This window comes from Lepisosteus platostomus, chromosome 1, assembly GCF_059453375.1.
Source record: "Lepisosteus platostomus isolate fLepPlt1 chromosome 1, fLepPlt1.hap1, whole genome shotgun sequence".
In the NCBI taxonomy this organism is placed as follows: domain Eukaryota; kingdom Metazoa; phylum Chordata; class Actinopteri; order Semionotiformes; family Lepisosteidae; genus Lepisosteus; species Lepisosteus platostomus.
The window spans coordinates 5,019,138-5,091,226 of record NC_142611.1 but is presented as its reverse complement, the minus strand read 5'-3'; the positions used below and the strand labels follow the sequence as shown (position 1 = coordinate 5,091,226).

General features: G+C 37.3%; 1 protein-coding gene across 2 annotated transcripts; it reads right to left on the bottom strand.

Moving 5' to 3' along the window:
* Positions 1-12,388: 12,388 nt before the first annotated feature.
* vegfc (vascular endothelial growth factor c) lies at positions 12,389-68,180 on the bottom strand. Of its 2 annotated transcripts, none has more exons than XM_088644381.1 (7): positions 67,590-68,180; positions 40,531-40,744; positions 38,499-38,689; positions 35,189-35,328; positions 21,593-21,702; positions 18,937-19,264; positions 12,389-12,885 (listed from the first exon to the last, which is right to left on the bottom strand). In XM_088644381.1, the coding sequence occupies exons 1-7, from the start codon at positions 67,704-67,706 to the stop codon at positions 12,777-12,779; spliced, it is 1,209 nt and encodes a 402-aa protein (XP_088500507.1). In that variant the 5' UTR covers positions 67,707-68,180; the 3' UTR covers positions 12,389-12,776. The 2 variants fall into 2 exon arrangements, with proteins under 2 accessions (XP_088500507.1, XP_088500546.1); XM_088644420.1 differs by lacking the exon at positions 67,590-68,180 and adding an exon at positions 40,868-40,889.
* Between the last annotated feature and the right edge of the window lie 3,909 nt (positions 68,181-72,089).

Genomic DNA, 72,089 nt, shown 5'->3' with positions numbered 1-72,089 from the left:
TATAATATCCTGGTGAGAGAGTATACGGATGCAAACTAGCATGGCACGTTGCTTGGCCGGTCGTCAGTTTCGTGTGTACACACTACAAAATCCCTGTGGAAACACTTATTCATGACAGTGTGGATTCATTAGTGCCTCGTTAGTGGTTGAGGGGGCAAAGAAACAAAGGCTGAGTAGTATTGTTTCCATTTCTGAAAGGAATTTAAACCTCCAAAGGAAAAAGTCTTTGTGAGAAACAAAACACACAGACGTATACAGTACAACTCCAGTTCTGTACACTTTGGTCATTTTGAATTAATTCATGATGGAAGACTGGCCTACTAACACAGCAGAACTTGCTACTGTCTGAATAGGTGCTGTGGGATTCAGAACTGGGAGATTCGTAAGAAAGCTGAATCCCAGCAGGAGATGAGCAGCACGTGCCATGTAAACAAGATGCACTGGTGATGTAATGACTCATTAAATTAAGACTGTTTTTCGGATTTAGACAGGATACAGACTGCAATCCCCATGAGCCAGCTGTGTGGTGGGGATTTAGGTTTCCCCTTAAAAAGAAAAAGTTGAATCTGATCATGACAAATCTAGACAAACAAAATTCTAGAAAATATTTAATGTGTGTTCCCTTTTCTGTTTCCTTTCAATGGGAATCACAGCCCATGCAACAACAGTCTCTCATAATAAACAGCTGGTCTAGGATAGTAAACTGAGCCTTAATACATCATATTCCTTTAGATTCAATTGACATCATTTATTTTGCTTTGAATTGTAAGGATTTAGTAAGTATAACTATTTGTGTAACATATTAATTAACTTTTTTGAATAATTCTAAACGGTGAGACCAGCTACAGTAGCAATGCAAATAATACCTAGTATAGTATATAGTATATAATCTAGTTATTACTAATAATAACTAGAGAAACCATAGAGAAATACAGTATATTGTAGTAAAGTTGGAACTAAATTGATTTTACTCCCTGTAATGAAACTGTTCTGGTCATTTGTACCCATTTAATTTAATTAATTTATCAGTTTATTTTAATTTGTCTTTGCTGTGGTTTGAAATATAATAAATTAGCCTAACGTTAAATAGAAATCCACTGGTTCATTTTGTTTTCTCAAGGCACATTCTTCATCTTGTTTAGTCAAACATGATTTTAGGGCACGTTTAACCCTGGGTTCGGAAAAATGGAATTTCATTTTAAATTTCACTGTGATCATGTTGTTTTGTGTTTAGTTTTTTAAACAACATTTGTTAAACATTTTTGTGTTCAAAATTCTACATAGCCTGCGGATTACAATTAACTTCTGTAATTACCCAGTTCAAACTCTCATGCCTCCATGTGCTTTGTATTAAATTTGATATTATCTTGCCAGTATCCACATGTAATGCTTCACTTACAAAACAAGAGTCAATAACTCTAGAATAATGTTTACTATATAATGAAATTTTACTCTTAAAATTATTTTGCTCCCATAACATTATACTGCATCGTTTTAGTTACCATCATCATTGGGGTGTCTCCAGGCCATAAAGTTGCAATTTGCTGTATAAAATACATTTTTTGGGTAAATAAATAAAATTAAGAGAAATATTCTGATACCAGGAAAACATTTCTTCTAAGCAATATAATACATAACTTTTTTTCATTGGAGTGATGCAATCCAAGCGTTTTATTTTAACAACAGTATCAGTTTGCAGAGAATTGTTAAAAGAAAAAGTCATTTTACCTATAACAATACTTTCAGACTTTTCACACTAGGAGCTATCCTGTGTTCTTTTGTGTGTAATATTATTCTCCGAGTACAGTTTCGAATATAAGTCATTATTTTTTTTAAAGATGGATGTACAAAGCATTTAAGACACAGAAAGAAAAACAGTTTTCCACATGCCAAAGTCCACATCCTCCTTTTCTTGCTTTAAAAATTAATTTTCATTACTACTTAGTGGTTTCCTTTCCCACAGCCTAGACAAATAGAAGGAGCTGAAAAGACTTACTTTTACAGGCTAACCGTTAAACTAATCTAAGAAAATGCCAAAGATGCCTTACATTTTACAGACCTTAAATTGCTTGTGTTCGTCTAAAAAGAATCTGTACTATCCTCTCTAACAGTTACAGTGTAGAACCTACACCAGGGCAGAGATTATTGTCACTGCATTAATAAATGCACTCAGAGAAGGCTTCACAAATATGTTTTTCTGGTGTGTTCTGGTGGAAGTAAACATGAATCTCAACTGAATTTAAAAAATGCGTATGAATACAAAGTTTACCATTTTAATTCCAGATCATACTGCACCGAATTTTACAGAATTATACCAGAATTTCTGTACGTCATTTCAATATACATGCAAATAATTACAGAATCACGCATTAGGGAAAAAGATATATTAGTGAATAGTTTATGTCAACGCAAATCATTTTCAGAATGACTTTCCTCTACGCTGTATGACCTTTAGTGCTTTAACCTCTTTTCCTCAGCACACGCGGTTTGAAGGTGAGGTCATATTTTTTGTTTATGAAGGTTTATTCTTGAGGAAAAGCGTCTGGGAGGCAGAAGAGGAAAAGGGTGAGGCCGGAGCCTGAAGTGGACGACTATGAGGGCAGTGGCAGGCAAGTTCCTGCTTTCCTGTGGCTGCGGGGAGCTCGGGTTTCACAGGTAACTCCCTGGGAAGATTTCTAAAGGAAATCACTGCCGTGAAGAGGAATGAATCTTCTGATCACACTTAAGAACGCAGAATAAACTAATGTACAGGGCATAGAAGCGTTGGTTTCAGGCAAACGATAATTTGCATTGTTTTCTCCTTTGTGATATATTAAACAAAGCTCTGATTGTTCAAAATAGTAGATATTTATAAACAATCTACTAACTGGAAACGTCTAAATGTCAAATGTGCAATATACTGTAGTTTCAAGAAATATATAATAAATGTTTTGTATTCCATTTTTCATTTTTATCGTGTAGCAAACAATATAATATTTTGTGTTTACTGTACATGTGGGAAGATTCGATAAAGCAGTTTTGTTAACTGTGAATTGAGTGTAATCGAGAACAGCAGTACAGTATTTCTGTGTATATACAGATGATAAAACTAAATAGACTTGTAACACTGGGAAAAGGTTTTGGACCTGATCTGTCGGACACTCAATCAAAATGTCAAATGTATAAATATTTTAAATATTTTGTACTGTCAGAACAGCCCCGTGGTAGTTGTCACTGTGCTTAAACACTGTTTGAATGACATCAGCAATGTTCTGTAGAGCTCAGACTCATTCTCTGGTAGAGAACCTGTTTGAAGATAACTGGAAAGTGATTTAATTGCCAAGCTTTCAGAAAGCCTGGTCACGTGTTCCCACAACAGTTCAGTCAAGATCCTTCACAGTGATTGGCCTGGCTACAGCAGGGGCTGGTGGAAATTTTGTTCAATGGTTTACGATTCTGTGGCGGGAGATTAAGCCTTTCTGTGTTAAAAGAGACATGTCTAAACATGGTTTTATCTTTATGGATAGTGGGGCCTGAGCTCACAGCACAGTCCTTTTGTTATGAAACACTAAGATGGCACGTAAGTAACCAGTGATGTACAGTAAATGCTGCTCAGTTAATACACTTGCAAGGAATCCTTAAGATTTCAAAGAGAAATTGGAATGGATTACCAAATAGGTTTGAAAAATGCTTAATAAAAAAAAACATTCTCTACCTACCTTTAGCATACTGTAAGTGCAGTATTTTACAAACAATATTCTTACTGGTGGCACTCTCTGTTACTTCTAGAGCCATCACCAAATCAAGAAGTTAAATTGGTTTATTTTTTAACTTTCCACCATCACCTGCATAAATGTGCTTATTATGTGCTTGTTCATATTTTGAACCAGGAGCACAAGTGGTAGAAATGAGAAAGAAAATAGTGAGTGTACTGTACATTAACATGTTATGAAAACTCGAATTTTGCACACTGTCCATTCCACAATGCAGAACACCACTGTTTTAGTTATTCAAACAAAACACCATAAATAACAAATAAATTGCATTGTGTGTAAATGAAGCTACTATGTAAAAACTGAAGAAATTGTAGGGGCAAGTGACTGAAGCAGCATGTCGTGAGTGGATTATCAGGTGTGACTAATTGGGTCAATGGGAGCAAAACCAGAAGCAGTGCTCTGCATGTGACCTTAAAGAAGATCTTCTCAGATTACACAGAAAAAAAGGACAAAATGAAACATATCAGCTCCAAACACGTGCATGAGGGTAAGGGGCACAATAAAAAAGAAAGAAATGGTCCATACAGACAAGAAAAGATATCGTGAAGACAAGGGAGAAAGGATGATTTGCGCTTGTAAAATTTCAGGCACTCAGAAAGCCCTGCCTCAAATACTTTTCATTGTAACTTGCAATTCTAAAACTAATAAAACATGTAATCTTGGATTACCTGTCTGGAATGTGTGTCATTAGATTAGCACGGTGGCATTAGCATTTCTGTTATGACAGACAAGGTCCTCTTGGGTAATGCTCTTTTGCCTGTTTTAGTGCTACTGATTGCAATGTTTGTTAATTTTAGAATATAGAGTACAAAACTCCAATCGATCCATCCTTGACTTGTTATAGCTCCTTTCACAACAGGTTGCCACACAGCAGGGAGGAGAGGCAATTAAAAATCCCCAGTGGGAGAAGAGAAACCTCTGGGGGTCCCAGGCACTATTATAACTCCTCCCACCTGGCAAAGGTTTTGTGGTACATTAATTCTAATACATCATTAAGAGTCTCTGCAATATTCAATGTCTGGCCTTCATCCTTCTCCCCCATGCACTACAAGAGTTATTGCTGTAAGCCAAGATGCAAAGTAACAAAGGACAATTCCAAATTGGGTGCTTACAGTATATACCTGTACAGTATATTAAAAAATAATTGTGGATTGTAACTAATAAAATACTTCAGAGAATATTATTTTAAATATTTGGCGAAGGAGACTTGTTTTATTAACTGCTGCCACATATACATTACTGAGCAGCAAAAGAAACTTATCACTGTAATTATCTATTAAATCACTCCATTATTAAATTATCTGATGATAAGGATGAATTGATAATTAATAATTGACCTTGGTGACTCAAGTGGCAAGATTACAACCAGAGTGACAGAAGAGGGAGAAGGTCTATCTGAATGGAAGACGAGATAAGATGATTAGCAACCATTTTACTGCGAAAGCTGTAAAGGAAATTCAAAATGATTTAGATAAATTCAAGACTAGACAGCAAAACACCAGGCAGATGACATTTAATGTAGACAAGTGCCGAATATTACATCCAGGTAACATAAACAGAAATTCAAAATGAGGAAACACAGAGAACACTAGACAACTGGGGAAGTGTCCAACAGGCAAGCGATATTTGAATATATACAGTAGTTAAAAGTTTAGAATTTACGAGAGATGATATATGAAAATCTTACAAATCACTATTAAGACCTAATTTATAATATTGTATACAATTTCGATAATTGTACAAAATATATTGCTGCTCTGGAATCAGTCCAAAGCACTGCAACCAGATACGTTCTTGAAATTAAAGGAATATTCTTCACTCACAGGCTAGAAGAATCAAAACATTTTCAGTCTTGAACAGAGAAGTCCATGAGGGGACCTTCTTCAAGTATTTAACATTCCCATGGGCAATGACAAAGCCTGTCTTCGTTAATGGAATTCTTTACAATCATCAGTGAAACACAAAACCTAGGAAACAGGTGGGATCTGCATAAGAGCACTTACAACTTAAAACTTCTGTATTTATTACACAAAGGATGGTAGGGTCTGAAACATTCTACCTCGCCATATTGTTTAAACTACTACCCAGGCTTGATCCATGAATCAATTAGCTACTAACAACCAAACAGGTGCTATACAAATGTCTAGAACTGGGCCAAATGCCCCTCTCTTGTTTGTAACCTTTCCTACTGGATGATCTTAAGGTTTTTAGCTTTGACAGTATTTGAAATATAATGTACCTTACCTACTTCATAAATCATCTGGTTAAGACGCTGCACTGAACCACGTTTACTTCAGAAGTACTTGAGAGCCAGCACACTGACAATTGAAATATTTCATTACACTGCCTGTGTGTCAGCAGCTTTACATAAACAGGAGAATGTTTAGGAAGGGTGATTACAGATTTGACTAAACTTCCACTCTACAGGTTTTCTGCAAAGTTATTTTAGCTTGTTATATCTACGTTAAAAAACCACTAAAGTACATAACACCCTTCCTGTATATGTTTTTACATCTATTGTGCTGGCCTGTAGTGTGTTTAGCATTTCCATAGAAACTTAAGAAAAACAGTGAGTGATAAAGCTAAAGACCAGCTTGAAAAAAAGCAGAATTAATTAATGTGGTAATGTCAGTGTAATTTAAGGTTGTGTTTCTCTTCTAACATCAATATTTACAGAAACAGGCAGTAACTCAGTCACAAAACTCAGCTAAATGTTTTCTTTAAAAAGAAAAAATGGCATAGACTCAGACATTTTTCCACCTTATGTCATTTTTTACATTTTTTTCTCTTTTTTACAGAGTATTATGAGACATTCTGCTTGCTGTCTCCTCAAACTGTTAGCATGAGATTACAGAGATCACCGCAAGCAACACTGCATCTTGAATTTGCCTTCATTGTAGACTTTGATGAAATGACCAGCAAATTAAATAAACCATGCCAGAGTCCATTGGTGATGGTTTCAATATGTGTTGATGAAGTGGCAAACAGCTTTAATCACAAGATGCAGTACTTTCTACAAAGCTGAAGACACAAAACAACAGAATTGTAGTAACTGATACTGTGATAATTCTTTAGAATGGGAACTCCAAAGTATACTGTAAAAGCACGACAAAGTTATTATCGCTGTACTATGCACTAATAAAGCATTTATATGAAAATGATTATTTTTCCTCTTATAACACAAATCAATGCTATATTTTATAACCTTTTAATATTTTACAATAAACACATTAAAAATTGTAAAGATGTGTTAAAGTGAGGTAGCATAAAAATGCAGTAGAATTGTAATACCAAGTACAATAAAGTAATCAAAGTTTTTTAAGGAAATGAACAAAGTACACAGAACAGGAGTAGGGGACTCACATAATTGTTAGAGATAATAAAAAATTTATATATAAAATTTATAGAGAGCAGCTAAGTTATAAACAAGGTGAATCACCAGAATTTTTAAATTATTATTATTTTATATGGATCTTGAGAAAAGAAATTGCCTCCTTTAATGACACTGTAAATATTGCATTTTGTCCGACTACAATTTAATGTCCATTAACTTGCTCTTCATTGTAGTCAAGTCTTGGAACTAGAGCCTTGTAATTTTGCAGACAAACTCCATGGCATGTTCTAATCAGACAGAAAAGATCTGTTACAAATCTCAGGTAATACAATCATACTGCTATAATAATAAGGACTTAACTAGACCACACATACTCCAAAGCACCTTGGTTTCAAATGTCCCAGGCACATTATTTTAAATCATTGCTGTTAATGGCAGCCTTGAACTAGGAATCTTTGAGCCTTTGAATTAGGAACTTAGCATTGAATTATGATCAAGCATTTCACTTAAAACAAGTCCTTCACTTAATACTTTAAACAATGAATGAAGTCAGAAATCTACACAGCAAAGTCAGCACCGTTGAAGTATTTCTTTAGATGTAACTGCATTCATCCAATATCAGATTAATATGTTTTTATATGTGTAATAAGACAAACAATTTAAATTCAGATCATTTAAAATAAAACACATGTTGAAAATACAAGAAAGGATGATGTTTTAAAAGAAAGGTGTCTGTTTTTTTGTATTTCTCATCACGCTGAGGAATATTCTTCTGAGCATTACAGGCATGATAAAATATTGTATAAAAAGTCCATATGGGACTGAAAATCTGTAAATCAGAAAAATAATAATCTACCACCTTCTTTTGCAAATGCTACTGCAGAGGAGCAGAGAAATGTCATTTTAAACAAACTGTAACAGGATGCAGTCCTATAAAATGGCATAGGTATTGTAATATATCCCAGATGTAGGGAACTAACACATCCAGTATGGTCCCACATGTGAATGTGCATGTGGTAAAGTTGACTTTGGAGAACAAGGGGCCACATGGAGTGTAAATTCAGAAGATGAAAGAGGTGTATGACAACCAGCGGGGCATTACATTTCCTGGGGAGAACGAAAACGTTTTCTTCATAGTAATGGAGTGCCTTTTAGCTGTGGAAAGCAGTGAAGTTCTCGCCCAAGTCTAAAGTTCTGAGCAAAGGAACAGATCAAAACGAGAGGGGGCAGATCACATTCTCAATTATTACAGTTATATCCACCTCATAGAGCAAGTATTGCATTGCACTGATGCATCATTGAATCATCAATGAGTCTGAGTATGAGCTTGGGCAATGGCCTTCTGCAGAGCTCCACTGTAAGCTTTTCTTGGTTTGCTGTGCGTTTCCTCCAGAAAGCTTGATAATCAGCATGTCTCAGAAATACTCATTGTGCTTTAAATCTTCACTCATCAGAGAAAAACACATCAACAGGAAACTGTCCCCTTTTCTTCTCTGCGACATTTGTGGTGCCCTGCCAAATATACTGGTGGAAGAAAGGTGTCATATTTGTAAACCCCTTCTCTTAAGGACTCTCCAGCCCTTCCTTGTTTTCTACTCATCCACCGGACCTGCTCCCTGTTCCAATCCCCTTTCAGTTCTCCTTAAAAGCCAGGCGCTCACTTTATTCGGGGCTCTGCTCTGGTTTCTGCACCAGGTGAGTCCGGGACCTGGAAGCGCCTGGTCCCGTTAAGGTTTTATTTTCTCTTCCTGTTCCCCACCGGTTCCGATCCGGTTCCCGTTTTTAAATCTTGTTTGTCTTGGATGGACCGCCTGGTTTTGGACTTTTGCCTTTGTTTGGATTCCCCGTTTGGATTTTCTCCTGGATTGTTTGCCTCGGCCACACCTCCCCCGAACACCAGCGCACCAAGGACACGCCCCCTGTTTTCATCCCCGTATCCTGCATGGCTTTTTTTCCCTGTGTTTCTTCACTTTTCCCTGGATCGTGTCGTCCGCATAGGGTCCAGAAAGAACTGTTCGTTACAGAAGGAAGAATCTAAGGAAGACACAAGTCCTGACACAAGACACAACTGAAATCCCACGCAAAGTGACCACTGGTTGTAAGTGGTGCACTGATAACAAAGTGAATTGAAGATCAATGCCTGTTTTCTGGAGGCATTGTAATGCTGCAGGAAGTTAAAATGGCAATGCTTGGAACCCAGCTTTCCCATGTGGATAGAAGCTTGACAGTTGTTCGCCTTATACTGTACCTAGCTCAGAGTTATCCTCTTTGTTTTATCTGTAGAACAAAAAGCAAGAATGTGGCCTATACAAATCACGATAGAAACAGTTTTTGAGAAACTGTACATCCAAGATCAAAAGAACAAAGTACATGCTATATATCTGCATATGAATAATGTTTCTACAGTATGCTGCTCTCTGCACACTTACTGTAAGTAACTTAATTTTAGTGGTGGGTGAAAAGCTACAGCTTAGGAGGGCCCTGGAGGACATGCCCCTGCCTGAACACTGGAGTGTCTTGAAATATCCATTGACAGTGGGTGCACTGTACTGATTCTCAGGTGAGCTCTTCCGTGCATCCACGCATGTCTGACTGCAACTTGCCCTGATGGCAGCTGAAGCTGTGAACGGTCCTGTCACAGTTATTTTTATATGCTTTTAAATGTGGTATTTAACAAATGTTCAGGAGGACAGTCCTAATCTCAGCCATTTGTCTAACACATCTTCCCAGTGTCTGACACACGCTGCCTTCCCTTCTCCAACGCCAACCTGCCACTACCTAAGTCAGGAGGGTTAAACCAATAAAAACAATCTAATTAAATGTATTCTGTCGTTCTGTCTTGATTAGGGTTGTCTAAGCTACTGAAATGGGTATTGACTGGTCTTACTTTTTAACAGGCTTGTGCCCTGAACCAGCTGGGCTGTGGGACTATAAAACAAACAGGCAAGTCCTGTTATTGAAGATATCTTGCTTATTTTCAAGAAACTGCTGGATGAATGGATCAGTCAGCTACTAGCTACAAATGGTCTAGATAGGCCGAATGGCTATATTGAATGGGTTTATTTTTTTACATAAACATCTCAAATTCATCTTTCCACTTGCATTCAAAATTATGGGCACAATCTTACAGCACCTAAAAAGAATTACCACTGTCTTCTTCAAAGTCATGCAAAAGCTTGTGAACAAAGGGGTTCAATTTCAAAAAATGATAAGGACTCTAAATGCAAACCCAAACTATGCTAAACTCAGAAAAAGGGTGAAACCATCGAGCTGACCTTGCCAGGCTTTTGATCCTCACCACACTCAAGCATTTTGGAAAGAGCTTGACAGGGAGGGCTTGAAAACTAAAGGGTAACCAGCTTAAAATGCTCTGTCACATAGGGTGGTTAGTCAGCAATTCACTTCTGAAGTGGTATCACAGATTATCCAAAGCATGTACAGCTGTTAGTGATAAAAATGAGGTGAAACATTTACAATTGCATACCCTAAATATACAGTACTGTATGTGCCCTGTTACAATTTCTTTTGAAAAAGTACATTTTCATATGAACTATTATGAATATTTCATCATTTTATTTGAATTAGCTAGTTCTCCACTGTAACATAACAGTGGCTGCCAACTGGAATCCTATGTGACTCCTGTGTCTGGGTCCTTAGTCCAGCTGAGAGTGATATCTCCAGTGCTCATGCCCTTAATTGATTGAGTTTTTAGTCTTTGGTTAACCTGTTTTAGGACTCAGTCACAGTGTTTCAAAAAGACTCTACTTCAAGGGTACTATTTCCAACAACTTCTGCATAACCAACTTTAAGCAGCCTCTTCTCAACATGCTCATCCTTATTTTTGACAAAACAGCTCTTAATAGTTGATCAAATACAATAAGAACAGACACAGGTTGTAATGGCAGTGTATCAGACACTCCCATAGAGAGCTCTTTTCCTCTTTAGATGTGTTGCTGATTACAATTCAGACAACACATCTGACTGACAGGCAGTCTTGAAATTCAGAAACTGATACAGGGGTGAAGCCAGTTACAAATCTAAGTCGATCTTTTAAGAGCTGAATGCAAATATTATTCATATATTATTACCAATATTTTTCAAAATTGCAAACCACTTAAAAATAGGAATGGGAATGTTTCTGCCTTAAATACATTCATGAATCACCACTGTGATTATCAACAATTCTGCTTTATTACTAGTCTATAAATTTGTCTTCATTTCCAGGTGAGCATTTTTCCATATTCAGAACCTGTCTTGATTGCTAGGACTGATATAATGGAAAACTCTTTGGCACTAAATTATCTCATATTAAAAAAAAATGTAACATAAATAATAATTATTGTGTAAATTAAATAACTTCAAAATGTTGACCTGTAGTGAAAGTTACAGTAGCATTTTGTTGCATTTTGCTGTTGATACTGAAAATGAAGTGGTACTGACATGCAGTTAAATCTTCCAGAAACTCACAGACGTCTTGCATTTTGCTGAAATAAATTTACATTGCCTGTCTTCCATGCAGCAAAATTTTCAAGCCATGCAATAAAGGTGCTCAGATACCCAGTTTTCAATCAATTGTACCACAGCACGAAGAAAGATGAAATCCACACACTCATCAGGCCTGAGATTAGCCTAGTTTCCTGCACTGGACTGCACTTTGTAACACCCCCTCATGACAGGACGCAAGTACATCACAGAGTTACTGATGTTTTCACAGCTGGGTGGACTGGAGCAACTGGGAAAAAGTATCTTGCACAGGAGAACAACAATAATACCTGCAGTAGAGAGTCCAGCCATTAAACTTTGCTGCCTCTTTTCATCGGTAAAACCACCTCTTTTTTCACGTAATTGAGTGAAGAATTTGCTGTACCAAGATTGGATAGACATTCGTTGGAAGGTCTGGTATTTGAATAATCTGCGTATACTACTGTCCTTAATTTTAAATATATAATATATAAACACACACAGTATCATGACCACTGCTTTTCAAGGCAAAACTACCCACACAAAACGGCTTACTTGGGACACATTTTAGTTTGCATGAGCAGGTGCCAGAAATACTGTATCATAAACATACGGTAGTATCACACTACGTTTTATCTAGAAATTATAGAACCCTCCTCAACAAGAGACAATACATATTAACTGTACTAAAACAGTGTACCATAAATAAAGAGCTTTCAGGGTTTCACAGATCTCCAAGTATGGCAGGGAAGAACTTTGAAGAAAATCCAACTTGTGCAACTACATACAAATGTCTTAATGAACAGCTTTGTTTGACACATTGTGTAACAACATATAATACAATTTTATATTTTATTTTAAAGATACTTCACAAGATACAAAAATATTGATCACAGTGTATTTTCTTTTAAAGGATTGAAATTACTATGCACAAGAATGTTGAAAAATATTTAGACAATAAATTATATAATCATTATCTGAAAAAAAAAGGCTCACTCCATTAGTCCACTTTTAGAGAGCCATTTTAAGTTCTTTGTAAGACTTTCATATCAACACTATTGTTTACAATTGTTTCCCATTTTTTTCACTCAAGGAAAAGCACAAACGCGTCTCTCTCCATTGGGCCAACTGTGGGCCTATAGCGGAATTCCAAACAGTGCACATTTTTTGTCTGTCAATTTCATAGTCAGTTTCAGACCAAAATGTCTCCAAGTGTTCGCACGTGTTCAATCCAGTCTCCTCCAGTAGGTCGGTATGCAGCGGCAAACTTCCTCACTAAAATAAAACCCTGGTTCGCACCGTCTTCGCCGAACTTCACACGGTGGCCGGTAGCAACTGTTAAAGAGAGGAAAAGCAACGGTTGTAAATATAGCACTGAATGTACATGTATATAATCTTCTACACACACTCACATATAAACTACAGAAGTCAATGTACAACAGAATGGCAAATGCCTCTACTTCTGTATGCAATTCTTTTTTTGACATTTGAACACAAGCAACATAAACGTTCACGTTGACCCAAACACATATAAAGACTTATCATTATATCGGTTTCACGGTGTTAATGATGGCTTTAAATTATTTTTTGAAACAAAAACAACAAGTGCTAAAAAATTCTAACCCTTATATTTTTATCAGGACTTGAGTGCAAAAGTATTGTGATTCCCAGAGACCATCCCATCTGCAGAATGATGTTATACTGTACAGTATATGTAGCTGTGCACATGACACAAGAAAAATACAGAACTAGAAATAATGAATAATTTGCTCAATAAAACATATTATATTATTTATTTAGTTTTATACTTTAAAATTGACGGAATGTTATAATCATTAACATTATAACTGGAAGACTGTTATAATGATTATCTCACTTTAGCGATGCATTATAGTGTCACACAACCCTTAACCAGACTTGGGTATCAACAACAACTCCCCTACTTAAAATGTGCTCTGAGGTATAGAAGAAAGGCCATGAGTTATTAACTTGGCTGAGTCACTCTTCAGGCAATCCCGGCCTCAAGGTGAATGAGGTTTTTGGACATGATAAGTACTGTATGCACACCTCATGCACAAACCGAACAGCCAGCACACCAGGAGACCTAACATCACACACTGTTTTCTGAGATCTTCACCACCTATTCACACATCAATCCATTTTCTAACCCCTTCTTCCCATTCAGGGTCGCGGGGCAGCTGGAATGTATTCTCTCAAGCAACGGGCGTAAGGCAGGGTACACCCTGGATAGGATGCCAGTCCATCGTAGGGCACACCGACGTAGACACGCACAGGCTCAAACTTAGGGCCAATTTTCCCAGAAGCCAATTAACCAACCTGCATGTTTTTGGGCTGTGGTAGGAAACTGGAGGCAAAATACACGAATATACGGAGACTGTGCAAACTACACACAGATAGCATCCCTGGAACTGAACCTATGGCCCCCGGCACTGCAAGGCAGCAATGCTAACAACTGCACCACCACCCATTCAGGCATGATGACAAGAACACGGAACAGCAGTTCTTTTATAAGCTTAAAGTAAAATTTGTAGTTTGGGAATTGAAAGTATTAAGCTGCCTCCATTTATAAATAAAAACAATTCTTAAACATTCTTTTTAGAGGTAATGTTTGATTACCTCCACAGGGAAATTGCTTGGGCCACCTGTTCCTTGTTAGATTGTTAAAACAGGAATAAGTGCCTGCAGGGGATATATGCCACAAAGATATTTTAGTGATGTTAATATTGTGACAGGATGACATAAGTAAAAGCAATAACGGGCATAATCACTTATAAAGCTGTTTCTGGAGCTATCACAGAACGATTATCGTATGTTGTGAATACTTTTGAATTGTAAAAGGCAGTTTCTGTTATATAAACCTTAGTTTTGACCACTAAATGAAGAGCTCAATGAGAGGAAAGCGAGGGTATTTAGATTCATCTATATAAACAAATAAACCGTATTGCTAATAATTGTATTGTATTATAATTTTAAATATAGATGAAGACTTCAGCATTAATAATTGTGGTTGTTATGCGACCCCAAAACTACAGTCACTGGAAGGAGCAAACCAGAGTCCCCAGAGGAAACTCATACAGAGGGAGAACATGCAAACATAGACAGGCAGAAACCAATCTTTGGATGCTGGAGCACTGAAGTAACACAATACTAACTGCTACAATACTGTTTCCGCCACCAAGAGTATGTCAGGAATGAAGAAAATTTCAACCTTTGTTGATGTCAACCAGATGACATCCTTGCAACACTTCATTTTATAACTTGGTCGTTTCCTGCAAAGTAACTGGTTCAGATAGAAAACTAATGGCATACTGTACAAAATGCTTTTTCAACCTTTTTAAAAAGTTGGGCTTTTGTGTAAAACAGAAGTAAGAGGTGCACATCTACTGTAGGCTGCTACTGTATTCACATCTGGCTCCTGGGAAGATAAACTCTGGTGAGTGTTCACCTCAATTCTGTAGTTAATTTCATTGCTCACTGAAAATCTTCCCATCCTCCTCTTTGAAGCCCAAGCAGAGTTTGGAGATGGTGTCTACTGGCAGGGCTTTAAAATCCTGACAAGGCACAAATGATTAAAACTTCTGTATCCTTAACTTTTTATCTATAATGTCTATGTGTATAGTCTATTTAAAAGCAAAGAGTTCAACCTATCCATTGTAAAAATATAGATTTAACTGAATTCAAATCCTCAATTTCAATAAAAAAATAATCCACTAATCTTAGATTCTTAGGTGCATTTTAAGAGTAAGGACTGAAATACAAACATTTCTTGTTAAGCTCTTTTTGCCAAAACAGTACAGCATTTTCTTTTAATGTGTGTCTTTGTTTATTAAAGATATTGTACATTTAAAGTATAGTGTAACCATTCTGATGAAGGGTAACAGGAAACAAGATGTTATGGCTGGAAATGCAGGTTTTGAGAAGGCACTGTTTTTAAATGTTTCAAAACCGCAGTATTTTAAAGATTAGTGGAACCACTTATGTACAAACCAAAGTCATAAAATTCATGCCAGAAAACATTAAATCTTCTATGTGTATTATTGCTATATTTGTAGGGTTGTAAACTTTAAAATACAGTGAATGGTGGGATAGCACTGTAGTAAGTTCTACTTCACATTGTGCGTTAACCAAAAAAAATAATTTTGAGTAAATTAGACTACACTAAACAAAACATCCCACTTAAGAGTAGCTTAAACCATGGTAAATGTGTGACAACAGATCCATGAATTCACACAAGCATACTGTTTTACGTCAGGTAATAAAACTTATATATTTATAATATGTTCTGGAAATAAAGATAAAAAACAAAACTTCGTGTGTTAATGCACTTATGCAAAAGAACAGTTGTATTATTTTGCTTGAATTTGCTTTGTTGAGTGATTAAAATCTTTTAATGACACTCCCTTGTATTTGCATAGATGCAGGTTATGATGTTAGTAGAATAGACATGAAGTGATTTTCTTTCTTATTTCTTGGGATGCATATTGAAACTACTGATGCAGATTGGCATCAACTTCCACAACCTGTCCAAATAAGTGTCCTAACTTACATATATGTCATGAGTGCTTTGCTAAGGAACTCTAAAATCATAATTACTGAAAATTACCACAGCTTTATTAATTCCACTGAAACACAAAAATACATATACTGTAGGAGACAAACACTGCTGTGCAAAAGTCTTAAATATCTTAGACACAAGCAGCAGTTTACTCAAAGCCTCAAATATGCTTTTCTACTGTTATAATTATTTTGGCTATTATTAATTTGCAATTTAGTCTGGGTAACAAGAAATCAAGTGGGTCATTTTGTAGTCCTTTAATTCATATTAATCAGAATCCTCAAATGCATGATTACGTCAATTCAAGGTAAACTATACAGGAGCAGTTAATACGAACTCTTCCATTTGCAAATCAAATCTCCTACTCAGGTGTTCCTTGTCATTAAAATTATTTTAAAGCATTCCCTCTGTATAAATCTATGGAAAAAGGCTACTGTTTCTACTACTAAATAAGGATTGATCAGGATTAACTTAAAAAATGGCTAAAATTTCAGATGAAGTCAGTCATTGAACTGTGCTTCTGCATAAAGAAGATCTGAGTGAAAAGAACAAAACAATGGATGATGTCTCAGACTTTTGCACAACAACCAGAAATAAGTCAGAAATTATTCAGAAAATAATAAATCAGAAATATGTCAGAAATAAGAGTGTCCTCTATTTACTACCCAGAACTTCAGTACAACAAAATCAAGGTAACCAGATCTTCTAATGCCAGTTTTGGCATTCTAAACATTCTAAAATATTTAATACTAATCATTATTAGTAACCAATTTTTTTAAAGTGTAAACTGTTATACAGTATGCCACTTGCAAAGACAAACACGAAGTTTCATGAAAAGCTTTCAGACACTTGTTACTAAATATTATGCCCTTTTTTACATTCTGTCAAAAATGACATGGCTGTTAACTCTCTGATATCTTTGCCTCTTGACCCCATTTTCAAATCTTGCTTCTGTTATTTTTCGTTTTCACTCACTATGAGAATGAAATGGACGATTAACTCTCAACATGCACAGAAAATGTGCTTCAGCCCTTATCCATTTCGAATTTTAATCCTTGATGACAGGGTAGCATACAGTAGCACATAGTCCAGTTTCCTTTCTGGAATTTCTACACATGGCAATAAATCCAAGCTGTCATCCTTGAAAGGGTGGATTTCATCGCCGAATGAAATCTTCCTTCCCCTATGGAAACTTTACCGACAAAACTTTACTTCTGGAACTGTGAACGAATTCTTCCGTTTCACTGCTGTTCGTGAACCTCCTGAGGGGGTATTACTATGTGCAGTAAGGCGGTCGCATTCAATTCATATTTAAGTTTTTAGTTTTAGGCTTGCTTACTTTCAAAAGTTCTGTTTGTGCTGCATGCATATTAAAGCTCTCATCATCCAAAGTTTATTATTTTGCTTTAGCCAACTATGGCTAAAGCATAGATGCTTTAGCAAACAGTTTTTGTTTTATTTTCCAAAGGTTTTGAACTTTTGTATTTAAATGTATAGCTGTCCAGTGTGTAAATATAGCTGTCATATGTGTAATTTTTTCACAATTAAATGGCTAAAATAATGAAACTGTTTTTATAGGTGTCTTAACTGATTTGTATCGAATAACATTACTATGCAAAGATCTAACAACTTGAAATGACAGCACAAGAATTCCTAAATATTAATTGAAGTTTATAATATATTTTGGCGTGTCTGCATGATACTGTACATTTCTAAACTCAAACAATAATAATGCTCATTTTTTTTGTTTAAAACAAAAATAATGTTCACCCATTTTACATGTTATAAATTATCCATTGGTACAGTATGTTATCCTTTAAGTTGCTTCTTTATAAACTGTATTCATTCCTCCATTTTCTAGATATGCGCATCTAATATTCATTAGGATGTAAAAAAACTAGAATCAAGTTGCTTAGACTTAAATTAAGCATAGTTTAAAATCGTTATTTATTTTCCTAATATGCTATCATTATGTTTCTAATGGTATGGGCTGAGTACCTTTTTTTCTTTTCCCAAAACATTAAATGAACTCTAAGGCACTCTAAAATCATAATTACTGAAAATTACCAGAGCTTTATTAATTCCACCAAAACACAAAAATACATATAGGTGACAAACACAGCTGTGCAAAAGTCTAAAATATCTTACACACAAACAATCTAATTGTATCAACAATTAAGCTCCTGAAAACAAACATTGTCAGTGTCACTGTGGTAATGGTTAGAGCTGAAAGGAGGCTAAGAGACATGTATTTCAATTAAACAGAATGAAGAAAAAGAATGAAGTGACATCTGAGCCAGGGAGCGGCTGAAAGGGTGGAGATGGGGTGGATGGAGGGGTGAGAGAAAGACCTGCAAAGCGGGCCCACAGCAGCCGAGAGACCTATGTGTAGGAGAATAGAAGTGAGTGAGAGATGGGAAATTCGACCTCCTCCCAAGCTTCTGTTTAAAAACACCATCGACCGCAGCATAGTGTAGCGCATTCGCCGGGCACAGCGGCCGAAGAGCGCCTGGCTGAGGGGCAGGATGGGAGTAGTAGTGGTCAGGGCGGGGACAAGGAAGGCCGCTGACCAGTGCAGCTGACCCGTTGCAAAACGGGTGTACAGAGTGGTGAGATCGCCCGGATTCGTGTAAATAATTCCCTGGTTTCGCACCCCTTTTATACTTGTACCCAATTGCCACCCTATCCCTGTGTAACGGTACCCGAATAGAACCCAAAAATATTACAATAACATTAAGCATGGCCTGGCCATGAGGATTTACATACAGTAGAGATCTGAAATTGACTACGGATGGAATAAATATGCTTACCTGCATGTTGGGTGATGAAACCTTCTTCCTCTCAGAAAACATTTGTTTGGAGATTCTGTGCATTCACAGGCGCATTTTGTGGGGTTTAGAGGTTGATTTTTTGGACAGACCTTTGTACAAGCACACTGGCATGTATCCTTATCGAAAACCTTGTTAGGTCCACATGCAGTTGGAAGCAGTTTACAAACGCACTGACAGGAATGTCCGTCCAGTTCTCTGTTAGGCCCACAGCTGGATGACCTCTGGTGTCCCTTACACACACACTGACACGTTTCCTCATCGAGTTCTTTGTTTGGTCCGCAGATATCATCAAATCCACCGAATGAACCTGTAATACAGGTAAAAGAGAAAAGAATCTTTTTATTCTTCGTGTTTTTATTTCGTGCCCATGTCTCAAGCCCTGCACCAAAACACAAGTGCGTACACTGTTCTTTCATTGTATTGCCATATTTCTGAAGTGGCATTCAAGAGTTAAATGTACACGCTCTTTCAATTAACTTTATTGAAGGTAAAAGAGCCAAACAACATTCTTTTTTTTTCTTATGTGGATCATTTTTTTATGTATCTATAGGTGCAAAGAAAAGTTTATGTTAAAAAAGTCTTATGAAAACTTTGCAGTTATTCAAATACATGTGATAATTTTGGTGACAAGAGACTGGAATTAAATATACATGTACTGTGCATGTAGTATATTCTACACTCACAACACGTGCTCTCTGTGCTTTCATAAAACAGCAAATTGCTATATCCTGCTACTGTATGTCAATAGAAATGAGCAACACCAAGTTTGACTGACTCACTCCGTATGAATGCAGGTTATTTCACAATATTCTGGGATTTTCTGTCTTCTTCAGTTACATTGACTGCTAAGATGAAGCAATGCTGTTTTGATAGGTTATGAACTTCAGTATAACTTTTGCAGGTATGGACAAGCAGGGCACACAAATGTGTATCTGCAGGCTACTGAGTCTGTTGTATGAGCCAATAGTGGGGGGGGTCCATACATGCTACAGAGTATAATTAGGAAACCTGCTGAGAAAATCCTCTTCTGCACTACAGTTCTGCCTCCTTAAAAAACACAGCTTTGACTAGAATTGGATACTTAGACCACCACCCAACGCTCAGAGGAAAACGTGGGTGACCAAGAGAAAACCTAGTAGCTCATTATCTCACTGAAAACAAAAAACATTCATTTCTATTTGGATGTTCACATTCACCACTGGTTAAGGATTGACTAATTATCTGATATATTAGAAGGCTTAATTTAGTTACAATATATGGTATTTCACTGTATAATGCTATTACATACCCAACTGAACAGTCCAAAACTTACTGTAATTGTTCAAATATTTTGCAACTATTTTCATAAGAAAATTCCACTTTTCATTCTTTGCAGTGTTTGTTTTCCATCGTGGCCCTGACAGCTGTTCTTTTTTTACAATTTTCTTTCCTGGCAGAATGGTTAAATCTGTTACTGCTGTGTATGTGGCTGTAAACCAGTGCAGGAATTTGGCTTAAGTAGATCTTGGATTCCAATCATAACGATGTTTCATTTCTTTACTTCCTTTGGATGCTTCCTGAAGCAAACCAATGTCCCTTTTTTCCTGAGTGTTTTTAAAACTGTAAATGCATGTGGTGCGAAGAAAATTTAGATACAAAGCAAAGCACTTCTAGAAAAACATGGTCCTACTAGTTTACTACTACTATATCTCAATAAATGGCACATAATTAGATTATAAAACATACACAGTATATGTTTTGTAACATAAAGGTACAGCAGTTCATGTGGTAGCAATATAACATGCATATCTCATTTACATGTGGAAATAATGACAAACATGGAAAATCCATCGCCATGGGGACAGGAGGTCAAGGTGTCCTACTGGTTTCTGGGTTGCTCTGCAATACAGTCCTATTGAAGGCCTAAGTAGTCAAAACACTTCCATTACTTTTAGCAGGTTTCAGTTCAACATCACTTGAAGTGTAATTTAGTCCTATATTTCCTATATTGAAAAAACAATATTTAGCTCTACTGGTTGTCATAGTCTGCACTGTAATTACCCATGATTCCCTTTGTAATGTTTTTTACCTTTCTTGTTTTCTCTTCTAGTTTTGTACTCATTTGTTAGACAAGAAGTTTCCCTTTCCCTCCTTGATTGCATTACTATTTTCAGCAGTTTTTTTCCACACAGTTGGGGCATATTTCAACAGTCTATTTATATTATTTTCTGACATACGTTATCTAGAAAATGTATTTTCAACTGAAAATGTACGAAAACAATCATTATTTATACACCGAAAGCGTTTAAGAAGATCTGAAAATAATGCATGTAATGTGATCTGACAGCACATAAAACTGAGAATTACTTCGTAAAAGAGCGAGATTACTTTTGCTGGTTTAACAGGTGGACTTTCCTCCTGAAAACAATATCTCTTTTGAAAGCAACCCACATGAACTAAATGGAAGTTAAGCAACCAGTACAGTACGTTACCTATTTATATTTTTACTCAACAATAAACCTTCTAATCTTTCGAGCACGTACAGATTATTTTTCTTAACACAGCAAAGTAACCTTACTGTAATATGTAAATGAAAAGACTTCAGAACTTGCTTGAAAAACAAGTATATTTTGAGGAGAAACTTAAAGACACTTACGAGGTCCTGAGTATTGCGAAGGAAAACTGAAGTCATGTTGTATCACGCATCTGCATATGTTATTGTTCCAAATGTGATTCTTTGGACACGTTTTGTTTGTAGCGTGACATCTGTGAGGGAAAAGATAAAATAGTTTAGAGCTTAATCGTAAATCAGGTGAGGGAGAAAGGTCACCTTTGCTTTCCTTTCGTGACGTTTTTATAAATGAATTTTAAAATCAGAGCCATCTTCACAGATCAAGCCACTGCTACAGCTTTGGAAGACACATGAGTTTTCTGTGAAAGAAAATCTCCTTGGCATGACATTGCAAGACGTTATACTTCCATCGTTTTGGGGGGTGTCATTTCATTAGAGCCTGCTCCTTCCAGGCCTTTCAGAGGGGTGCTCCAATTGCCTCATACAATCATAGAGGTAAGTGAAAATGGGACCCCAAGTTTAGAAGTTTGACTCTCCACCCACTCAGGCAATTTTGATACCCAGTAGAATCCCCCTCCCCGACTTGGAATCCCTTCAAACCCTGGGTTCGAATCCCAGGTGAGACGCTACTTTTGTCCTTCCAAGTGAGGCTTTGTCTAAAGGTGTCAGTGAAATAAATATTTAATATAAATAATGTAACTGAGGGTAATGTTCATACACCCCAGGAAATGTTTCAGTAGAGGGGGTGGTTTTAGCACAGCTGTTTTATAAAATGACGCCCCTGACATAAACTATCTGCTGACCCCTATCCTTCATAATGGCAGCAGCAAAGAATAATTAAGTCATCAGTATCTCTAATGCTTTATAACAAAAATTGCATTTAAGCTCAATACATATTTTATTATTTTAAAATCTACACATTTTATGGTTTCTCTTGGGTTTAAAATCAAAGCATTTGCTAGTATTTTCCAACATATCCCAAAACAATATAAATGTGGCTCTTACATATTTGTACACTTATTTAAGTGTGATGGATCAGACTAGCTAGTCAATTATTTTGCCAAAAGTCCTCCAAATCAATAAACCCATCAATTCACTTGTTTCTCACAATTCACTTAAATATAGCCCATCAGAGAGAGCAATTTCCGATACTTTTATCTTAAAGCCCTTTGGTGGGGTCATTAAATCAAACAGTAAAATAGGCAGGCAAAAGACAGAGCTGTGTACAGAAAGTGAAGCAGGAATTGAATTTCACGTCCACAGTTACACAGTGTTAGTATCTATTTTGCATGAATTCTACAAAAGACCTACTGTACGTGGCTCTTATACTGTACATAGAAGCATACATAGTACTACTACTGTACAGTATATGTTCTTTAGATCTTCAAAACCACTTCAAAATGAGATGCACTACCAGAATGACTACCCTCCCTTCTTAAAAGTGTGTATGTTAGCAAAGCTTATTCTCATTATATAAACTTAAATATATAGCTTAATTGGCCTTTGCTCATACTGAATGTGACCTCCATTTTCCACTACACAAAATGGAGCTGTTAAACAGAAGTTCAGGAGGAGATCAAATTGTAATCTTGTACTCCTGCTCTTAAATATGAATACTCTCATGCTGTGCACCCCCTTTGTGCAAATCTTATCTTGCATCCCACCCTCTACCCCATCTTCACCCCTGTAGCAGCCTTGCTAGCTCATTCCTCACAAGTGAGGGGAGGTTTGGCAGTCATGTCCTTGTATCCTAGATTGTTAATTTCTTAAGCCAGGGAGTTAACGCCAAGAATTCAAATATTAAGTTCACTATCCCTTTTTTCTCAATGTCTCATCTTGTTGTAATGAGTATTTCACTGATGTACTGAATTATAACTAAAAAAATCTCAAAATCTCAGGGCAGAGATTCTCCTCAATTTCGCTTGATTTGGCATAGAATGACCCTGCCATATCGGGTTAAAAAACACTTACAGTATAACAATAAACTAATTCCAAAAGCAAATGCAACATTTGGTCTTACTGAACAGGCTGGTTTTTGTCCAGTGTGTTTGGGTAAAGTTTTGTCAATATCTGGGATTTGAGATTGATTGTGGATCCCAGAAAAGGTTGTGAGGCCTGTCCCCTAGAAACGTGATTCCCCAATAAACAGGATGTTGACCTCAAATTCACTATGAGAAAGGTTACAAGTTTATATCCTAGAGAACCCTAGATGTTCTTCTTTGTTAGGAAAACGGTAACAAAGATCTTTGGAGACACTTGGACAATTAACAAGTTATAAAAGGAAACATGAACAGTGACACACAAACCAGAAAACTATGGAGAAGTTTATTTAAAACTGAGTACAAATTATATTCACATCTTTACACAAATGACTGTAGGAATCCAGAAGAATCTGCCCAGTGATGTTGTTGAATCTGGCTTCTTTCATATTCTCTATATAAAATTGCTACTGAAAAACCTGCTAAACTAGATTATCTGAAAGGCCCATCTTATTTGTAAACCTTCTTATGTTCTCTGAAAATAAGATATATTTCAAATAAACATTTCAATAACTAATGTATGTGCATGGGAGTATACAATTAATCGTGGGACTATGTTTTTTGTGAAACATGATCTATGTGTCCTCATACAAAGCCAAAAAAAATCCTTTTTAAGTAGAGAATACTTGATTCAGACGATGGATGAGCAAGTTTTAACACCATTTCAGACTGTAGAACACTTACACAAGATAAAATGTTTACATATTTTAAGCATGCTCTAAGTTGTCTGAACATAAGCTAATGTGCTAAGAATTGTTTATACAGTATATCCTGCGTCGTATTACCTGGGATTAAAAACTAGTTATATTCAGTTAGATCTAGTCATGTGATAGCATGGCCTATGTTGACCGTGAACATCTATGGTAAAGCCTTTGACTTTTTGGAGATAACAAATGAATTCACAGTGATGACATTATATACTTTGTGTAGGATACAAAGACTTTCCTTTTCTGGCTGAAGAAAATACAATTAAAGACAAAGCTGTTATTATCAGATAAGTACCTACTGCAAAAAAATAATTCCTTTTCTATTTGTATCCTCACTAAACCTTACTAAATATCTTACAGTAAATATAAACAGAAAGCATGCCAGAATTGCACATTTTAAAATTTAACAAAACTTTTCTTTTAAAGGGTTCTGAGATTTGCTGGAACAACAACTTTCCATTGTATACAATTATGTGATATCACAGAGAAAAAATCTTTATCTTTTTCCATACTCCAAGCTTCAATCTATGCTTCTGTTGCTGCTCTATTAAACAAAAATGACACCACCAAGTAAATGTAGTGCTTTCACAACACACAAAATCTGACCGCAGGGTACGAAACTATGATGTTACAGTATATCAATATTCAAATTAACTGTAGCAATGTATCCTCAGACCAAAACTTGCATGTACATGACCAAATCAGAAGAGAATGCTACTGTGTAAATAAAAAAGAACAAAACTAAAATATAATTCCATCTGTTGTACAGAATCTCAGAAGGAAAGAAAAAATAGTTAGTTTCCTTTATCATCAGTTCTTTTTTACAGATTTGCAGCACACTTATAGAAACTGAATGATTAGTACTACTGAAGTCAAGGATTCTCATCACATTTCTGACAGCATAATTGTATGAGCTGGTAGGTAAAGTATCAAATCATTGTTTTTTCCAACCCTGGAAGTAAAAGAAATATAGACAATAGACACTGACATTCAGGAACAGACCTCTTAAAAAAAACAATAATTATATCAAAATGATATAAAATGAAAACACCACTATTTGCAAAAAATGTGCCTTTTATTCTACGTGAAAATTGAGGACATTATCTTCAGTGTAGTGTATTTTTCTGAAACATCTTGAAAGTCAAAAGCAGCATTTATTCAAATTTTCCATTTTATAACAGGGCTGTGTGCTGACCACATTACAGAAGTGTCGTCACCCAGCTCTCAATTCTTTTCCATAGCAGCACACCAGGTCTTTTGGCATGGTGGTGTTATCCACTGCTTAGTTCATGCAAGGAGCCCATGAGGGCCCGGGTTCAAATATGGCAGGGGCAAGGGGAACTTCACTCATCACACCTGCAAGGAACTGCTTTGGCAGCTGCTTTTAGAGTCCAAAACCCCAGTCCTGACGCATGGCGGTGTAGTTTTGATATTTCTGAATGTGACATTGGCCACAAGAATTTGTGAAAAGAAAACAAGTCAACTGAGGAAACACTACAAATACTGTAGAGGGGGAAGTGACAACTACCACATCTAACTGTTTCGCTGGGTAGAGTTTCAGCTTTGTATCACAAAATCCAATTATTACACATCACATAAAAATACCAAATAACAATCCAATGCTTAGTTTTATTGAACTATCTGGGCAATCAACACATTGTGTATGAAACCCAGTTGTTCACAGTAGGCAATATGTCTAAAAATCATAAATTGACAGCTATTTCAGAATATATGAACATCAAATAAGGAGAAGTAAGTTTGTGATTAACTTTCTCTGCCTTAAGTTATTCTGATGCATTACTATTCCATGAACAGCTTTTTTGCCAATTAAATTCAACATAGGTCCAGATGTGCTCTGGCTCAGGCTCGACCTGTGATATCCCCTCTTTCAGGTTTAAACCAAATTCAGCAAAGGCATTTCCGTCAAATTCAAAGACTCCCTCAAATTTCTCACATTCAAGAGCAAATGTATTTATGATGATTGACTGCAGGCGTAAACAAATGACACAGACTGAATTCCAATGTCACCTTCTATCAGTGCAAAAGCTTTTGTGTTGTGGAGTTTATTATCTGTTTTTATTTTTTCCCCCCATAAGAAAAGTGTGTTTGAATTGAACCTGTAGTTCCCCTGAACGGTAAATTAATATTTGTAGGACTGTAGCCACAGGCAAGTAGCATACTTAGCAGTGCTTTCAACAAAAAGGAAGTACTTTTTATCTTCTCCAAGAGGCGCAAGGAGATCACAAGTCTATCCATATTGGGACTGGTTTGTAAAAAACAGCATCAAAAAGGAGATGGAAGGAGATGCCTCACAATTCAAAAGTTTAATGTACAGTAAGTGAAACCAATTTACTAGCGAGGAAGAGTGGATTCTCTTGTGTTACACACTGAGACCTGTTACATACTGTACAACAAAGAAATAAAAGCCCTTTTAGGTTTTCAAGAGCTGAACGCCAAACGATTTAAAAAATTCTTTTTTTAATTTGAACTATTTCATAATTTGCAACATAAATGCATCTAATGGAATATTTATTGTACTCTGTATTTTAGGAGTATTTTAAGCTTGTGGTGCAGGCTATGTGAAATGAGCTTTACATATTGAGCATTGTTCCAAAATTCCATGTTTCTGACTATAGTCCCCAAATAAATATACAGTATGGGACATTTTTAGCTGTTCTGCTTCCTTTAGATATCGTATACAGTGAAATATTCTTCTCATAAGGGTATAGTTAAATATCTTTTTAATATTGTAGAGGAAAGACAGCTCATGTTGAACTCTCTGCACTATAAAAATTGGGAATATTAAACCTCAACTTGTCTTCATTTGGAAACCAAATAGGGATCACCCTATCTACCTGCAGCAACCTTACCAGTTTAGAGCAGCAGTATTGGGGACCTCAGTCATGAATTACCTGCAGTGTCATAGACTCACAGTTACATTGGAATACATTATGCAAAATTGGATAGAACTCAAGGGAATGGGGTGCAAGGTTACATTATAGAAACGGAAAGCAGGTATGTAAGATTAATAATAATAATAATAATAATTGCTTACACTTATATAGCGCTTTTCTGGACACTCCACTCAAAGCGCTTTACAGGTAATGGGGTCTCCCCTCCACCACCACCAATGTGCAGCATCCACCTGGATGATGCGATGGCAGCCATAGTGCGCCAGAACGCTCCCCACACACCAGCTCTCAGTGGGGAGGAGAGCAGAGTAATGAGGCCAATTCATAGATGGGGATTATTAGGAGGCCATGATTGGTTAAGGCCAATGGGAAATTTGGCCAGGACGCCGGGGTTACGCCCCTACTCTTTTCGAGAAACGCCCTGGGATTTTTAATGACCACAGAGAGTCAGGACCTCGGTTTTACGTCTCATCTGAAAGACGGCACCTGTTTACAGTATAGTGTCCCCATCACTATACTGGGGCATTAGGACCCACGTGGACCACAGGGTGAGCGCCCCCTGCTGGCCCCACTAACACCTCTTCCAGCAGCAACCTTAGTTAACCTTAGTTAGTTAGCAGCAACCTTAGATTACAGAAATAAAGACTTTTTTTCCATAACAGTCACCTGACCAAGCTGCTTATTAGAAACAGACATCCACACAGTCCCAGAAATCTCCTTTTCAAGAGTCAAAAGTGATCATTACATCACAAGAAGTGTTTTAAAGATCAGTTCTTCTATAGCAAAAAAATCAAATGGATGTTGCCAAGAGTATAAACAGTTTTATTACTCCAAGTGCATTGCACATTATTTTTTTCTAAGACCAACAATAATCTTTGTGCTATGATTTGTGACTCACAATAATATTGAATTCATTCTCTACATCAGTATTACATTTTCCCCTTTTCTAAAGCAAGCAATTGAGTAAAGAAACGAGAAAAAGAATATTCTGAATGCTTATTTTCAGTTCTCAGGAACAAGGCCTGCTTTTGGATGGGAAGGGAGACCTCCAAGGAGAACCAGGTAGCTTTTGTCAGTGGCTTGGCAAATAACCATCTCTTTTCCCTCTGGACTAAACGTTCCAGACCAAATCCCTAGTATGGTAATGGAGAAAAAAGCCATCCTTCAAATGAGACATTAAACCAAGATTCGGACTACTTGGTCACTACAAGACCCTGTGTCATTATTTTTTAAGAAGGCAGGGGTTTTAACCCTGTTATCTCAGCTAAATTTCCCTTTGGGATTAATTTATTCCTCCTCAATTCAATCGGTTTCTCACTTCTCTGCCTGATCTGCAGCTGGAACCTTCTGACTGCCATGTATCACCAAGGTAATGTCCTACAATACAGTATGTAAAGAGGTTAGGGATCCTTTAGGATGAAAAGTCTCACAAACTGTATATGCTAGAAACGGTAATTATAGGGGAAGACTCCATGGACCACGGTTCTGCTTTACAGGGAAAAAGTTTGATACTCACTCTTTTAGGTCAAACACAATTTCTGTGTAGTAGCAATGTTACTATAATATGTAGTAAGTGAAAGTTTTACTTATTTTACCATGTGCCTCTGTCTTCTCTTTCAAACATAAATAAGAGAAAATAATCTTAACTGGGGCAGAGTACACTGAAGAGTTAAATTTTTAATTGTATTATAATACATTTTCCAAAATGTACCAATATACCAAACATGTATTATAATATATAATACATTTATAATAATATTATATATTTTTATAAACCATGCCCCAAAACTGGTAACAATCTGTACTTAACAAAAGAGATTTGCTTTACACAATATTCCACAACTATGTATACAGTATCCATGACTATCATCCTGTAATCATATGTCTGAAGCTAGTGAAGTCACAAATAAAGTATTTTTATTTAGTCTGTGTTCAGAGACAGTTTCTGACTTTGTAGGAACAAGATGTAAAGTTATACTAGTGCACCTAAATACTAAAATTCACAATAATGCTTCAAGAAGCTGAATATAAGCTTGTTAATTTTCTTTTCAATTATCGTATTCTCACAAATTTAAAAAGATGTAGCACATTCCTGGTGACTATGATGTTTCTTGCATTGTTTACAACTGTTTACAACTGTTTCGACTACCTCCTGATTACCCTGTGTAACAAAAATACATATAATGTATGTACTGCCACCTCACATACTGTACCATTAAACACAAATGTAAACTTAGACAACCCAGGTGTCAGGAAAAAATTGTTTAAACTCAATTATTAATTTTAATTGTAATGTTCTTGTTTACAGTTTCATAAAACTAAAATGTTTTTAGCAATGAAACGGAAACAAACAGGAAGATAACTAGAAACGTCCATAAAATATTTTTAAATTGCAACCAGTTTTAGAGGTTTAGAGGTCTGTACAATTTAACGGATTTCCACTGCAGTGCCTGACTGAAGCCCTGCTAAACAACTTAGTAGCTGCTGTAAAAATACCTTGCAATACTTTGCATATTCTTAAATCTTTGAGCTTTGAGCTGAGTTTTCTGGCTGCTGGAATAAAGATGGGCCCTCTGCTTGCGTTTAATTTCACTGGCACTGTCTCCTATGTTCCGCTGCCTAATGGCAAACATCCGTGAATAATGTCACTTTAGGTAACAGATGAAACTTAAACTTGCAGTTTCCAGCTCAAACACAGCTCCGGTGAATTTTCAATGGAACCTGATTCTTTTTAAACTAGAATATTGGACTTGAAATTGAAATTAAAGTATCAATGAAAGGAGACTGCTTCCATTCAATAAATAAAGAATGTTTTTTTCTAGTTCAGCTCCGTGCTGCATGTCCTGCTGTTGTCTCTTTGTTAAACTTTGCACCACGCCTGCCTCCACCACTGGCCTTGTTTAGTGTGAAAGTGGTCTTGAATACCATTTGTCCTTCACATCTTTTTCATTTTATTTTTTTTTATTTTGAGTCTTGTTCACTTTCCCATGCAAGTTCAAGGCGTGAAGAAATGTTCTGTAATGGACAAGGTCATGGGTTAAAATATACTGTCAATTTAATTTGAAATGCGGGTATCTTTTTGTGTTATTATTTAATGGACGAAAACCAGAGGGTAAATTAAGGCTACTGCATTGAAATAGCATGACAACAACAACAACAACTACAACAATAATAATAATAATAATAATAATATGGCTGAATGGGTCTGCTCTTTATTTTTATGCAAGCATCCTTTTGTGAGGACTAGTCTTTAGCTGGAAACATTGGTAAAGGGAGTTGTCAGCAACACACAGTATCATTTAATATGGTAAAAAAAAGAAAGAAAGTAATCAAGTGGAGAAAAAGGGACCAGCATCACTCTTTTAAAACTGCTAAAACAACATCTCATGTATTGGCCATCTGTCAACAGAGGCTCCTTGTGAATGAGTTATTATTTTTTGGATTAAGGTGGCCTCAGAGTGCACTCACAGACAGGAAATGATGGTGTTGAGATGTACTTAAGAAAGAATGCTAACATTACAGCATGCTGTAAAGGCATGGTAGTGTAGTAAAAGAGGTACTAGTGGAATTTAAAAAAAGAATCGATATCTGTTGTACAGTCACATAGTTTGTAAAAGTGTAACAATATGATCTTTATCATGCTTAGCTAAGCAAAAAAAAGTAAATACTATCGTCTCATTCGAAGAACATCTGCTTTTTCTTATGCATGGCCACAATATGTGAAGGCTCACTGGGAATACATTTCCCCAAACCTTTTGTTGTTGCAAATCATTCTGACAGCCTACATTTTTGCTAAGAAACGTGGCTATCCAAAAAAAAATGGAAATATTTACATTATAAACAAGTTTCCTGGGAGATACTACATACAAACATCATATCAAATTAAAAAAAAGAATTCATTTCTAATGCCAGATTCTATCTGCATAATTTATTATTATTTGCAAATGGTGTAGAATGTGTTGTCATATCGCCATATACAGTGACAACCCCGAGGTCAGAGAGCTGAACTGAATGTTTGCATGTGCATGTTTGTTTATAGAAGACTTGAAACCTCTACTTACGAGGTGGCAAATTTATTAAGCTTTTCACACTTTCACCATGGTTACCATGGTTTGGTGTAGCAAACATACTGTAGTGGTGCAGCAGAAAACCACAATATTTCTATTAAATCCTAGATATAATTTACTGTTGGAAAGTGTCATGAAGGTTGTACCAAGAATAAAAATCTTATGCAACAACTGGTCAGTAAGTTCCACAGATAATTCCAATAACCCCAAATAATTAAATCACCAGCATTTCCTTGTACAGATACACCTTCAAGATACACCATATTTTATTGTGCTTTCCTTTACTTTCATTTAATCTTAAATCTTAAATACTGTATGTTTATAGCAAGGCCAAAATAAGCAATACATAAATATACTGTAAATGTCCACTTACAGCACCAGATGTTTCATGCCAATTATAATTGTAAGATTTGTGGCCAACTCAAAGTAATCATATCTGTATAAATAAATAATCTGAACGAATTTACTACTAGTACTAGGCATTTTGGAGAAACTACAGTAAATCACTCATAACTTTAAAAAATTGAGAAGTTATTACAAAAAAAGTGCCAAAATATTTTTTTCTAACAGATGCCATTATATTGAACAGAAACTCCATAAATTCAATATGCTAATAACTGTCTCAAGAATTACCAATAAAGGTTCTACTAAGACTTGGTTGAGTGTGTTGCTAGTAGTGTATTGCTAGTAGAAGCAACATACGCTGTTCACCTGTGACGCATGATTTGCAACAGATTGCATATGCTGTTCAGTGAGTTTACGTCCCATTCCTCCTATAAAGCCTGGACAAGTATGTGCCTGTTCACTTGTCTCAGAGCCCTAGATGTCACACATCATCCCATCTTACTCCACAAATGTTCAATGGGGTATCCAAAGGTTAACTGGTCACATTCTCTTCTCACAAAAGAGATACCCTGGCAGACCGAGGACATACCTTGTCCTGCTGCAATGCTGTCACATTGAAATAGGCTTGGAGTATGGGCAGAAAATGAGGTCCCAGGACCTGATCAAAGTAGTGCCATGCAGTCAGGTTATCATGTAATCACTACAGCTGGTGCTGTGCAGCAACTAAACAGGCTGTCTAGGCCACTGCTCATGGGTCTCCCCGTCTGTTATCTGTACACAATCATTTCTGTATCATTCTTCATGCCTGTGCCACACTCACTGACATCCATCAAGATGTCTCTATAAAAACTTGATTCAGTAATTAAGAGAAACTGGGCTGCTGCTCTGATCAGTTCATCCTGTTGTATCATTAGCCATTAGCGAGCACCAAGTCATGTGGTGTTCTGCAAATGATGAATATTTAGCCACCTCTTTACACCTGCACTGCTGATGCCTGACATGTCTGATGCAGTGAAACCTGCAATGCTAAACTGATCATGAAGATGAAGCATGTTGATCTCGGTGAGTTGGCAAGGGACTCGTGATCTCCCAGAGCACGATGGCCTGTTACTGAAGGACTGCATTTGACTGAAATGTAACATCTTGATGGCTTAAAAATTGATGGCTGGGAATACCCCTAATGGTGAACACTGAGCACTGACTTAGTCCAGCTTTCATCAAACGAATGGCTCAAAAGCATAATTCAACGTCAAAGTCATTCAGCTGTATCGTGGTCAGTCATGAATGATCAGTTAACAAAATGACAAAGTGTAATCAATACTCAAGGCCCATATACTAAGTTTTTCTAAAAAACATACTGTACATGCATACTTGCAGTAAAGGGGTTACTTCTTGGTATATATAATCTTTTACAATTATAGGATAAAACAAGAACTTTGGATTTCAACTGACTTGCATATCTTTCCTAAGTCCCTTTCCATTCATCTATGCCTGTGTTTCTGAAGAAGTTTCTCCAAGTAAAACTCACAAGCACATTGTTTTCATTAACACAAATCCTGTTTTTAAATTTAACAAAACAACCATAATGTTGTGGTGAGAAAAGTTCTTATGTTACATACTCTATGACCCTGTTGTTACAAAGACCAAAGTTAATAGTTCAATATTACTATAATTGTTTTTCAGAATGATTACCCTTCTTTAAAACTTAAATGAATAATTAGCTCAATAATTTATAAACTAACTTCCTTTTGTTTTGGCATTCGTAAGTAGCATTCCAAGTGACAAGATTGGGCAAATTGAAATCAGTGTATTCTCATGAAAACTTCTAAAAACCACCACTCAAAAAGTGCCTTTTTTCTGAAACTCCTCGAATTCAGTGCATTTTATTCTGTTTAGCTGTATCCAAGATGGAAAGTCCATTAGAATCTTGGCAGATATTTCCTCTATTATCATATCCTATAACAACGGAGTAACAGGAAGTTCACTATAAGTGTTCACACTAAATTACCTAAAGTGAAACGATATATCCTCCTGAGGAAGTAAGTGCTACTGTAAACTGAAAATGGCACAAAGCAAACTGCTCCATCCAAAGTACACATTCAGCTTCATAAGCAGCAATGGGATGACAAATACACACAATACCATGGAAAATCTAAGATGGAAAGCGATTTTCTTACAACTGGGTATGGCACGCAACTCTCATGTGGGGGTTGGGCGTATAACAATAGAAACAGAAAACTTTAAGGAAACAGCATAATTGAACACATAACTGAGCACAGCAGTGAAGAAAAAAGCACGTTTCTAAACGGAGTACTGCGGAGCTCTTTTCGTGATTCAGGCTGATTCATCAAAAGTGTTTGTTCGGGCATGAATAGAACAATCCACTCAGTTCTGACATACAGTATGTGCAGGAGCATTCTATTCATAATCTAGTTGCTATGGATTTTAACTCTACAACTTTACGAACAGAGCCAATGGATATATCACTGTGCGGACTGTAAAGGAACAAGCAGAGGTTAATTCCAAACAGTGGAGAGAAGAAAGAACACAAAACACCCACACTTAAACAACCCAAAATATTATTCTTGTGCGGAATTAAGTTTAATATTAGCCTGACCACATGAAAGCATGATACAGATCAAATGCTATAAAGCAAATTCTAAGAACTGATGTCACAAAATACCGTCTTGCTAATTTCTATAGCTGTCAGGTGTGTCAAGTGTTAATAAAAAGTAATTTTGAATATTAACCATGTAACTACAAGATGCTTGATGCAACTTAACTTTATCTAAATGAAAATATAAAATGAAACAAAAATGAATTAATCCTTATTGTAGCCTAAGCCAATTATCATATTAAAGGTATTGAAGAATGTAATTCTAGAATTCAGAATTAATACACTGTAGCCTCTCTGAATTGTTTGATGTGGAGGATTTTTACTGGTCCAAATATTTTCTTTAATAAATGTTTAAGAAACTAACCTACTCATCACTAAAAAAGCCTTATTTTGGATAAATAAGTGACGTAAATCTGATAAACACGTCTTACTCTGTTTAAATTAAAATATTTTATGATTAGCATATGCTGCTTTCCCATAAATATTTAAAGACTCTGAAGTGCATATGAAAAAATCATCTACAGACAGTACTTAAGCATCCAAATATTTACTGGACTAACCTCAAACCTGTAAAACAATTAAGGAAGATTGTCAGAAAGAATAAATTATAAACCCACAATAATGTGACAATGAAAACACCAAATAATACAAATGATTGAATTTGTGAAAGTCCAACAGAATGTCATTAAAGGAGAAAAAGGACATGACTGATCATGTACATGAGTCATCTGAACTGCAACAGACGATATCAGTTTTACTTAAAGAGATGTCTAATTTAAATAATGATGTTCCTCGTTATTGCTTACTAAACTTTAAAATAGGGTTCAGATGTGAATGTTTAATTAAGAATCCACCTAAAAGGTTTTACTAATATAACCACTAAAACAAAGATGGATACTGCAAACTATACTATCTGCTATAGAAAACATAACAATATACAATGTGTTTATTTACAGGAATGCATAAAAGTGGCACTAAAAACTTGACACTTACTCTGGTAGAGACCGCCTAATGATTGAATGGACTTGTCTGAAAACATCCAGTTTTGACAAGCAGCGGCACAGGGTATGGTTGGCAAAGCTGATTGTCACTGGTTTTGGTTCTTGAGACAGTGGTATGGTAATTTCAAATAGCTACAAGGGAAAAAAAAGAATAAGATCAGTAAAAGTAGATGTTTAAATGATCATCTTATTTTTTAAGAAACAAAACTGTTGTCATGTTGCAAAAGAAAAGTTTCCTTTTCTTTTTGTCTGTGTTGTTTAACGCAATTCAGCTTGTGTATAGTAATGGAAGTTATTAACACCAGGCTTAAACATGCAACTAATAATTTGAATGTACTGTAGGTGACCACAAGCCAATTTCAATAAAAAATAAGCAGACATAATGCATATTAATGAATACTATAGCTTGTCACCACCTAATTGTCCACTAAATTATTAAATTTAGTGCATACATGGATTGCAATTTATCTTATAGAATCTGAATGTTGCTTTAAGTATGTAGATTGTCTTTATAACTTTCAACTGGAAGTACGTTCATCTGTCTTTTCCTACAGAAGTTACTGTACTTACTTAAAAGTACTGCAACATCATTTTCTGATACAAGGCTCCTTGCGGTAATTGAAAAAAAAATCCCGTTGACCCTTTCCCAGCTTCACACCAAAGCACTCAAACATTTGGCACAACAACAGAGCTCTACAACCTCAAAAACTTGGCATTCTTTCACTGGGCCTGCTATAAATATTAAAACCATATCTCTTTACGTGATAGGGATCTAGCTACAACGAGATGATCTGACATTACAACTTGACCTAGGAACTGACACCACCTAACTAACAGGGAGGTACTCTTCCCTTCACAGGCTAATTTATGAACATTTACGTATGAAACACATATGATTTTCTAATCTATAACATAAACACTTGAACTGAATTCACTAGTTTTTAAAGAAAATATTGTAGGTGTCATAACTCCTTCATACCTCTTTCCTAAACTGACATTTAGATGTTTGTGGACAAGGCATAACAAAGTGTGCATACTGTAGGACACATACAAAAGGGACTCACTAGGGTAACAATATACTGTAAACAAATTAAAGGCAGGATTAAAGGTATTTACTGCATGGCATGAAACAAGCACAGAATTCTAAGACAGACCTCCTTTGCTTCTGATGAATTGTAAAAAATAACCTCGTTAGGTTTTCCCAACATGAATTTCCAAATACACATTTTCTGAAAACCAGAAGGCCCCCTCACGTCTACTCAACTTGCAGGCCGTTCAAACTGGCACGGGTTTCTGCAGAATTATTGTTTTAAGTGAATTTCTGTTTGCCTGGTTTACTTGGATAGTTGTCCAGGCAACTGTTTTGCAGTTTTACAAACATTTGTCTGTCCGGATGCTTGAGAGGAAGTTCTCTTTGGATTATTTCCATTCTACTCATCTTGAAAACTATTTACATTTCATGATCTTTTCAGTTATTTTTATTTTATGCTAAAACATCCAGCATACTAAAGGAATGCTCATATTTGTCAGGAAAATGATTTTCTTACAAAACGTGCACACAAGGTGTCTGGATTTTGTTTCATACTATTGCTATGTTCTGCCCAGATAGCACAATCTTTAAACGTGAATAGAAGTAACATTTTAAACATCACACAGGTTTAAAAGATGCCATGATTATTTGGCTTAATAAGAATTAACATGATTAAATGACTGTTCACTACTGTTTGTAAACTACACAGCCACATTTACAAATCAACAAAAAGCACCAACTGGTGATAGTCCAGGCGATTACTTGTCGGAAGCCCCATGGGCTCAGGATCTGAGTTTAGGAAAACACATTGAACATCAGCATCAAGATTCTTAATAAGAAAGCAATGCCAAGTTCTGAGGGTGCCTCAAGCTGTAACGCCACAGTCACAGGAACACCGTTATGGCTCATTCGAGACATGAAAATGCCAATCAGATCGTTAAGCCTGGCTGTCAGGCTTGGAAACATCCAGAATATGGCGAGACGGACAGAACACACGAGTGCTCTCTCCCTGGAATTGGGAGGAAACCTGAGAGCCAGAAACCAATCCATGTGAATAGGAGATCATGCAAAGTCTGCACATACCTGTATACATTTATATGAAATGCAGAGAAACACATACTCTAAACTCGGTATTTTGAAACTTTCTTGTGTGTTTTTGAACATGGGCTCTGTAAGCATTTTTTAAAATGCATTAAATTCTTCTCATTTAAAGGTTTAAAAACTGCACATACTGTACAGGTTCAAGCTTTTGTACTCTAGAAATTAGCCATATTAGTCATGTATGTACTACTTTTTGATATATTTTTCATATTACAGAAGATAAAACAGCCTATAAAGGTACTTAAAATGTGTGAAGCACTAGGACCAAGTAGAGCCAGTGGCAGTACTGAGTTCTGCTGTTTCCACTTTAGCTCCACTTCACATACACTCTTCTTGTGAGTCAGGGAATTGAGATGTTGGTCTATAAAATGTGTATATGGACACAGCCCTGACATAGTGCATGCCCCATTGAATGTTTACAGCCAATGAGACTGAAATCAGAGCAATATGGGATATCTGACCGGCAATATAAACTGACTGCATTTACAAATCTCCGTCAGGCTCAATAACATAAACGGTTTCCATTCTAGTGTAAGACTAGCTACACTAACACTGGGGGAGCTAGTGAAAGTTTTCCTCTTATTAGTACACAGACTTAAATTTGTTATGTTTTGTTTAGGTAAATGAGCCTGTTGTTTTGTTTGTGTCTGGCTCATAGACCACCACATGGAATATTTTAAGTAGACTATCTACCAGAAGGAGGAAATATACTTCTACTTCCTACCTAATGAGCTTAAGATGTTGTCTGATTTGATCTAAAACAGAAATGAACAATTTATCATGTCTGCTACTTCCACTTCTTTCCAGGATATGTATTTGTATAATTACTACTGTTTGTGCCATATGGCTCTATTTTCAGGATAGTTAACTATGACTTGATTAAAATAATTGTACAGCTCTGTTAACTGCTTGGACTTTCACTCTCAACAGGGTGGAACAACTGAGTTCACTTAGGTCAAGCAAGACACCACAGGAAGTTTCACCTGCGTGATTCCAATCACAAAACCTGCAGTTAATCATAAGACAACTTACAAGACGCAACACAGAACAAGATTTTTTTTTATTGCTCATTTAAATCCTTAAAAGATGTCAAAAAGCATCTATCCGCCTTCTGGACTGTGGTACTGTACGTCCTGATCCTTCCAAATGAAACACTTGCAAAGGAACTTACTGTTTTGCTGATGTAAGAAGTACTAAGGTTCCTGCACTGATACTCCTCACTGTTGCAGCAGCCCCCACATCTGTAGACAGACACGCAGGGTGGTTTATAGAAGGTGTTTGTTGCAGCCCCAAACTCTTTTCCCACATCTAAACAAACTTCTCGTGGCATGCACAGGGTCTTTCTCCACTCAGATTCAATACCTGTTAAATGCACGTTGAGAGATGAGACAGCAGAAAGGGACGATCAGGAACACTTTCAAAGCTTGTGGCTCAAGTGTAAAAGTTTGCTCCCCTTTTTAATTCCTACAGACGGAACCCGGTTATTTCCGAACTACAGTTTTCAGGGAAAAAAAAGAATGCACTCTGCGTTGTGCAAAATTTGAGCCATTGAGTTTTCTAGCTGCTTTTAGAAAACCAGGAGCAAAGTTTCCTCTTGAACAAAAAGCTTTGAACATTGTTCTGTGTACAGTATGTATATATAAGAAAATATTAATTTACAAGAGTCTAATGTTTATTGTTAATAATATCAGCATCGTATAGACAACTCAATAAATATTTTACAGAGCAGGAATAAGTTTATTAAACTTGATTTTTTTAAGAAAACAATAAATACTTGACATTCCTTAAGAACAATATAGAGTGGTGGAACCTTCAAAAATGTGAATTAATTGTTTGCAGTCGTTATCTCGTTATCCAAGTGTAAATTTAACCATAGCACAAGCAATTATAATTATAATATGAATTATAATAAATACATGGAATTACCTTTCGGTACAGACCACATAAAAATAATTGTATTTTTTGTGCTACTCAATTTTCAGCAAAAGAAACCACAGAAGGAGACACGGACAACAACATATTGTACAGTACATTGTTAAATAGGTTCTATAGTACATGTAAGTACATGTAAGAGGGATAAAACATTTTCAAAGATTTTACATTTTCAGAGATCTTAAAATACTCTGATGAGTTTGTGTTATCTTTTGTTCAGTTTGCCTAGGTTCTATGACTTAAAGGACACCTGCAATGCTATGGCTGTCTGAAGCTGAGCAGAAACAACCCTTCGACAGTCAAAGAAGCAACAATTTTAAAAGTTGTAAGACTTTTCGATGCACATAATAAAACTGTTCATAAAGATAAGAGAAACATGGACCAATGGATAGTCAAGAGTAACAAGATCTGCCTCAGACATTTCGTGAGAATGACACGTCTTTGCAATGACTTCAAGGAATCTCAACGTATATCATGGACACACCCTAGGCCTTGTAAGGTTAAAATCCATACTGTTTTGAGTGTGATGCATGATTAAGAAATGCAACTTGCTTTTAGACGTATCCAGATTCAATGGTTTTACCAAGAAGTGTCCAAACCAGATTGAATTGGACCAAACGGCTTTCCTGTATCAGAAAATTAAAATAAGAAAATCTGGTGAATCCGATTTTCAAATGCATTGGACATCTCCGAGGCATCACTGATTGTGAGGTTGACGTTCATTGTACACAGTCCTCAAACCTAGTGGACCTTAAGCAGAAGCTCATCAGAGCATGGACTGCCACTGCCTTGGGTCAGATTCAAACTATGATTATAACAATGAGCAATCAATGAAACACAACAACCATCATTATGGCAAGGATTGGACACAACTATGACTGTTTCACCTGACCATGCCCAGGCAAGGTGATAACTTGAATTAAATTGCTTGTAAACGATTGAGGTGTACAATGGTAACATCGCAGTATTACAGCTTATAACGTCACGATGGGTCTATGTCCCATGTATGGTTTCTTTTGCTGGAAAGTACAATATTATTAGTTTAAACAGGTGAACAATTTCAATTTATAACTGTCCTATATTACTCAAGGGATAAATGAGTAACATCAAGACTTGATCAGAAAGCACACAAAATGCAATGCATGCACCCCACAGAAAGCTGCACCCACTGTACCCTTGAGGATACCTGGATGCACTGGCATTTACAAAAATTAAAAATTGAAGATTCTCTTTAGATGCACAGCATGAAATCACCTTTCACAACAACTTACTTTTTAAAATTTCAAAGTTATAAAATGCTGCAGCAAATATCAAGGGCTCCTCTGTTCTTGAGTCAGAGGCACCTTGATCTCTGACATTCATACGCCCTCCTCGTTTTGACTGACATTTTAACATAGTCCAGTAATTTGGATAGACTATTTTCATGAGCTCATCAACGCTGGACACAGACCGCAAACGCTCTTCTAGATCTGGTGTGGCATGGTCCTAATGAAAACAGAAGAAAACATAGAAGATTAGTTCAGCAGAAATACAGCAGCCTTAAATCTTTTGTAACGTATCGTACAGTATATTAGCAGTTGTGCATCTAGACCTTGTAACTTGACTCACATTTGAACATAGAGGTTATGGAGCTGGGTTGTACAGGTTCTGAAGTGTACAAGATGGGGAAAGGGGCTCTTTTTTATGGAAAAAGGATTTGTCTCACATCGCAGGAGTTTTGGCATTCAGCTCCTGCCAGAAAGAACCCACCATGCCCCGTCCCTGCTGAGAGGTCTACAAAAAGGGTCACCCATGCACAGTCTCATCGTTGGAATAGCAGCACTGCTAGTGTAGCGTTTGTTCATCTGTGTCTAAAGACACAGTGCTTTGTGCATTATGCTCTTTGTTTTCTCTCTGAGCTGTTCACTGTGTGTAGAGTTGAGGAGCACTGCTTCTTGAAAACCCACTGAAAAAACGAGCTTCATTCGCAATATAATAATATTTACATTTCTTCACATCAAAGAAGTATTTTTGTTTGAAACACCATCCCGAAAAAAGTTATTCAGGCACTTTTTAATAACAGGAAAAAATGTGAGACAGTCATAAGTCCCAGTTTATATTCAGGTCTATTGACTTCAGAAAAAAAACAATGCATACACCAAACATGGCATAAAATGTTAATTACCATTTTCTCTCAAGAAACACAGGAATAGAATCTACTTTTTTGAAATACTATATTCTTTAAGAAAATCATATCTTAGCTATACAGTATGATAAACTTCACTACTACTAAGAAGGCAATTCACACTGAAGCAGAGTCTATTCTGTAGAATCAAAAACATAACTCAAATTGTTCCTCAGCTTTGAGAATTGTACAGGCAAATCTAACCATTTCCCTTCATTAACTATAGATACTCCTGATTACTCCTGATTAAATCCAACGTTTTAGCTTTTACAGTGACGACAGGAGCAGCATTTGGACTGAAGCATTCAGAAGAAGAAGGTCAGGGTTTGGACTTTGCAAAATCACTTTATAAACGCAGAAACAGCAAAAAGAGTGGTGTAACAGTTACAAACACAGTTATTGTTACAAACACAATATCATGTCGAAATTGTGGATTAGGGCATGTTTTTATTTTGTAAATGATCAATTATCAGAGGACTTGGTACATAAATATGGGTGTTTTTAGTTCTATAAATTCAGCCAGTATACACAGTTAATATTTGTTGTTCCAAAAAGTGTTTGTACAGTATACAGTATGACATACTGTTGATTACAGGTACACAGGTGCCTTTCTGTCTATATACTGTACAGTATATCACAGCTCTGGGGTCCTGGGTTCAGTTCTGAACTGGGACCCCAGCTGCATGGTGTTTTCTCCAGGTTCCTCTTGCTTTCCACAGACATAGTGACATGGTGACATTAATTTATTAAGAAATGACTTTATTAAAAGGTTAAGTTGTCCCGATGTGCCATTCGGTTCAGAATATACTGTAGTTGAGCTACCAGTGTACATGCGGCCCCTTTTCTCAAAAGATGTGGATGCGAAATCCCATTCATTCTATTGAGTTCCATTATCTTTGTTATAGAACATATCAGTCAACTGTGTAGTACTCAAAAACTCCTGGAACAAAGGGATAATGAAATATCATCTTTCCAAGACAAGAGGTGAGGGTTATATTTATATTTCATTGACTACATTACATATGTCTTTACTCTTTTCGAAGAACACAAATCCAAACATAACACTTGACACCACATAGATGTGTTAAAAAGCCTGTCCAAAGAACACATGTATTTTCAGAATCTTTTGTCAGATGCTATAGCTGGTCCTGAACGAATAAGGCCCCAGTGATTCAGGTTTTTTTCTCAAAGGAATACTGCATGCTCTTACACTCTATAATTAATTTCCACACTTAATCTTGTTTTGTAAGTCTGCCTAGAAGTCTATTTCCCGTTATGCTTTGTAAGGCTGCCTAGAAGTCTATTTCCCGTTATAAACAATATCTACAGTATAAGAAATGCAAAACATCTGCATGACCTCTGCAACATGGCTGCAGAAATTATTTAAAATTGCTAATCATGACAAGGAAACGCAATCATCACATAATAAGAAATGTTGATTACTGTGCTCTAAAATTTGCTCCTAATTTGTACACATAAAAATTAGTTGAGATTCAACCTCAGAATAGTAAGTATGAAACATCTTTTTTAATTTGACCATAGTATTTTGCACTATTACTAATATTTTCTAGGAATCCTCTGCATGCCAAAGGCTTCTTGCTTTGCTACCAAACAGAAACTTAGTACCAGAAACCTGGTTTGCTGTTTGTAATAGGAATAATGATGATACATTTCTGGTTTAATCTAAGATCTGGTCAAGAATATGGAAAATTCAAACAGACAGAACTCAAGATACAACATTATCTAAATAATATTAATCCACTAAGTGGATTAATATTAGTCCAAGGTTAGTTTAGGCAAACAAGTCTTGAATTACTAAACATATAATTACATACAGTACATGCACAGAAACACAGACATCTTTTAAGCAAAATTTTAAAAAAAAGAAAAAGAATTAATACATGCTTATTTTGATAATACTGGTTTCACTTAATGTATATTACCTTGAAATAGATACATTTTTTTGCATCTTTACAAGCCTTTTGAACTCAGATACAGATATTTTAAACATATCTAAGCAATATGGGATTTTCTAAGTCTCTGAAGTAAGAATTAAAGGCATCCACAGTGAGAATATATTAGCCTACAATTATAACATGCCCAATAATGCAATTCCAGCTGCAAGCGGTGATCGTTGGTGGCCAAAATACACATATTGCTTTTCACAGACAGGGAAGATTTATGATTGAGCAAATATGGCTTTTTGTATGTCTTTGACTAACCCTAAGGAGTTATAACACAGTTTTGCATCTGACCTTTGGATGAGGTCAAAGGTCACAAATGGCACTATAACCATGACCATGACCCTATCTGCACTCTGTAAGGAGTTAGAAGATTTTGCCTGTGACCTTTAGGAAAGGTCAGAGATTATAGACATGGTAATTAGTTTGCAAGAGCACAAAAAGGTTCCTATTTGTCTTCCATGATCCTACTTGCACACAAACATGGAGTAACAAACTTATTTTTCATTTGACCACAAGGATATCTCACAGATTTTATAAGGCAATCATTTCATGAGACTATTTAGTATTATTCAGTTCTTGACTGTAATGCTCCTAGGCTATAATGCAAACAGTATACTGTATATGGGGACGAGCATTGCTGGAAGGTAATCCCTGTAATGGGTCAGCATCTCATCGAGTGAAACAAATCGTGTGCTCTCCCATCTGCTTAACGCCATGGAAACCAACATGAACTCAGGCCCAATGAGCTGATGTGGCTCAAATATGGAAATTACTTACATGTCCAAAAAGCTAAAAGGCAATGTTTTCTACAAAAAAATGCAAATCTATTAGAAATTAACCCTTATCTTAAAAGAGAGGGAACATTTCTGTCGAAGAAAAACAACAGAATAGTGTTTCAGGATATAAAAGAAAAAAACAGACTAAAATGAATAGAACAATGCACAATTTGTATAACTACTTAAGACAGAGATGTGCACGCATCTTATTTTACCACATAAGGAAAGAGAAGTAAAATAATTCCACATTTTTTTCCTTAAAATACAGTATTTCAGCTTTTGTGTTCATTGCAACACTTAAAATTAAACCCAGCTCAATACTTGCAAAACACTTGACTCATTTCTAACAGTCTTCAGCATTCTACTGCCTTGTATTCAGTTCAGGGCTTGCTTGTCTCAGTCCTAGAGGTGTCTTCTGGTACTCATTTCACTTGAACCTTTATTTAATTGAACTAACAATTCGCTTCATTTAAACTTTTTTCAACTGTTCTGTCTTTCAGTTCTAAAACTGCAGGCAATGTTGAGATTGTTGAGTTATAAAATTGTAGGAGTGATGTGAAATCACCAGCTGTTAAGGGGTAAAAAGCAGTGCAAATTATATCATTTCAAAACATTTTGATGAATTAAGACATCCATTGAGAAAATGAATGACCTGTGGGTACAACAATAACTTCAATCCTAAGAATAGAGTTTAGGAAGCCCTGATTTAGTTTCTCAAAAACGTGAAAAAAACATGGTTATTTAGTAAGCTGAGCAGGGTTTTTGCTTGGTCTGGGAATTCACATTAAACTTAAGAGTTTTAGTGTGAAAATGCAAGGTGCAAGTCCTTTGGGATGCCCCCTTGCGAAGTGTGAAAACATGAAGACTGCTACATGGGATGCCAGAGATCGCTGATGAAAACTGATACTCCTGTATGGAACATTCCAGGAAACATGACCATTTACCCTCACGACTGATCGGCCTCAGTGACAGAACCTGAAAGATGCATCTCCAAGGACGTCAAGTAAAAGCTTTCAGAAGGATTTATTTTCCCCTCTTTTATTTACATGTATGTTAAATAGTAATATTAGTTATTACATTTATATAGAGGTCATTCATAAATTCATATTGTGATACGGTGCATTCGTTCAAAAAAGAAAAAAATTAAATGTGATGCAGCCCCTATGTTTCAGATTACAAGTCAAAACATCTAAAACACACATTATACCTCTGAGGCTTACTTGATTTTGTTTGATTGATTTATTGCAACAATGTAACACATTCTGACAAAAGTTAATTCTACAGAGAATGCAAAGTCTGTGATGATGTCCCAGACATCCTGTTTGTAAGTAACCTTTAAGTTAAGTGAACCTTTTTTATGTTTGCTTCCTGGAAGATTAGACTCATTAATGAACACATCCATCAATTAAATTGGCAATATCAGACAGATAAAGTATAAAATGCAGAGAGGGCAGAAAGCTATCATGCACCTCTCACATGGGGATCTAGTTTGCACCTAATTACTTTGCTTTCATAATCTCCCTTCATACTGTTACATTGATACTTAGACATGTTTTAAAACATTTCTGTCCCTGGCTTTATAGGACCAGTTCACGTATTCCTCTTTTATTACAAACACTTAGAAGTACTCATTATTTCTTCTATGGCTGTCTTATGTCTCTGTTTGACACCTTGGCTGGTCGTTTCAGAGGTCTGGTCAAAGTATAGATAGAGTTAACCTAATGGACTATTTCAAACTCAGTAGATATAGAGCTATAGTCCTACTGGACTATTTCAAACTCAGTAGAAAGAGCTAACACTCTTACACAGAGTTGTGTGTGACAACAGACGTCCCAGTCAGGAATCTGTGGCCCAGATTCTAATCTCTTTCAAGAAACAGCTGGATAAAATTTTAGATTCAATTAGCAGTTAAACTACAGAACAGTGATAAGTATAAAATGGCCTCTTCTTGTTTGTAATCTTTTTAATGTTCTAACGTGCCTTAAAGATCATGACCTTTCTGTGTTGTCAAAAGAATGAAGATGAGTCCAGGACCAACCTACATTTTCAGTACAAGGCAGTACTAACAGTTAAATCTAGGCAACTGTGAAACGGGAAGTTCTAAAATGCCTTTTAAAAGCCACTGCAGACCTGGCAGAACTGGGTGATGAGCCCCTTTGCAAACTCAGTAAACACAAGGACACCCAAGCTGTTATTCACAGCTTGCCCTTTTTATATTTTTCCCATAGCTGTGTTACAGCCTTCCAGTCTAATCTGGTCATATTTCAGAAGCTAACCAAAGCTGGGCCCTGGTTTCTATTGGGATGGGAGACCTCTAAAAAAGCTTTCTTGGACCAGTAGGTGGCACTCTTTCCTCTAGACCAGAATTTCCCAAAACTTGTGTCACAGTATGGTGAGCCAGACAAAATGTGCTGTAGGAGGTGCCTTCCTTTAGATGTTAAACCAAGGTTTCACATTTACACATTCTGTTCAACTTGGCAAGAAGTGTTGCTTAGCAGCTGTGGATTGTGAGTTCGAACAGCTGAGCAAGGCGCTTTGCTCAAAGAGCTCCGATAAATGTCCTGCTACAGCATATTAATAGATTTTCTGAAAAAAAAAATCTCAATTGTTTTACCCTGTTAAATAAGCAATTGAATATCATACTTTGCGATCATTATACTGTAATGCTATTTTATTGTATACATATTCTGTGTTTTGCATATTTTGATGGTTAGCTTCAGAAATACATTGATACTCTTCAACAACAATGCTTTGTTTTTATTGACATCTGCTGGAAGGTTGTTTTTTTTCCCAAGGAGAGGTCAAATTGTACTCATGTATTCAAGGCTCATTAAACACTGCATAATATTTACTAAAAGGCTATAGTACAGTACATTTTATACTCGTAATTTATCTTAGCTAAGAATGTGGCTTCCATTTTTTTGACAATCAGATTTGATGTCCTAGGTTGTACTAATGTTCAGAGAACCTGAGCATCCTTCTGAAACAAGCTACAAAGCCATATTGTCAAAGCTGATACTGTACCTTCTTTTACAAAAATGGCTATATAAGAGCAAGTAAATGGAGGTTCTTTATAAACTTCATATTTTTATGTTCTGAATTTTTATCTGAGAAAATTTTTCTCAGAAAAGCATACTTAAAATTGTAAGTTATGTTTCTCTACTATATTGTTTATTTTATATTTTACAGGAAACCCAAATGTTGGTACAAACTGTGTTAAGTTTCTTCCATGTCTTTGTGTAGAACAGTTTCTGAAATAATATCTATAATCTGTTTCCTAACAGGAACAATAGCAATGATTTTATAAACAAATTCACACATTTCATGATCTCAATCTACCTGTTGCTATTTTTACAACAGTTCAAAACAATATGAAAACATGGCATTCTACTTTGTTTTCTTTAAATCCAAAGAATTATAAATGTCAAACAATTTAAATAAAGAAATGTGTGGCAAACATCTGGGCCAAGTTACACACTATTTGCTTTAGCCTTGGCAAAAGAAAAAGGCAATAAAATCAGGGGCTTATCTTAATAGAGTAATGAAATAACACTTTTTCACACTTGGTCTAACATAAAACCACTAGACAATTTGAAACCTAATTATCATTAACATATACTGTTTATAAAAATAATATCAATTACTGTATGTCCACAAATCGAATCCTAAAATATCTCAATCATAGAAAATAGTAAAGAAGAATGCAGCAACAATTTTTCTTTTTTTTACACAGCATTTCTTCAGTGTTCTTTTACGTAATACAATTGCAACCCATTTTTAAGGACCATATTTTTGCAGATGTTTTTTTGCAACATTGTTTGCCACCTGCAGGCATTTTCAAGAAGAATGTTTTGTATAGGAAAATTAACTGTGTAATATTTGCATTTTATATCTTCACGCCCACTTTAGTAAGTTAGACAGAACACAATGGTAATAAAGAAAGAAGTGTTTTCCAACAGTAAAAATATCAACAGAAGTTTGAATAAAACACTGTACAATCCCTGATACTACTGTCCTCGACTTCACTTCTAAAATACAATGGAAAACTAAAGAAGAGGTAATATTAATATTACAAAACCTTTTGTCCTAACCTGCTCACTAGTTCAGCATTCTTAAAGATGAAATCACATGTCTGGTTTTTCTAACAAACTATAGAGTCATTGTCTGTTTTGTCTTTCCAAGCCTATCTATCAAGTAGAATCTAGTACCTTGAGTAGAGGAACATTGTAACAAAATACAGATTTTCAGTGGTAATGTACTGAGAACCTGGAATTATAATGTATACAGTATAGCGCTTCAGATTCTGATTGACTTCCCCTACTTTATCTTAGTTTTCTAAAACTGCAGCAGCATGTGTCTGTAACTTTAGACAGACTGCAAAAACCTTACTTTTTTGCTGTATAAAACTATCAAACCGAGCACTATGGGAATAATCACATAATTCATGATAGCCTCCTTGGAATTAATAAAATAACAGCAATTTATCAAACTCCAACCTAAATCGAACCTAATTAGTCCCCATCCTTTCTATACTTTAAAGTTTACCATTCATTACATTTTTTCATCGTTTTTTATACTTTAGGCTTATTTTTAACTAATGTTTCCCATCTGTGCATTTTCTGTGAATACATTTAATTACTTTAACAGATTGTCTGGGGAAAGGAGAAATCTGATATTTTATGTTTTCTACATTTGTAATAGATGACACCGAACAAGTTGCACTATTATTGTCAAATTCAGACATCTGAAGATCTCACCTCAGAGAGGAGTTTATTTTTTTCATCATTATTCCACAATGTGGTTTAGATTAAAGCCCTTACCTTTTGATTAAAGTTCTCTAACATGCTTTCTTATTTCACACAATAACATTTTGGAGAGGATGCCTTTCTGCAATTACATGGACTAACCTGTTTTTTATCTTCCCAAAGATGTTATAGAAATGTGTGTCGAGGGCTGAACATAAAATGTAGAGCATAAAAAAGAAAAAAAACAACAGCAAAGTTACAGTTTACTTTTCTAATAACCTTTCACAGACGTTCCACTTACTTTGTGCAATGTTCCAGTTTCCATGTCTCTAACTTTCACTCAAAGTGACAATGCAAGTGGACTGTATTGGCATGTTTAGAAGCAGCAGGATATACTGTATCTCACTTACACGGGAGCAACTGATGCTGAACTAGATTTCTAAACCTAAATTCTACATGAGCAAATCATTCAGGTACATATCTTTTTTGTTTACGATATAAGTTGCAATGATTTAGGTCAGCTGCATTACGACAATGTCCCTTGACTACGCTCAGGTTAAGATAAAAAGGCCTAAATATGAAAAGGATGATCTGTAGGCTCATTTATCCCATAGCAAGGCACAATATTGATCATTTCCAGACCAGACAGCTTTAGGGTATTCAAGTGAGAACATTTGTGTGGCACAGGTATTATGAAATCTAACGGTATTTGGCCACCATAATAACTACAGTTCCTTAAATAGCTTTGTACAATATTTCATACCACTATCTAGGTCCATCTAGGTACTGGAAATGAATTTGACTGTCCAGTTCATCATTCATGTTAAACTAACATTAACATTTAATTAACATTAAAACGGAACAAAACCACTAAACATCACTAAACAACATGCCATAACCCAGTCAGCCATCACAGCCAATTTTACCAAAATATACCTGAAGAAAGCTAGACATGATGCATCAAAGAAACAGAAACCTGTATAACTGCATGAAACATTTGTTAAGCAATAACAAGAATCCGATTCAGATTTTGTTACTCTGCAGAGCTACTGAGAAGCACATTAGGCTGCATTTGTGACTCCAGATGCCTGCTCATATAGGGTCTCTTTGGTGCAATGGAGCATATCAACCCCAGACTTTTTTTCCTTCCTCAAATCCATGGGGACATCAAAGCTAATGTAGCGTACCTTCCGAGTTCCAAGTCATGTTATTTTTATTTGCCCACACCATATTTCAAACTTTTACACTCACAATCCAAGAGCTGAACTCGGTACAATAGCTGTACAGACTTGATTCTGAAGTAATCCTAGATATCTAAAACTGCTTTAAAAGGTTTAAATTAAAAGGTAAGGTTGCCACCAATATTATCTTACATATTATCTTAGAGTTGTTTCTTGTAGACCTATATGCTATGATCTACACTTAAGTGTGCAAGACCAGTGAGAACACAAACCTGGCATTAAATGCCTTAAGGATATGTTTACAAGATACAGATGTGTATCTGTGTCTTCAATTGAGCTAAGGTAAACAACTGTGGTAATTAGGGCTCCGAAGTAATTTCATTGATCCAATTAGATCAACTGGTACATATAAAGAGAAACTGTTCCTGTCAAACAGTGGATAGTCTTAAGACTTTCTTTTTCAAATCTTAACTTTTGAACTATATCAATTTTTAAAAAATATATGGCAAGTATGTAATGCAATTACATTGTAATAGCAGCATAAGACATTATATAAAATGAAATATTTAAGAACACCAAATTACACCTTTTCTAATGAGGCAAATCTGAGAATATGCAATGCCAAAATTGTAAAAATAAAAGTTTTGAGGTGCTCAGAGAAATGAATACACTTGCAGAAGTGTATTTATAATTAATAACCAACCCAGCCACATACAGTACGAATTAACATACTATTTTACCAGACTGGATCAATGAAAATTATACAATGCAGACATACAGGTTTCACTGTTTCATTGATCACATTGGACCAGCATTAACTACGTATATTTATATAAAACATTTCACTGATGTCTGCAATCTTTATTCTTGTACTAGTATAGCAGTATCTGGCCCTAATTCAACATATCAATTTAAGAAAACAAAATAAACAGGACATTTTAAGACTGAAGGCTCATTGAAGATTAATGCCCATAGCAAAAAAGTTGTGCTCTGGCAAATGCAAGGGCAAAGTGCCTTTGTGCAGAGGATAGAAGTAAGTAAAAGCAATGGCACACTGATTGGCTTCGCTGAATGCTACTGTACAAGAACTTCAATTCTAGTTTAAAACAAAATTCATGGAATATGACTTGCAAGCAATGGAAAGCTAAATATCACTTCACACAGGATCAAGATAGAACAACGCACTGCCTTAGGGCAACATCAAGATCTTTAGTTACGATTGCTGTCTATTCAAAATATGTTGACAATCTTGCCACATAGAGTACGTGGTCGTATAAAATACTGGTTACAAGTCAAGTGTAAAATAAGTGATGAAAAAAATAAGCCTTAACATTTGGAATTTTCAAATATAAATTCCATTGTTTTTCACTGACTACAATTTAGCCATTTTAATGACACAAGTCAGCTTTTATGTAGTCAACAGATTTTCAGTATGCTGGTCCAGAGTTCTCTGCAGGCTTTTTAAAAATTTCCACACAAAAGATTAATTCTCAAATAACAGTCATGATGCATTTAGGTTAGTGTGTACGTTTGGATTGAGAAATGGTTTAAAAAAAGAAAAAGAAAATATAAATAAGGGATTATACTTAAGGTGGGTAAATGTACTGCAATTAGTGAACTGCCTTAGGAATCTGTACAAGGACCAACGCTCTTCCTAATTTATATCAACGATCAAGATTCTGGTACAGTTAGCAAACTATTCAAATCAAAGACCAAATTAGAATGGTGAGCATACATTGTCTTCTTCTTCTTCTTTTTCACAGCCTTAGTCCCAGACTGTCCTGGGGTCAGCTGCTTTGGTTGCTCTTCTCCATTTGTCTCTGTCGAGCACATCTTCCTCACTCACTTCACATACCTCCATATCTTTTCTCACACAATCTATCCATCTCTTTCTAGGCCTGCCTCTTCCTCTGTTACCTTCCACCTCAAATTCCATTACCCTCTTTGTTACTTCCTCAACGTCCCTCCTCATGATATGTCCATACCACCGTAACCTCGCTTCTCGCATCTTCTCAACCACATCCACCACCCTACATCGTCTACGGATTTCTTCATTTCTGATCTTATCCTTCATTGAAATCTGCAGAATCCATCTCAACATCCTCATTTCAGTTCTTCTCATCAAGTTCTCTTCCCTCTTTCCAACTGCCAAGCATTCAGCTCCATATAGTAATACAGGTCTAATCACAGTCTTGTACATTTTGCACTTTAACTTTCTGGGAATTTTCCTGTCACAGATTATTCCAGTTATTTCTCTCCACTTGTTCCATCCAGCTTTCACTCTTTGTTTTACTGCCTCCAGTGTTTCTCCTCCCTTTACCAGTTTTGATCCAAGGTATTTAAAGTCATCAACTTGTTTCAGTTTTCCTCCATTTGTCTCCTCAACATTGGTCATAGTATCTCCTCTTCTCTCCATTACCATTATTTCAGATTTTTCTGCATTCATTTTCAGTCCACCCTTTTCCAGACTCCTCTGCCATTTGAACACTTTCTCCTGTAGTTCTACTTCTGAGTCTGCCATCAGTGCCACATCATCAGCAAAGATGAGTTCCCAAGGCACTTCTGTTCTTACCTCCTCTGTCAGTGTGTCAATAATGTTTATGAAAAGGAAAGGACTTAGTGCTGATCCTTGGTGTACTCCAACTGTGATTTCAAACTCTTTTGTCTCTCCCTGTTGTGTTATCATCTTTGTAGTTGTATCTCTATAGGTTGCTTGAACTAACTTCACCATGCTTTCTGGTACTCCTTTCTTCCTCAAGCACCAATACACCACCTCTCTGGGCACACGGTCATATGCCTTCTCCAAGTCCAGAAAGGCCACATACAGCTTTTTCCCTTTCTCTAGTGTCTTCTCCTGTAACTGTCTCATCACAAAAATGGCATCTGTTGTGCTTTTCCCCGCTGAGAATCCAAATTGTGAGTTGTGGATCCTGATTATCTTCCTGAGTCTCTTGTCCAGAATTTTTTCCAGGATTTTCAATCCATGTTCCAGAAGTTTTATTCCTCTATAGTTTTTACACTCCATTGGGTCTCCTTTCTCCTTGTAGATGTCACGCCCCACACTCTCCCTCGCAAACGACGTTACATTCCCGGAACCTCTGCTTCCCAATCTCATCCCTGATTGAACCCAGCACATTCTCACATGCATCAGATTCCTCAAATTCTCACTCCCTAACCAATCATCCAATCACACCCCTTTCCTTTCAGTATTTAAACCCCCTTCGCACACCTTCCCACGCTCACTATTGAGAAGCCTATCTTAGTATTCTCCAGTGCGTGTTTCCTAACCTTTTTGACTGATCTCCCGTTACGAATCTTCTGCTTCTGCCTCTTGACCTCGCCTTCTGGATTTTGCCTTTGAATTGTTTGACTATCTCTTGTTACCGGACCCTTTGCCTCCCTTATCGACCCTGCCTTTGGATTTTGTCTTTTGGATTGTCCCTTTGCTACTCTGTGTCCTGTGGGATTCCGGTCACGCATAAGGATCCTCCTATTCCACGTTTTGGTTCCCTGACAGAATAGTGAGCCTTATTAAGATGGATCCAGCGGACCAGAGTCAACTTTCTATTCTCCTTGAACACTCCCGGAATCTGGACCTGCTAACTACTGCAGTCCAGCAACTAGCTGACCACTTTGCACTTCCGCCGTCTCCCCCACCTGCAGCTCCTGCCCCTGCACCCCCGCTTCAAACACAAACTAAACTTCTACCCCCTCCCCTCCCGGAAAAATTTGATGGCGACTCCTCCAGTTGTCAGGGCTTTGTGACTCAATGTCAGATGGCTTTCCACATCCGTCCAGACTGCTTCCCCACCGATGGAGAAAGAATTGCTTTTATGGTTTCTTGCCTCTCTGGACGAGCTCTGGAATGGGCTGGACATCTCCTCTCTCGAAACGCTCCTGAGACTGCTAACTTCCACCTTTTTCAGACAGCTCTACAATCTGCCTTTGGGCAGTTGCACTCTCGCCACCTCATTGTTGCACGCCTCACTTCCCTTACTCAAGGATCTCGCTCTTTTCAGGACTACTCTTCCGAATTCCGTTTTCTGGCTGCTCAACTCGCTTGGGATCACAATGCCCTGATTCACTACTTCCGCCTTGGATTATCTGATGAACTCAAGGATCACGTTGTGCACCTGCCCCTGGACTTCCCATCACTTGACTCCTTCATTTCTCGAGTTTTTGAACTAGAGCTCAGGCTGCAACAGCGAAGGTCGGACAATCGGACCCCTCCCACACCCTCCCAACTGCCTTCCTTCCATAGACTGACCTCCGAGGAAAGAGATTGCCGACGTCGTGAGGGGCGTTGCCTTTACTGCGGTTCCCCTGATCACCTCCGAGCTGCCTGCCCCAGTCGCCCTCCTTGCTCCTATCCACCTGCTGTTATGGCCAGTGTCACTTCTTCCTCTCCCAGATCTGGACTCTTTCTCCCAGCCACCCTGTCATGGACTACTGGACAGACCTCTCTCTCTGCTTTTGTTGATTCGGGCTCCGAAGAGAACTTCCTTGACTCTGGACTCGCTTCGTCCTGGAATATTCCCCGGTTGCCAGTCACCCAGCCCTTTCGGCTCCTCACTCTTGATGGCTCCCCCCTCTCCCCTGGTCTGGTGAAGTGGCAGACCCCTCCCCTCACTCTTCGCATCGGCGCCACCCACCAGGAGGTCATTCGGTTCTTTCTCATTCAATCCCCTTCTCACCCATTGGTTCTTGGTTTCCCGTGGTTACGGATTCACAACCCACACATCTCCTGGTCACAAGGGGAACTCACAGCCTGGGGTTCCCATTGCCTTTCGCATTGTTGTCAGCTTCCTCAGAAGGTTTCCGTCTCCTACTTATCTCAAGATAACCTCCCCAATATCCCTTCCCAGTATTCGGATCTACACCTAGCCTTCAGTAAACAGAAGGCCCTATCCCTCCCGCCTCATCGCCCATCTGACTGTCCTATAGACCTAATTCCAGGGGTCCTACCCCCTAAGGGCCATGTCTATTCACTCTCCAACGAAGAGACTCAGGCTATGGAAGATTATATCCAGGAGTCCTTGGAATCTGGTTTCATCCGCCCCTCTTCCTCACCTGCCTGCGCCGGTTTCTTCTTTGTTAAAAAGAAAGACGGCTCTCTCAGACCCTGCATTGATTATCGCGGTCTGAATAACATAACTATCAAGAACAGTTATCCCCTCCCTCTGATTTCATCGGCTTTGGAATCACTCCGGGGCGCCACTATTTTTTCTAAACTGGATCTCCGCGGTGCGTATAATTTGATCCGCATTCGGGAGGGTGACGAATGGAAGACGGCATTCATTACTACCCACGGTCATTATGAATACCAAGTAATGCCGTTTGGACTGATTAATGCTCCTGCTGTTTTTCAGGGGTTCATGAATGACATCTTTAGGGATATCTTGCACAAATATGTCCTGGTATACCTGGATGATATTCTGATCTTTTCCCAAAGTCCCCAGGAACATGTCTCTCATGTGCGTGAGGTTCTTCATCGTTTGATTCAGAACAAACTCTACGCCAAATTGGAAAAGTGTACTTTCCATGTTACCAGAATCCACTTCCTTGGCTACATCCTCTCACCCCTGGGCATTGAAATTGACCCTGCCAAGACTGAATCCATACAAAACTGGCCAACCCCCCAGAATTTAAAACAAATTCAACGTTTCCTAGGATTTTCCAATTTTTACCGCCGTTTTATTAGGAATTTCAGCTCTGTCGTCTCCCCCATTACAGCCCTGACCCGAAAAGGTCATGATCAAGGGAAATGGACTCCTGAGGCAGACCAAGCTTTCCTTCATCTCAAGAGACTGTTCACCACAGCCCCCCTCCTCCATCACCCAGACCCCAACCTTCCATTCATTCTTGAGGTGGATGCCTCAGCCAACGGAGTCGGTGCCATATTATCTCAACGTCATGGAGAGAAGGGTATCCTCCACCCCTGCGCCTTTTTCTCAAAAAAATTGTCCCGGGCCGAGACTAATTATGATGTTGGAGACCGAGAACTACTGGCTATCAAGCTCGCCCTGGAGGAATGGAGACACTGGTTGGAGGGGGCCCTACACCCTTTTACTATTCTTACAGATCATAAGAATCTCTCTTACCTACAAACTGCCAAACGTTTGAATCCACGCCAGGCCCGCTGGTCACTTTTCTTTTCTAGGTTCCATTTTTTTATTACTTATACACCGGGATCCAAGAACATAAAGGCTGACGCCCTATCTCGCCTCCATGATCCCCCTGGCTTTTTGGACCCTCCTGAACCCATTATACCCCCTGAGAGAATTGTGGCTGCTATTAGATGGGACCTGGAGAACCAAATCAAACGTGCACTTCACAACCAAACCGTTCCCCCTCAGTGTCCTCCAGACAGACTCTTTGTTCCGGATACCTTACGCTCCACTGTTCTTCGCTGGGGTCATGACTCACTATTTGCAGGTCACCCCGGTGTCAAACGTTCCTTGGAATTCATCTCTAGACATTTCTGGTGGCCTTCTATGAGGACTGATGTTACTGGGTTCGTGCAGGCCTGTCCCATCTGTGCCATGTCCAAATCCTCCCGTCTCAAGAAGCCCGGTTTACTCCAACCACTCCCAACCCCTAGAAGACCTTGGTCCCACATCTCAGTGGATTTTCTTACAGATCTTCCTGAGAGTCAAGGCAAAACTACCATTATGGTCGTGGTAGATAGATTCTCGAAGTCGGCTCATTTCATTCCTCTTCCTGCCCTCCCATCTGCTCAAGACATGGCTGACCTCTTCATTCTTCATGTCTTCAGACTTCACGGCATTCCTGAGGATATCGTATCAGATCGAGGACCTCAATTCATTTCAAGATTCTGGAGAACTTTTTGCAAATCTCTCGGGACTTCCACATCTCTCACGTCTGGCTATCATCCTGAATCCAATGGACTGACGGAAAGAACCAACCAGGACCTTCTTACTTACCTTCGATCTTACGTCTCTGCTTCTCAAGATGACTGGGTCTCTCTCCTCCCCTGGGCTGAGTATGCTCATAACTCTCTCTCTTCCTCCACCACTGGGATGTCTCCCTTCTATTGCTCCCTGGGATACCAACCCTCTCTTCTCCCGGACTCTATCCCTGATTCGGATATTCCCTGCCTCCAGACGCGCCTCACTTTCCTCAAGAGGATTTGGAGACAAGCCAGATCCGCCCTCCTGAAGACCTCCTTGCGGCAGAAGACCACCGCTGACCGTCATCGACGACCTGTGCCCAGACTACGACGAGGACAGTTTGTCTGGCTGTCTACTAAAAACTTGCCCCTTAGACAGCCTTCACATAAGTTGGGACCCCGTTTTATTGGACCTTTTCGCATCCTCTCCCAGCTCACCCCTGTAACCTATCGTCTTGCTCTTCCTCCAACTCTCAGGGTGCACCCCTCCTTCCACGTCTCTCTCCTGAAACCCTACCACAGATCCCCCCTCTCCCGGCCTCGGCCACCTCCACCCCCACCACGACTCGTTGATGGTCTGCCTTCCTACACGGTCAATAAGATCTTGGATGCCCGCTGGCTCCGAGGTCGCCAACAATTTCTAGTCGACTGGGAGGGCTATGGTCCTGAGGAACGTTCCTGGGTCTGGGAGAAAGATATTTTGGATCGCAGCCTCATTGATGACTTTGTTCGTACTCGCTCTCTGAGGTCGTCAGGAGCCGACCCTAAAGGGGGGGGTACTGTCACGCCCCACACTCTCCCTCGCAAACGACGTTACATTCCCGGAACCTCTGCTTCCCAATCTCATCCCTGATTGAACCCAGCACATTCTCACATGCATCAGATTCCTCAAATTCTCACTCCCTAACCAATCATCCAATCACACCCCTTTCCTTTCAGTATTTAAACCCCCTTCGCACACCTTCCCACGCTCACTATTGAGAAGCCTATCTTAGTATTCTCCAGTGCGTGTTTCCTAACCTTTTTGACTGATCTCCCGTTACGAATCTTCTGCTTCTGCCTCTTGACCTCGCCTTCTGGATTTTGCCTTTGAATTGTTTGACTATCTCTTGTTACCGGACCCTTTGCCTCCCTTATCGACCCTGCCTTTGGATTTTGTCTTTTGGATTGTCCCTTTGCTACTCTGTGTCCTGTGGGATTCCGGTCACGCATAAGGATCCTCCTATTCCACGTTTTGGTTCCCTGACAGTAGATGGTAACCATACTGCTTTTTGTCCATTCTTCTGGAATTCTCTCTTCCTTATTGTAAAGGTTGTAAATTCAAGACTGGTCAAATGCCTTTAAATGTACACAAGTGTAGGGTTTTATAATATAAATATACAAGTGGAACTCCAATATACAGTAAAAGAAGCTACTTATGGAAAGAAACTACAGTATGTGGACAGATGCCATCTTTTATAGATGTACTGCATAGTAAGATATCTTCTATTCCATATTGGGAAGCAATAAAAAGGAAAACAAAATGTTAGGATATACAGTACAGTATACAGTATGTAGCTAAAAGCACAGAAACATAATCAAGGGATACAATATTAAAATTGTAAAATACACTAGTAAGGCCTCACTTAGGATACTGTGGGCAATTTTGAACATGTTGTAAAAAAGATATTGCTGCCAGGAATCAGTCCAGAGAAGAAAATCTGGATGCCTTCTAGGACTTAAGATCCATTTCTTTTGAAACTAGTTCAGGAATACTATTCCTACAAAGTCAGCATACAGATCTTTATGCAGTCTCTAACCTACAGTATTTATCATATTTGTTATACGTCTGCTCCCTTACTTCTGCCTGATTAACTCCTAATCTGGCAATCTTTGATTATGAAAAAGAGACATACAGGCAGTTGACAAGAAAAGCACCATTTGCCAGCATACAGTACACATGCAGAGACACATTTTGACACATAAAATCTTTTCTATTTTAATTCCATCAAACAATCTTCTTAATTTTGTTATGTGGATACTATGAACAAAACAGATATTCTAGGTGACTTAACAGAGCTTGGGAAAACACCGAAAACAAATTTAACACAGAATAAGAATGAATGTCACAAGTACAATATATACAGTACATAGCATAACTAGCTTACCAATTCATATATAAAGTACTGTATGTGTACAGTACATAGATATAGTATATCATCATTATCTACACCATATCCAACTTTTTTAAACAATCCACTGCTGGAAAAAATGCCTTCCCATGATTCTTCCAACAAGCTGCTGTCTCTGGCCTCCTGAAACCAATGTCTAGAACTTGCCAACACAATCTTGAAAGGCCATGCTAACTTCTAACTGTCACACGCTGGCAAGCCAAACAAACTGGTGTAGAAGACAATGAACCACAGTTCTTATCACATACTGTACATTATTCCCACAGGAGATGCCAAACATGCCTGCAAGGGTTTGGTATTGTGTAGAACAATTTTATCAGCCTCCATTTCCAGCACTTGTCCCCCAGGATCAACTGAGACAAACTTTTCCCCACATTCAGTAAGTTCAGGTCCCAACAGCTTACTACTAAGACAGCTTTTACAAGTATCGCGGCATGGTCTTTGTATGCCATCATAATGCCAGATTAATTTTCCATGATGACAGCACTAGGGTACTTCATGAATATCAGTACAACTTATTTCTCTTTGTAGGACTCAGGAAGTAATACATTCTGAATAGCACTAAAAATGCAACAAGCAAGGTTAACATCAAAGTTTATGTAAAGAGCATTATACTAAATTAAAGCAGGTTAAATATACTGTAGGTCTGTTGGGTTCAAGTGAGGTAAACAGGGAGGCCAGGAAAGTCAGAAAATAATAATAAAATGTGCTGAGAATATAATTATGCATAAAGTACAGTCAGGTTTTAGTAGCAAATGATACAAATATTATTATTTGATATAATTAATGAACAGATGACATATTTTATTTAGAGATTTCCCAGAAATTAAAGGCAACTTTTTGTCTGCAATTCTAGTTTCCTACATACTGGAAGTATCTGCATTTTTATAGTTTAAAGGAGGAACACTAACGCACTAAAGCTGCATGCTGTGAATAGAACAGGCTTTGTTATTTCCTTATTAGCAGGAATGTGTGTTCTTTGTAAACCAGTCTACACAAAACATTATGAGGTGAAAGAAGTGGATTAAGATATTAATGTTTGCCAAAGTATGTTAATGATAGGATAAGAAGTAACACAGCACAAAAATGGCTTAAGGGCTATAAAAAAACTTTGGACCTATTTTCGAAATACAGGAATGCAACAGAACTTAGACATTTTGAAAGGGGAAGTTTTTACTTCACCCAGCTGTGCTTTATGAGATAAAAACAAGGTTTTGACAGACATTCAAACCAAGCTGTGCACGGGGCAAAACAGTTTGAATAATTTCTCCTTTTTATCTGTTGTTCTGAAGGAGAATTTATGAAATGTAATGGAATTTCAGCTTCACGGTCTTAAAATGCTGACAGCATACACATCGGTGTATATCCTCGACAAACCTGAAACATTCTGCAAAGAAAATGGTACAGTATCTTTTTGCCTCTTACTTATTTTCCCAAATCTTTTAATTACAGGTACAGCGCTACAGCTCTCAGGACCATTATGTAGGGATTACCCAAGCACCCAAGCAGTTCTTTACCTTGGTGCTACACGTGCACTCAGTTTGTTGAAAACATGACAGAGGGGGATTCACGTGGCCAGATCGCATTTCTCCACTGTTTGGTCTGTGCTCTTTGCACCACTGGACTCGCAAATGTGCATTTCCAGATGTGATCAGCAGCTTTTGCACTGCAAACCATCCATGTTATGTCGCTCTGTAGAGTTTTCATTCGACTGTCTGCTTGCTCCCCAGGGTGAAACCTGCAGTCAGTTCATCTGCAGTTCCTCGCCTCTTTCGCCATCCACCTGCCATTGTACATATTAATGCATGGATATCACGGTCAAGGAATATGCTCTTTTTTTTATCCACTACCTGTATACCACCAGATCAGCTATCTTGTTGACACAAAGGCCTATTTAAGGCTAGAATACTCTATAGTTGTTATAATGTGGTTGGGTACTGAATTGGATGATTGCAGATCAAGATTTTCACTCAGGCTGGTTATTGAATTTGAATTCACTGAAGCTCAACCACAAATTTTCATCTAAAAGCAAATTATGAAAGACATTCAAATGATCAAATTTATTCCCAACGTATGTGATATTTTTGGTATGAAGTGTAATAATACTATACAACTGTTTACAATGTTTAATACTTAAGTATTACATTTTCAGGTGATTGCCCAAAAGCTCCACATAAAAATTCATAATAAAAGCTGATGCATTTCCTCACATGAAATCTGGATTTATCGCTATTGACCTTGGCAATACATAAGCTTTAAAAGTTTTTCTTGAAAGCAGAAGAAAAGAGCAGAGTTGCTTAAGAAAGGTTAAAATATTTTCCCATTAAGACATAAAACAGATATCAAACTGCATTTGAACTTGAGGACACATGGGAGAACAGTTCATGTACTATATCATGTCAATTGCTGAAGTATTCTTCCTAATGCATGTTCCATGTCTTCAATGGGAGGCTCAAGTAATTTTCCTTTTGAGTGGATCACTGTATATCGCTTAAGGTTTATACAAAAGAAAGGAAGTCTCAGTGGTAAATGGGTTTAACAAAATACACTGTATTATACCTTCAGTATTTAAGAACAAAACAGAGTGAAACATCGATATCTTTAATAGATAAAAGGTAACTTTTACTTAAATCCTCCTTTTCTTAAGCTCAATCATGGTTTATTTTCTCTTAACAATTGCGGTAATAGAGAATTCCCAAAAGAGCTGTATAAACCCTGCATGCTTCATTGCTAAAGAAAGCATTTATGCTGCATTTTTGAGGAACTGTAACACAAACATACGGGTTCATGCTTACACTGCAAAAGCTCCTTTGGGGACTGATAAAAAAAACAAGTGGCCGCAAAACACACAATGCCACGGTGTAAAAACTTCCTGCCAAACACAAAAAGTGTAAGATTTTACACAAAGCTACTTCAATGCAGAAGTAGCAGTAGCATTTTTATTAGGCCCATTCAAAACTACAGTATTTGAATAATATACCGTAAAACACACTGGATTCTAGCTTCTTAATGTGTACTCAAATGCAGGTTCACTTCTTAAAATATCAAGCTCAAAAGAGTTTTTAAAACTATAGACAATGACATTCAAAGGACTAATGAACTACACAGTACCACAAGCACCTCTGCCTTACAGCCCCCAGGTTACCAGCTTCTAGCACAGCTTCTGGCACCTGTCTGTATGAAGGTTTACACAACCTTCCTGTGCCCGAGTTTCTTCTCTTCGTCCAGTGATAGGCAGATTACCGTAGCTTCGAATGTCTACTCCCAACTTCTTCCTTTCAAGAGGGTTTCATAGTACAACCAGTACTAGATAGCGGAATTACTGTGCACAACAGGCCAAGGGGGGTCTTCTCGTTTGTAACTGCTATTATGAGATTTAAAAAAAACATGACATTTAAAAAAGACTGATCTTTACTCTCACTCACACCCAATCTTTTTGCAAAAAGACCACACAAAAACACCACGGAGTGTTTAAAAGGAAATGAAACTATTCCAAAGGAATGAACATGACAGCCCTGATCAGAGCATCCACCCATCTCACAAAACTGGACCTTGAAATGGGAACTGGATGGGATGGTTGGAGTTTTGATTTAATCCCAACCATGGATGTTATTATGGGCTGAAACAAAATGGTACCATATGTAAGAGTCACAGATACTGTCTACTTTATATTTTTCTACCTGAAGTACATAAACTCACAAAACTGATCTCTATGCTCGCATCAGTTTCATACCACAGTGATACTCCAATTCCATACCACAGTCACCAAAGCTGTTTCTGAAATTAACCATTTCTGTACTAAAAACATTACATATTACATTTTAATACAATTTTAATCTCGTTAAAGACAAGATGGTAAATGCAAGACCTACTGCAAACTGTCACTGACTTAACAACATAATTATGATGATCACCACATTCCCCCACCATACCTCCATCAACTCACCCACCTATTCATGGTACAGTACAGTACATCTAGCAGCAACGAATGCCATCAATTGAGTGTATCACTACAGAAAAGTACATCTTATTATTTGCTAATGCTACCTGAGTAGATTAACAAAAAAGAGAATAAAACATAAGTGTGAAACTTATCAGTCAAGGTGCCCTTTTCGTTCCCTTTCTAAGCCCTTAGACAACCTAGTCTCTGGCAAGTTTTATCATGCAGGAATTAATTCATTCCTCTCATTTCCAGCAGAAGCATGCACTTCTGAACTGACACATTATACTGCCATCTCCAGATAAACTGGCAGGGACCTGCACAAGGAAAGGGAGAAGAAAGAGAAATTAATAGGTTCATTTCCTATGGAGGCAGACACTGACGGGAGACCCTTACTGACACATACTCTTCCCTCTCCTTGCTGTTACCCCTCCCCCTTCCTCAATCTCAAAATCTGCAATGTCTTCAGCCCCTCCTTCCTCATTCAGCACCAGCCACCCTCAACCTATTCGCTCTCCTCACGCCCCTCCTTCTGCGACCTCCCCCAGTGGTGTTCCCCTCTTCTCCTCCTTCACTCAAGTGCTAGAAAATAAACCCACCATGATGAACCCCTCCCCACTCACCTCTTCCAGGCTAGTGGTGCGCTGCCTTGACCTCCTTCTTTTGTGTTTCCTCTCTCCTTTCCTTCTCTCCTTACAACTGGTCTGGTTTCCCTCTGTTTTTAATAGGTCTGCATTACACTTCTCCAAGGAAAACCCAGCCTTGATCCCTCATTCCATCTGAACTATCACTGCAACTCTCCCAGAATTCTGTGACTCGCCCTGTCTTTTTTCTCTTTGCTTTTCACTCGGTACTCGCATTACTCCAGTCCCACTAGTGGTTTTGTATTGCTGCACATAACTGGATCAAAACCAAAGGTTCTGCTTACAGCTGTCTCAGCCCCTCGGCTTCTGTGTGCTCTTATCTCTTCTTGCACTGACCCTAACTGTCTCCACGTCTCTTCTACTCCTCTCCTATTCTGTGCCTCCGTCTCTATACGATGACTTCCACGGCCCATTCGTTCTCCAAACTCGCTCCTCAGTGGCAGAATGAACAACCCTAAGGAACCGGAATGGCCGAATTACTGATCACCTTTCCGACTTCGTTTAGGCCGTACCTGTGATCTCTCACTCCGCTCTCTCAATCCCTCAATAACACCTGCATTGCACAGGCTGCATTATTTTTTTAATTGTGAAACTGGTAATGTAATTTGCAAATTGTTTTCTGTAAATATGGAATACTGTGTATGCCTAAAGAGTGCTTATAGTGCTACTCTATACACACTGTATGCACACATTCTATACGGAATTTTAATCATATTTTGTTTTGTTGATGTTTCATGTTTTTCTTCCGGGTAGTGTTAAACTCACTGTCATTTTAATCATTTAAGTTATTATGTTGACCCTGAACAACTCTTCCTTCTATTTACACTTTGTCTAAATATTTTACATTGTAGGCTTACCTGGATAAATACGTCTTCTAGACAAATATAGAATAGTAATAACATACTCTTTCTGCTAAAAGAATTATTGGAAACTGGAGATTTTCAAGCTCCCAAGCTTTGAAAATTCTGACATCACATTATCTTTAGTAAAGTCGTTTTTTCTATAACAGCAGTTCAGGATGCAGACATAGCCCTTCCATTAGCAGCTTCAGTTATTTTTACTTAAGGATTTTTCTGAGATAATTCTGAGAATATCTCTTTGACTTCCATTTAGGAAATGGTGAATGGAATGGCACTAAATTCAGGAGTGATTTCTGTATAATAAGGTCACCATCTGTATATCAGAAACCCTGCTTGCATCCACTGCTGTTTGTTGCTTAATGTAATCTAATGAATTAGTTCAGCATTATTTCTAAATCCACAATGCATATTTTTCAAAAACCTGTTTCTATATACTGTAAATGATCTTTAGTTCTCTCAATGTCTAGATAGCTTTCTCGTAAGAGAACACCCAATTTCATCTAAGCTGTCATTTGTGAACAGAACTCTGGCATGCTTGAATAACTATCTTATAGTACAGATCTGTTTCTAAGAAATTATTATCTGCTTTGAACTCTGAGAGCTCTCCTTCATGGTTTGCAGATGACGAAAGCACAAAGTGTTCCACAGAGGCCTAGTTCAAGGGGTAATATTAAAGGACCCCATTGGTTGGCATATACAGTTTTAAGGACACCTAAGCCAAGTGCATTGAGGTCAAAGGAGACTAAACTGAAAATTGATATGTCTTTGAAACATTTTAGGGCTCTCTGTTCTATGAACTTCTTGACCCAGACTCTCATGATGAGCTCATGTACAATAAAATAAAAAAAACTGCCCAGACACCACTCACTCCCATAGCTCCTTCACTGTTACATTTTAGTCTAAGTAGTCTCAGTCTACTAAGATTACAGAAGTCAAAACTGGAGAATGTTTCCTTTTTGCATCATAATACTGTATACCCGTGAGTCAATTCCCCACAAAGAAGTGTAACAGCACTGTTGCTTTTTAAGCATATACTGTACTTTTGGCCTGATGCTTTAATGGATTCTCCTCTGTTATTATTGCATGTATTGCCCTTTGTTGTCTTCTACATCTGTTACTGCCCAGTGCAATGGACACTAAAAACTAAGTTTTGAATGTTAAAACACCAAAAAATACTTACACACTGTTCTAACGAATAACAAAGAAACCCAAATAATGTTTCCTCAATGATCCAGATGAAACCATTCCATAATTAAGTGTACTATACAGTAGAAGCCATCTTTCTAAGATGAGCATGTGCTACTAAATTAAAAAGGCCAAACATTATAAACTTTTACTCCCTTTGATAAATACGGCAAAGTCAGTACGACTTCTACTGCACGAAAAAAGTGTCAATAAGTCTCAACCCCTACTGATCAGGCAGGACCTCACTGTAATCTAAGCAGACATCTGCACCATCATGGCGCCCCCTTGTACCACATTGAGTAACTGCTTTATGTTTATCTTCATAAGAGGGAAAACGGCTGTCACTTCCATTTCACCACGGCTACAAGAAGCATCATCCTGTTTCCCCTCAAGGATTGTTTTATCCAAGAACTAAGCAGGACTAGCCTTTCACAGATTCAGAGACCTGAAACATAAAACTAATATATCAATGTACAAGTCTTCAGGGATTTCTGATAGGAACCAGTTTGATTGCAATGTGGAAAGTTTAATGTACGGTATCTCGAGCAGTAGTGGGTTTATTAGTTCCAGAATTAAGTTCTTAATTCGACCAACTGTATGTTAAAAAGAGTAACTCATACTGTATACTGTCTCCACGCTTTAAGAGGGTAAAAACAACTTGCAAGATTTGGTGCTGCCTTCCACTAATTCTGAGATCCCAAACATGATTTGTCCTTAAATCCATCTTGATTTAACATGAGATCTTACACTGCAACCATAAGAAATTCTGCATCTGTATTCTGTATTGAGATGGAGGGACAGAAAAGCCAAACTTCTCACAGAATCTCACCATTGACATGCAGTAATATTTAACAACGTGCTGTTGAGGCTCATTCCCTTATCATTTGTCTTAAATTGGCAAAGTTTGGTATGAAGCAGCAATCTAGAAGAGAGCTATTTTTTAAATTGTACTCACAAAACCAAATACGTACAGAAACGCGTAAAAGTGTGAACAGATGACGACACATACAGTACAGTAAGTAATCGAACAGAAACAGCACCGCATTTTGACTCTGATTAAGCTGCTAAAATGTCTATAATTACTGAGCAATATCTCCAATATTTAAACACAATCTGAGTACCAACATGGGAAAAACGTACAGCTTAATATAATTTAAGATATCTTAAAGGAAACTATGATACGTTTATCACACTAAACAGCCACATGTCACAAATTCCTTCTTAAGATTTTTTCCCCCAAAACAGCACACCCACGCATTCGAGTTTTGACCTGCTGACACCTGCCTCCCCACCCCTTTTATCCAGCTTCTTCAAAACTTTCGCTGCCTTTCATCGGCTCCCTCTGACTTAACATTGTTACCCGGTGAACACCACACCATGCAAATCCGATCTCGGATGATTTTACAGGTATGAACAGATGCGTTGCTCATTCACAGACTGATGAGACATTTCTCATTAAGAAAAGAGTAATCAGTGTGCATCGTACACCGGATTACCAAAAACAAAACGTTATATAATAATATTCTGAGTATATACAGTAATACCCAGAGTTGTACTTTCACCGCAAGTTTGAAGCATCAGGAACATCATGCCACCGAGTGAAGTCTCCGCAAACCAAATGTCGAAATAGTCTACCAGGTGGTAAATACCTTTGTAATCTTTTTAGTCTGTTCTCTTTTTAGCAGTGTTGCAGCATCTGGTAAACTTTCACACACCGAAATTACCATCCGATAATGCTAACGAATGTTTCCAAGTTTTGTGGAAAAGGGCAAACTGCAATAACCGCTTACCTTCGTATCTCCTTGATCTTGATCATAGTCGTAATAATCATGACCTGATTCAAAAGCGAAGTCTCTGTAAAGAAACACTGCATAGACGAGAAAAAGAGATAATCCAAGTAGGTGCATTTTACACTATCTCAGCAATCCCGAGACCAAAAGCAGTCGCAATATTTCCTTTCAAAAAGTTTAATCGGTCTTGGTATCTTGTAGTCGCTCAAGCGCAGTTTCAGACTTTCTTCGACCCAAATTAAAATGCATGGGGGTATCCGAGTTTCCTACGGCTGACAATCATTTAAAAATTCAGAAACGCATCAATATCAGTTGACTCGGTGGAATCGCTTGCGAAAAGGAAGGCAAATTTAGGAGGAGATCTTTTCACGTGTTGTCTGGTACGAAACTTGCACAAGACCAGTAGACATCCAGTTTAAGACCCAGAGAGAGGAGAATGGCATGTTTAATGCAATTTAACGGTGGCCCTCTTTCCCTTTCTCCTTCTCCTCCCCCTGGTTTTTCGGATCTGGTCTAGTCGGGATTGCAGCTAGAAGCTGATATGCTAGTATTTATACAAAGCAGGAGGTTTGAGAAAGAAATATGAGTTGGGACACGTGCGCCTTCTCCAGGAGACCTCTTACACAAGCCCCATGCGGTTTCTGAAAATATGAAACGCCGATGCATGTACAGATGTATTTTCAGACAGTTAGAAACTTTGTTCATGTGGATTTTCTAGTAAAACCCCGTTTCAAGAACCAAAGGAATCAAAATATCAATGTCAAGATTGTTTGTCACCATGTGGCTCCTTTAGTTGTTACATGTATTTTTTTTATCAGTGACTGCCCGTAAGCATGTAATAATAATAATAATAATAATAATAATAATAATAATAATAATAATAATAATTATTATTATTATTATTATTATTATTATTATTATTATTATTATTATTAATAAGCATAATACTAATAATGTGTGTTGTAAATATTGTATTATATTTTTGTATTATGAGAAATATTGTAACGCACAAATGTGAGCGTTTCTCTACAGCTAAACTGAAATAAATGCTGTCGGAGCTCATTTTTAACAAATGTGAAATTCAAACCATATAGCATCCCACTTTTGATTATTCAGCATAAAACCGTGTCAGCGGGAGGATATTTTTATGAGAAAGGCTAACTGCACAGAAACACGAATTTATTCACTGAAAATCAGTCTGCCTTTTAATAGAAACATATTTGTTTTGTTTAAAAATATCCTTAATTAAAACAGTTAACAGTTTTATTCGCTCCATCTCACCAACAATAGCATAACCATTGTACAACTTTAACTGTGGGACGCTTAGTTGAAAAAGGAGGCTCCACTGTCCAAAATTTCAAGCATTTATCTCCTCATGGTGTGCCTTTTGGTCGCTAATAATAATAATAATAATAATAATAATAATAATAATAATAATAATAATAATTATTATTATTATTATTATTATTATTATTATTATTATTATTATTATTATTATTAGAAACAGATGCTCAGCCAGTGTTCCAGTGACCCACAGACAAGGAAATAATATAGACAGCTCACACTGTGGGAGGTCTCTACATTTCTGAGATCAATGGCTTGTAGTGGCAGTGTTTTGTAGTATTCCGAAAAAAGACTTCAGTATTCAGAAAAAAGACTTCAGTGTTCAGAAAAAATACTATCCAGTGGTTACACTGATTTGATAAAACTGCAATAAAACAAAAATAACTTATGCTAATTTCTTTTTTTTCAAATACGGTTAGTTACCATAGTAAGCTTAGTAGAATGCAATGGATGATAAAACATTATCATCTCTTTAATATACTGTACATTACCTCCCCAGGTAACATACTGTACTTTACATGTAGATTCCAATAGCTTCAAAAGCTATCAAAAGAAAAACATTTTTATATATAGACAGAGAGAGAACAAGAAAATGAAGCAATGTAAGTAAGTTATCATCTCTCCTAGATAGCATTTAAGGGAAATATTGATACACCCAAATACTGCAAGTATTGGTGCTGTAGCTGCAGTGTGCGTATCACACAAATAAAAAAAGGGGAGACAATCAGAAGTGAAGAAATGCTATTATCTCATCTGTGACAAGTCACACAGATGGAATACCCCTAATTTAAATTAGAAAAATAATTAAGTCTCCTGATAACTGACTGTCTTCTCCATCATAAGTTACTAGATATTGAAGAGATACAGGAGGATGGAAATGTAGATTGGAGGCAACACACATATGCATTTACAGGTGATGTGGACTGGATTGATAAACAGATCAACAGAAAGGAATATTAATGCTTAATGTTGTGTTATAATAATACCTAGAGCAGGTGTTCCCACGGCCCGTCCTGGAGATCTCTGTGTCTGCTGCTTTTCATTCCAGCCGAGATCTGCTGATTTAGATTCTCGGTTTCCTGTTTCTGCACCTAGAAATATTCTATGCAAAGTATTATTCCACCAAATTCAATATACAGAACTTAATTCAGCCTTGTTCCCAATGTGTGTATTAAGAAGTGGCTCCCTTTTTTCTGCCGAAACTAGTGATCAATTCACGATGAGCAGACACAGATGGGGAAATTTGAATGTGTCAGACACTCCCTCAGTGAGTGGTTTCTCTTTTGCTGTGGTCTAGTGGGTTAAATATTAGCTGAAAAACCTGAATGAGATAAGTTCTGAAACTCAGAAATTGGTACAGGGTTCATACCAGTCACAGTGACATTTGATTGAAGAGATAAAAGCAAATTATAACATTCCTTGAACTGAAAACTGAAACCAATTAGTTTTCGATTAAAAATTTCTGAAAAAACAGAAGGCCCAGGACCAGAATAGGGAGCCAGAGACCTTGAAGATTTACAATTGTGATTGCAGAAAGCAATCTTGTTACATTTTCCTTTGGGAAGGTACAGTAAGTTTTAGCCTAAACTGTAGAGATACTGTACATCAAGAATTTCAAACATTTATTAATTAAAAAGTGATTAAAGTGTATGAAAAGTATTGATTATATATAATGTGTAACTGTAAAAAATTATAAAATATGTTTTGTTGCAAAATGTTCAGATTTATTCGTATAACCTTCACATTTCCTGTAAATGTGTTGAAAATAAATGCTGTTAATTTGATTCTCTTATGTGTGCAGCCAATAGCTTCACGAAACCTCAGGTATTTCTGGGCTTCTCCTTGATTGTTTCCATGGAAGCTAAACACTGAAGTAAAACTCAGCACCATGTCATCATGGAGAAAGTCAGATATTGTTCAAAGATCAAAGGTAAAAGGTTATGAAGCTCAGTAACTTACAGTATGTGACAGGAAAATCCATAGTCCACTGCAGGAAATCCATCAGACATGCCATTTTCACCTATTGTGTCCATCTTTATACTGTAAAGTTCAAGGCTAATCCACCAAAAGGATCTTTTAAATTGTTATGTGCATTAAAAAGAAGTAGTTTGGGATGCTTACTCCCACCTATAATAAGTAACCAATAGAGATCCTCAAAAAAACTTCTTAATAAAACTTAGATTTTACGGCTTTGAGTAGCATAAAACAACAAAAAATGCATTATGTCAAACAGCTCCAATCTCAAATGAGACCACATGATGTGGTTGGATGAAACACAATTTGACTTTCTGAACAGGTTCATCTAGTATATTAAATAAGAACACCATTCCTTCTGTGAATAACAGACAAGGATCTGTTCTTCTTTTGAGTTGTTTTGAGTCCTCTGGCCCTGGTGTCCTAGATAGAGCTGAGGACTTAAAAAGTTCCCAATGTTTGTGAGAATATTTCAGCTTGCATCATACAACAATAAACAGACCATTACAGGAGCAAGTCTGATAAGGGTAGCCAAAGACAGAAGTTCTCTTAGAACATCCTTCATCTGATAGTGAATCGTACTGATGAAGATACAAAGAAAAGTTCTTTAAATGATTTTCTGTTTGAAACTACTATTGGACATTTGAGGAGAACTTTAGGGGTTATTTCGGGCACCTCTGAAAAAACAATAATTTATTGCTTGGCTAAATAAGCTTTGATTCAAGGTTTTACATTTTCAGACTGACGTTGTGCATGTTTTTTTTTTTTAGAGGGAATAAATTTAAGCAATTTGGTATTTGTGATAAAATAACACTCCTTTTTGTTAACTCGTCAACTATTATGAATACTTTTGGTATCATGGAAAGCCCTAACATACTCCATTATTCAATAATTGGACTGTAGAAAACATCCACTTACAGTAAAAAATCACACATGATTCTGGTTGGAACACTTGGTTTTCAGGATAGAACTGAATCCACTAGAATATACTATTCTTGAGCTGGTTGTCTGGCGGCCCTCATATTTTTTTGTTCTGTTTTTTTTTAAATTATTATTAAAGCTTTGAAAACCACGTTACCTTGTCTTGTTATTATTTTTATTTTACAATAGAAAAGCTCCCAGCTAGGCTGCCATCCCCTCAGCTAGTCCAGCCACGCCAACTAAGACCTACATACTCCATCC

Bases quoted from the DNA above. Each gene is read 5' to 3' on its own strand.
- vegfc (XM_088644381.1), bottom strand. From the start codon at position 67,706: ATGCACCTACTTGGATTATCTCTTTTTCTCGTCTATGCAGTGTTTCTT. The intron at 40,745-67,589 runs GTAAGCGGTTAT...TGTTTTCATTAG, and splicing joins AAGATCAAGGAGATACGAAG to GACCATGCCACACCAGATCT. The intron at 21,703-35,188 runs GTAAGTGTCAAG...TTTCCCTCACAG, and splicing joins ATTAGGCGGTCTCTACCAGA to ATGTCACGCTACAAACAAAA.